At 33.6% G+C, this 72,089-nt stretch overlaps 2 protein-coding genes and 1 pseudogene across 4 annotated transcripts; 2 read left to right on the top strand and 1 right to left on the bottom strand.

Annotated features, from left to right (window-relative positions):
- Nucleotides 1-6,907: 6,907 nt before the first annotated feature.
- On the top strand, nucleotides 6,908-7,884 carry LOC117913260 (annotated as a pseudogene).
- Nucleotides 7,885-22,191: 14,307 nt separating this feature from the next.
- Nucleotides 22,192-39,917, top strand: LOC117912980 (probable UDP-N-acetylglucosamine--peptide N-acetylglucosaminyltransferase SEC). Of its 3 annotated transcripts, none has more exons than XM_034827809.1 (28): nucleotides 22,192-22,562; nucleotides 24,100-24,245; nucleotides 24,465-24,563; nucleotides 24,647-24,697; nucleotides 25,824-25,940; nucleotides 26,159-26,215; nucleotides 27,098-27,217; nucleotides 27,484-27,546; nucleotides 27,640-27,718; nucleotides 34,141-34,250; nucleotides 34,354-34,407; nucleotides 34,504-34,571; nucleotides 34,662-34,764; nucleotides 34,931-35,133; nucleotides 35,243-35,339; nucleotides 36,522-36,593; nucleotides 36,719-36,795; nucleotides 36,876-36,992; nucleotides 37,069-37,153; nucleotides 37,275-37,442; nucleotides 37,707-37,817; nucleotides 37,911-37,997; nucleotides 38,175-38,302; nucleotides 38,392-38,474; nucleotides 38,657-38,762; nucleotides 38,857-39,003; nucleotides 39,351-39,471; nucleotides 39,565-39,917. In XM_034827809.1, the coding sequence occupies exons 1-28, from the start codon at nucleotides 22,385-22,387 to the stop codon at nucleotides 39,673-39,675; spliced, it is 2,958 nt and encodes a 985-aa protein (XP_034683700.1). In that variant the 5' UTR covers nucleotides 22,192-22,384; the 3' UTR covers nucleotides 39,676-39,917. The 3 variants fall into 3 exon arrangements, with proteins under 3 accessions (XP_034683700.1, XP_034683698.1, XP_034683699.1); XM_034827807.1 differs by having other exon boundaries at nucleotides 22,193-22,562; nucleotides 34,123-34,250; XM_034827808.1 differs by having other exon boundaries at nucleotides 22,193-22,562; nucleotides 34,126-34,250.
- A 101-nt stretch (nucleotides 39,918-40,018) lies between these two features.
- LOC117912982 (pentatricopeptide repeat-containing protein At5g18390, mitochondrial) lies at nucleotides 40,019-43,553 on the bottom strand. Its single transcript, XM_034827810.1, has 2 exons — nucleotides 42,047-43,553; nucleotides 40,019-40,573 (listed from the first exon to the last, which is right to left on the bottom strand). Exon 1 carries the CDS (start codon nucleotides 43,529-43,531, stop codon nucleotides 42,167-42,169), a length of 1,365 nt encoding a protein of 454 aa, XP_034683701.1. The 5' UTR covers nucleotides 43,532-43,553; the 3' UTR covers nucleotides 40,019-40,573; nucleotides 42,047-42,166.
- Nucleotides 43,554-72,089: the final 28,536 nt, after the last annotated feature.

The raw sequence follows: 72,089 nt of genomic DNA on the forward strand, positions 1-72,089 counted from the left end.
TGAATCACTTTCAACGGTGTTTCTAAGGGCAATTTATGGGTCTGCATTGAAACAAGTACGCAACGCAAAGAAACCAAAACCGAAGTTCCCCATTCAAGACCCAGTACTTCCCTCAGCTCCTGGACCACTTCACCTTCGCGCCTGAGAGCTCCACAATCTTCTACCAGAAGTACCTCATCAACACCCAGGACTGGACCCATGAAGCTCCCATATTTGTCTACCCGGGCAATGAGGGTGACATCGATTGGTTTGCCTCCAACACTGGCTTCTTGCTCGATATTGCCCCTCTCATTTCGAGCCATGCTGGTCTTCATTGAACATAGATTTTATGGAGAATCAATGCCATTCAGAAAGGAGTCTTACAAGCCTCCGGAGACGTTAGGGTACTTGAATTCACAACAAGCATTAGCTAATATTGCAGTTTTGATAAGGAGTCTAAAGCAGAATCTGTCTTCTGAAGCACCCCCTATTATGATCTTTGGTGGATCTTATGGAGGAATGTTGGCTGCCCGGTTTAGATTGAAATACCCACATGTAGCCATTGGAGCTTTGGCATCTTCAGCCCCCATTTTGCAGTTTGATGACATTACTCCATGGCCGAGCTTCTATGATGTTGTTTCCCGGGATTTCAAGGAAGCAAGCTTGAATTGCTATGAGGTGATAAAGGGAAGCTGGGCAGAGCTGGACGCCATGTCAGCTAAGGTGAAGGTGGATGTTGAATAACCACTTTATGCATCCATGGAGGAGAGCTTTATTGGTCATTCGATGATGATTGGAACTTCAGAAAACGCATAGTTAAAAGGACCCTAAGCTACCAGAGGTCTTCATGATGTGTCTCCACTGAAGATGAGTTGACTTCACATTGAGATTTCTCCTCATTAAATGAGGGCCTTCCCAGCGTCAATAGAAGAATCTCAACACAATCGCACCCAGCTGAGGATTTTTCTCCTTAATGACAGCCTATATCCACCCTTGCATGGCCATTTAGCATGGCCACCCTCATGGCCACGTGTCACCTCCTTTTATTCCTCTCATTTCACCATCCTTAGTTTTGAAAATAATCTTCCTAAACTCTAGTTTGCGAATAATTTTTCGAATTTCTTTTTTTTTTCAAATAATTTCATCTCTTTAATTTTTCATCCTTAATTTTTTTGTTTAGGTTCCAAAAATCCGTTTTTCAATCAAATTTGGCCGCCATTTTCTTTTCGACAAGCCACTTTCGAATTTTTCATGATTTTTAAAATGTTTTAAAATAAGTGTGAATTAATTTTCATAATTCTTAATTATAGAATTTACGAAATTAATTCACTCAAAAATAAAACGGGCTTTGGTGGGAGCCCAACATCAAATGAATTTTCTTTAAAATAAAAGTGAATTTTGAGTGAAGTGTCATACGTGCCTCTGATGATTTTGCACTCAATTTAGTGACATGTGAGCTATGTTTATGCTATTTATTGTGCACTAACCCTTTTTCTCGATAGCGCATGATGATTCGTTGCCCAGGTACGCGCTCACTCTCACTCTGGTTAATTCATATGCATTTTCCGACTCTCATACGTGCATGATTGATTCGAGTATTCATTGATTTTCACATTGATTGCCACGTCAGCTTCATTTTATTAGTAGAGACCCGACTTTAGGGACTTAGAGGGGTGCTACGGTCTTTACTGTACCTTCTCGATAAGTAACCTGACCCCCGAACCCGATCCGGTTTTTCGTAATTCACCTTTTCCAAAATAAGGAGTTACACTTAGGGTTTTTCTTTCTTATTTTGTTTACCCTTTAAAAATAAAACAAAAATAAGTGGCGACTCCAAGTCATTTTTCTTAATATATAAAAATCAATTTTTCGAAAATAAATCAAGCTCGCCATCGAGTGGGAAACGCATTAAGCCGAAATGCGGGGTCCACAGTATGTCATGCTTTCAATGTTCTTTGTTTATAGCTCTCCATCATCATTGCCTAGTTATATTGTTATTGTTTTCTCTTAATATGCATTGGTATATTAGTCAATTGTTTTCGTTCCCTCTAGTTGTTTAGTAGAGACCTCTTTGGGGCATAGAAGGGTATTGCCCTATGGTACCTTCCCAATAAATAACTAAACTCCCAAACTTTGACTCAATTTTTATAGACATGTTTTTCTTACATAAGGAGTCACTTTTAGGGTTTTATTTCTTATTTTATTTTTTTCCTTTAAAAAAAATTAATAACGACTCCAATTTTTTCAAAAATTAGTTTTTCGTAATAAAAAGCGAGTCTCACTATCGTGTGTGGATGCACATGAAAAATAAGGATCCACTCATAGGTTTCAGCTACTTTAGATATGGAGAAGTCTAGGATAGTTGTATGCACCCTTGTAGACCCCTAATTTTTGGATCTTGGGAAAGACAATCTGTTTCTAGCACTTTTTGTGACCTTCTAGACGCTTCTAAAGACGATTGGAGAGGACACGTGGCAAATGGGGATATTCTGGTGGTTTGTTGAGCGCAACAAAGATTCTTTGCAGGTGAGGGAGCTCTTGAGAGAGGAGAGAGAGACTTCTTTTTGGTAAGGCTCTTTTTAAGAGGGGGATGAGAGAGTAGAGAGGCAAATGGAGCAAAGTTCAAAGGAGTATTCAGGAGGAAAACCAGTGTAGGGAACGAGAAGAAAACCATTTGAGAGAGAGTAAGAAAATTCAAGAAATGAGAGCTAAGTATGGTGAGAGAGTGAGTGAAAATAGAAAAATATGGGAGAAAATAAAAGAAAGAGAACAGCAAGAGAAGGAAAGTAGAGGAGGAACTCATCAATTTTGTCCAGGTATGATTACGACATGCTTCATATTTTCCCATTTCACACTGTTCTATCATACCTCCTACTGATTTTGGGTTCATTTTGATGTTTGATTATGGTCATTAGATATTGTGCATGTTTATGGAATCTGAGACTATTTTTTTTATGTATTTTATGTCTGGTTTTGGCCCTATCTCTTTGGCTCTATTTTGGTTCCCCTATGAGATGCCTAACTATGTTTCTATTTTTATTTAAAATGTGTGGTTTTACTCACCTGTTTAAGTCATTGATTAAAGCATGAAATAGGGCTTTGTTCGATGATTTGTTGTTTCATTATATTTTCTCTATCCATGCTTTGTCTTGGTTGTTCACTCTCTAGTTTTGGTACCTGCTTCTCTCTAGAGTGTTAGATTGTGCACATCCTTCTAGTTTGTTCTTGGTTTGAACATCAAGAGATGTATCCTGGGGTCTTTATCATGTCTTTGTTTCCTCTCTAGCACACTAGTCAAAGACAAAACATCAATATGACCATCATCACAGTCCTTTTAAGAGTTTCAATGAGAAGAGCTTGCATTCTCGAAGTTTCACATAACCAACAGTGCATGCGATTGACTCAAGGTTTAGAGGAGAAATTGTTTCTTCACTTCCAGGGTCATGAAGGTATTAATGCAACTGGGTATTTTAGAAAAATGATTGAAACTGGGTCAAGGCTGAATCCAACGGCCTATAGTAAGATGGTTGATGGGTCTGGTTTCTCGAACTATCCATCTTGGTGGTATGTCATTTCTGCAAATGGGGTTTGAGAAAGAAATTTGTGGAGATCAAGTTCAAAAGTAGTGGGAGAACCTTTGAATGTGGAGTTGTGCCAATTTATGAATAAGAGGAATCCGAAAGCTATTCCTTCCAATCTTGCTACCGCCAAACTGAAACCCAATTCAGTAGTATTAAGAGTGGACCCTACCATGATACAACGTAAGCTTGAAAACTCTTACTGGAGGACTTTAGATGGTCTCATAAGTAATCAATGGCTCAGGCCAAAAGATTAGAGATTTCACTCAATGCAAAGGGTTGGTGCACTTGATTACTCAAATTAGAGATCCTTCTTCTCAAGGTATTTTCCTGTGGCATGCCATGTTGTTTTGAATGTACTTTTAAACATTGGAAATCTGGCATTGCAAAGGATGGGAGACTTATGAGATTATATGGGAGCTTTATTTGTGTATCTTGTGGGAAAGTGAATGATATGTTGGGATGTTGGAGAAGTGTCACACCCTAAAACCTACTCCAAGGGCATTACGATCATTTCACACCTTAAGCCCAAAGGCTCAAAGTGGAAACGACACAAACATTCGTATTGTAATTGAAAATTTACCAATCATCAAATTCATATTCAAAGTAGTAGGATAAAATTCTAAAATCTCCAAGTATCAACTTTTAAAAAATAAAAAATAAAAATAAATAAAAAATAAAAACTAATACATCAACCAAAGTGTTATTCTCCAAATAACTCCAAACTCAAAATAATTCAAATGAGAATTAAGTTTTAACATCTAAACAATGTCCAAAATAAAGAGAGTTTAAACAAATGTCCTAATAAAGCCAAATTTCCCTCCTAACGTTCACTCCTCGCCTAAACTGAGGTTACCTGAAAAACTATCAACAAAGGGGGATGAGCTCAAAGCTCAATAAGGAACATTAATATAGTTTCATGGATTAAACATTTTCAATCATACTTGCAAGTAGGATTTCAAAAAAAACCTCGGGCACTTGAGTGGTGCTAAGTGCTTGAGTGCTATTGCCCTCTTGAGCATCCCTTGCTTCTTTCAAAATTCATAAAAGATCAATTTTCTTTAATTAAAAAGGTATCATTCCTCTTTATACCTCTTAGGAGCCTAACTTGTCATAAGTCAAACCTTTTTAGACGTACATGTGACTTCCCGATTAGATGAACAACAAACGCTAGTCTTCAATGGAGAGTAAGTCATTATCTAAAAGGACTTCTATGGATAAACATTAAAAGGAATAAAATTGCTAATATACTACAAACAAGACTCAATGTCCTAACAAATTATTTTTTTTGGCATCAACTTGCATGCTAACAAACTTTTGATTCAAATATGTCTTAATGTAGTCCATCCTTTAATTAACTTTTGTGTTGATGTTCTTTTGATCACTAAGGAAATCTTCCAAAATTTTACTCAAGTTTACAATAGCTTGCTCAACCAAAGAAACTTGTTGTGGAGAGTCTTGCAAGAAGTGTTACCCTTGTGAGCTTTGGCTTGAAGAAAAATGTTCTTATCCAAAATTCCATGACATGTTCGAATGATTCTCAATAAGCATTTCCCTCATAGTTGATATTATAAGGCAATCAATCACTCAATGTTCTATAAATTGGCAAAAATAATATTGCACCATGTGTGAACCCTCATTTTTCACATGCGTCCCCATTCAATGGCAAGACTCGCTTTCGTAGGTGAAAAACTGTATTTTATAAAAAACTGGAGTCACCACATATTTTTATTTTTTTTAAAAAGGGAAAATAAAGTAAGAAACTAAAACCCTATGAAAAATTACTCCTTGAATTTTGGAAAAACGTGCCTTAAAAACCCAAGTTTAGGTCTATGGATCAAGTTACCTATCAGGAAGGTACCTTAAAAGGTAGCATCCCTGTAAGTCCTAAAAAGGTCTCTACTAGTTAGGTTGAGGAAAGTTTGGCAATCAAAAAAGAACCAAGTGAATTAAGAAATTCTTAACAAAAGACATAAAGTAAGGATTTAAGTTCTGAACTTCAAAGGATTAAAGAAAACATAAGAAATGCTAGCTTCAATTCCCCTTTTTCCTACCTTTCATTTGAGATCGAGGAGCCTCATCCACGATAGAGAAAAATCATTGTTTGGGTAAAAGAATTTTTTACTCAACTCAAAAAGTCAACTAAAATAGTTTTTTTTAGAAAAAAATTGAAACTCGAGAATTCCTCAAGGTACGTACAAAATTGAGATCAAGATAAACATAATTAACAATTCAACCAAATATAACATTGTAGACCCTTCATTTTGTCATCCTAGCATATGTCCTATTAAGTATTTGTTTGATACTTTACAACAATTCCTTGGTGGCCCATTACTACTCGTGTAGTCTATCTTTTTTTAAGTCACCTTGGGGACTTTGGTTGAGGGATTTATCTAACCCCATTGTGACTCTTGGCAGCCCTAATTTAGACTTAGGCCCACTTAGGCACCCTAGGCCCACTTAGACACTATAGGCCCACTTAGACATCATGGGCCCACTTAGACACCTTAGGCCCACTTAGGTCACCTTTCAGGTAATTTTTGCATGTTTGCATAATTGGTATGGATTGTATTTTTTGTATGACTTGCATGGATCGTTTATTATAAAGTTGCATGACTGGACTTTTTATTATTTTATTTTTATTTGTTTATTTATTATCTTGTCTATTTCTTTCATTATTTTATTTTCTTATTATTTTGTCTTTTTTTTTTTTGTAATACTTGCTCTTACTTATCTATTTTAATTTAATAATTTTATCAAAATGTTTATTATTATCATCATCATCATCATCATTATTATTATTATTATTATTATTATTATTATTATTATTATTATTATTATTATTATTATTATTACTCATTTTTTTATCATTGTTATCATTATTATTTTATTTAATCTATTAACTTAGACATTTTATAGGAAAGTCCACCAAAGATTAAAGGAAATTATACACGGCTGCATCTTGGTGGATATTCAGAGTGCATACATTGGGAGTGGCAGCCGGATATAGGAAGAAATTCAAGGAGGGACCGCCCATAAAGAAAGAAAAGAGAATGCAGTCGTTGTGATTTTTTGAAAATGGTAAATTACCAAAGTTGTTGGGCAAGTGAAAAGGAGGAAGAATCTGAAGAGAAAGGAGAATTGATTACGGGAGGAAAAAGGTGGCTGGGAAGGAAAGACACAGGCTGGTGGTCTGAAAAATGGAGGAAGAAAACATCATTGGAAGGAAAAAAAATAGGACAGCCAACTGTGTGGATGATGAAAAAATTGATAATTCAGCTAGAGAAGAAAAGGGAAGGGGGAACATCTTGGATCAAGTGATGGAATAAAACGGAGTATTAAGTATTGGGATGTGGGTACGGGTGTTGGAGGGGGCTCCGGAGGCATCTGCAGATGGCCACCTCAGTCATGAAATCTTAGCCCGACAAAAGGTCGATCGAGTGAAAAAGCTTCCCGGGCAACCTAATGTCGGTTTCAGACAATATGCAGGCTATGTTACAGTCAATGAAAGCCATGGAAGAGCACTGTTTTTTTGGTTCTTTGAAGCCACCCACAAGCCTCATCAGAAGCCTCTCCCCCTATGGCTCAATGGAGGACCAGGATGTTCATCCATTGGGTTTGGAGCCATTGAGGAACTTGGCCCTTTCTTCCCTAGAAAGGACGGAAAGCTAAAGTTCAATCCTCACACTCGGAACAAGGCTGCAAATTTATTATTCGTTGAATCTCCGGTGGGGGTTGGATTTTCCTACACCAATACAAGTAGCGACATTAATCAATTTGGGGACACAATTACAGCAAAGGATTCCTACGCTTTTCTTATCAATTGGTTCAAAAGGTTCCCACAATTCAAACCCCGTGATTTCTCCATCGCTGGAGAAAGCTATGCAGGGCATTATGTTCCTCAACTCGCCGAAGTTATTTACGATCATAACAAGCATGTTTCCAAAAAGCTTCATATAAACTTAAGGGATTCATGATCGGGAATGTGTTATTGGACGACAACACGGATCAGAGGGGTATGGTGAGTTACACATGGGATCATGCGGTGATATCGGATCGTGTGTTATTTGACATCAAGAAAGCTTGCAACTTCAGCGTGGTGCCCGTCACCAACGAATGCGATACTGCTCTCGGCAAATACTTGAAAGTGTACGAGATCATAGACATGTACAGCTTATACGCTCCTACTTGTGAGGATGATACCATCTCCTCCACCGCCATTGTCACCACCCGTCAATCCGTTATTGGCTGCTTCGCGGTAGGATATTCTTCTTTGCACTGGAGACGTGGCTTCCCAAGATTGAGAATGGGTGTTTGTGGGTGGTGACAACAGTGCAGTGGTTGAGATCGGAGAGGCACATGTGGAGGTGAATGGGAAGAGAAATAATGAGCGTGACTGAAATGGCATTGTTGGAGAAGTGTGCTGGCTGATAACACGAGAGTGGTTGTGGAGAACTTGTCAAATAACAGAGACAACACGCTGGTCAGATATTTTTCTCCACTAACACGTATTGCTTTGAGGACTGTGCAAGCATCTGCAGCCATCATACCATGCATTCTTGAACCCCTTATTGTGGTGGAAAAGGTCAGCTAGAACTCTTTGTTTAATTTTTGACGTGTGAATCTTAATTTTGTAGTGGTTTTAGAATTTTAGTTTTTTTTAATTTAATTAATTCCATGGCAATATATTCATCTATGCGCTTTAGATTTTATTTTTATGTTTTTATTTCTTTTTTATTTTAATGTGAATAAAAATAAAAATTTGTTTAGGAATTTTTAGTTAATTAATTTGGTGAATCTCGTATTGGTGTTTGTGTGTTTCCGAATTCGTTAATTTTGATTTTAATCCATTAATATTCAATTTTGTACTTGATTATAATTTTAGTTAGTTAATTTAGTTTATCACATGTTATCGTTTTCGTGTTTTAAGTTTATTAATTTTAATTTTGATCCATTAATATTTAGTTTGAGTATTTTAGAGTTTTAGTCGATTAATTTAGTTATTTACATGTTATTATTTTTGTGTTTTAAGTTTAGTAATTTTAATTTTGATCTATTACTTAAAGGTTAGAACTTTATTTAAATTTAGTCTTCATGTATCATTTTAAATTAAAAAAAATTGAGTTCATATAGTTTTTGCTTTGATCCATTATATTAGAAAAAAGAATGATTTGATCTCTATTTAATTTAATTTTGATTCATTGCATCAAATTGAGAACATTTGAGTTTATTTATTTATTTATGTATTTGCTAGTCATTTAATTACTTGTTATTTATTTATTTATTTATTTATTTATTAATAAGATTGATTTTAAAGATTAGAGATTTAGTTTTAAAATTTGTTTTGGATAGTTTTTTAATTTAATTTTAGGTTTAGGTGCTCTTATGAAGTATTAGTTCATTAAAATAATTGATCATATGTTTTAAGGATTTGATTTTAGATTTGCCTTAATTAGTGTTTAATTCATTCACTTATTCAGTTTAGGTATTTTCTATAATATTAGTTCTTTAATAAAATTAATTCTATGATAGAAAATTCATTTTGATTGTTACTCTTAATTGACGTGTTTCTTGAAAATTAGTCATTAATTCTTGATTAGTATCTCGTTAGCTTATTTAGCCTAAGTTTGAATAATTTATTGATTTGGTAATCTCTGGTAAAATTTACTTTTCGAAGGTCATCAGAAAATAGTGAAGATTAGCCTCCATTCTCACCACTTTAGTTTGTTTGGTTGTCAAAAATTTCACTTTGTGAATTTGTTTTCTTCTCTTTTGCTCGGTATTTTATTTCTTATGTTTTGTTGTTTTCCAATTAATTTCTTTTATTTTAAAATAAAATAATTTTATTGAAAGATCCTTTTGAAAATTCTATTTTAAATATAATTCATTTAGAATCCTTAGAATCCAAATCTCATTTTCTTAAAATAACATGCAACCATTTTTTGATCGGTTCGCATCTTTCTCGGTTTTCAATGAAAATTTTGGTTTTGAATAAGAAACAAATCAAAGCTTGTGGTCCCAAATAAATGGGATGATTTTAGGCAAGATTTGTGTATACCAATTGGGGAATTGGTGAAACCCCCACATAAGAAAATTTTTCAAAACTATTCCTTGCTACTAGTTTTCACTCAACCACTGACCCTTTAGATTTAAAATTCATTTTAGCAACTTTAGAATGTTTTCAAATATTTTCTAAAACTTGTATAATTTTCCTCACTTCTTGAACTTGAATTTAAAATTTCGTTTGAGTTAGAAAGAAATTCTAGAATAGAAGATATAAATGAGTTTTTAGGAGGGCTCCGTTTTCACCCAATTCTAGACACTCGAGATCTTTTTGAAACATAAAACACCAGATGACTTTTTAAATTTGATTCAATATTTTTTCTCAATTCTGGAATTCTTAAAATTGATATTAGATACATAAAATATTAAAAAATATTCCTTTTTGACGGATATATGATTTTTCAAAGTCGTACCTACTGCACATTCTGAATTCTGGACATCTGATTGACTTGAATGTTTTAAAAATATTTTTGAGTACTACTCGACACTAAATTTATTTTCCTTGTGATAAGATACCTTGAACTATGTGTGTGATTTTAATTTTTTTTTATGATTTTATGTGATCACTTTTTTTTTTTTTAATTCGTTTATGCATGTCAGTTTTTCTTATCTAATCTGGACATTTTTGCTTTTCGGTATACCAGTGAGAGATCTGTTCCGATGGCCTCTGGTAACTGTCAAAGGTGGTTTCTCGAAGCCTTTTTTCAAAAAATAAAAATGGATTTAGGGTCTGGCATTTTCTATTTCAATTCAAAAGATGTCCGCAGCGGCGATCGCTCCTCCGATTGACTCGTTCAAGTGGTAGTCATAGGACACCTTGGTCATACACCATAGAATAGATAGAGAAAATATCCCGACGAAACGTAGTCCAGATGAGCCCACCTATCCCGAGAAGAGGGCCTTTCTTAGCTTTCATTTGTCTTTGCTGCAACCTGTCCTTTGAATGAGAGTTTGGCCTTTAGTATGTTGATCTAGATGTGTAGGAATTGTTTTCTGAAATTTTTCGTAATTAAATTCCACTCTAAGCCATTTTTTTAGAATTTGTTTTTTTATGCTCCCTTTTCTAATTGCATGTTGTTGACCTTGTACATTGCTTGAATTGGTTATTTATTTTTGGAGTCATTTGACTTACCTTTGCTCAATTTTGGCTTTGGTACTATGTATTAGACATAAAAGGAATCTTATAAATTATGCATGCTGTCCAAGTATGCTCTCTACCACTTACTTTTTGAAATTTTATGAACATGCATGTTATTGTGAGCCTTATTTATGCTTGATGTGATCCTTAGCTGCTTAGATGTATGTTTGATTCATTATAATTAAATACATGTTGTGTGTTATATTTCTATACTAACTCTGATGTTTCATGATAGTGCTTGAGAAGTGGTTCGGGTACACATCCCAACTCTCTTTTATTGTGATTTGATCTTGTTTGACATGTTATTTTTTTAAAATCACCTTAGTCTACCAAGATACCCTTAAGTAATCAATTAATTGTCACATTTCCCTCAACTTAGTCAGTATAGACCTTTATAGGGCTTAGAGGGGTGCTACCTCCTAGACATACCTTCCCAATAAGTAACCTGATCCCCGGACCTAGACTCAGGTTTTTCAAAAACAAGTTTTTCCAAGCACTATGGAGTCATTTTTTTAGGGTTTTATTTCTTGTTTTATTTTCCCTTTTAAAATAAAATAAAATAAATGGCGACTCCGACTTTTCCAAAAACAAATTTTCACTAATAAAAAGCGAGTTTCGCCCATCGAGTGGGGACGCACGTGAAAAATGCGAGTCCACAAACATCCAATGAATTTTTAAAAGATAACCAACATGAAAACTCAATCAAACTAACACTCAATGATTTTCCTTTAAAAAAATAGAAAACTAACATCCAATATATTTTTAAAGAATTAACTACCATGAAAAAAATAACAAACTAATGTCCAATAGAGTTTTAAAGAATTAACTAATATGAAAAATTAACAAACTAACATCCAATAAATTTTTGAAGAAAGTTAACCATCATGAAAAATTAACAAATTAACATTAATATATTTTTAAACAAAATTAAATAATATGAAAATTTAACAACTTAACATCCAATAGATTTTTAAAGAAAGTTAACTAATGTGAAAAAATAAACAAATTAACATCCAATAATTTTTTAAAGAAAATTAACTACCATGAAAAATTAATAAATTAACATCCAATAGATATTTAAAGAAAATTAACAACCATGGAAAATTAACAAATTAACATTCAATAGATTTTTAAAAAAAGAAAATTAACTATCACGAAAAAATAACATATTAAAATCCAATAGAATTTTAAAGAAAATTAACTATCATAAAAAAAATTAACAAATTAACATCCAATAGATTTTTAAATAAAATTAACTAACATGAAAAAAATAACAAACTAACATCCAATAGATTTTAAAGAAAATTAACTATCATGAAAAATTAAAAAAAACTAATATTTAATAGATTTTTAAAGAAAATTAACTGTCATGAAAAATTAACAAACTAACATCCAATAATTTTTTTAAAAGAATTAACTACCATGAAAAATTAACAAATTAACATCCAATAGATTTTTAAAGAAAAATAACTACCATGAAAAACTAACAAATTAACATTCAATGGTTTTTTAAAGAAAACTAACCAACATGAAAAAATAACAAGGTAACAACCAATAGATTTTTAAAGAAAAGTAACTATCATGAAAAATTTTAAAACTAACATCCAATAGATTTTTTTAACATTAACTACCATGAAAAATTAACAAATTAACATCTAGATTTTTTTTTTTTTAAAAAAATAACTATCATGAAAAATTAACAAATTAACATTTAGTATATTTTTAAAGAAAATTAACTAGCATGAAAAAAAATTAACAAATTAACATCCAATAGATTTTTAAATAAAATTAACTACCATGAAAAATTAACAAGTTAACACCCAATAGATTTTCAAAGAAAATTAACCAACATAAAAAATTAACAAATTAACATCCAATAGATTTTTAAAGAAAACTAACTATCATGAAAAAAATTAACAAATTAAATGCCTTGAATCCTTCAAATGGGAATGGTGTGGCTCGTTACGCTTTCTCTTCAATGAAACCCTCTCCAAAATATTAAGATCTCTTACCCTAGAAGGGTTATAATGAGGTATTTAGGCAGATTTTCCAAAGAGGTTCGGTATCAGAAGGTTTCCAAATAAAATGTGCATGCAATTCTCAAAAATATCGTTCAAATCTTAACAAGGAAGGCATGAGCGCACTTAACCACCACTTAAGCGCCTTAAGCACTTGAGCGGTGCTAAGTGCTTGAGCAATCCTAGCACTTGAGCATTGTTGCCTACTTGAGCATCCCCTACTTCTATAAAATATCAATTTTTAGTTTTAGAAAAGTGTATTATTCTTCTTTATAACTCTTAGGAGCCTAACTTCCCACAAGTCAAACCTTTAAGACGTACTTATAACTTCCTAGTTTGATGAACAACAATCTTTGATCTTCAATGGAGAGTTAGTTACTATCTAAAAAGGTTTCTAATGCCAAAGATTAATTGGAACAAAATTATCAACATACAAACAAGACTCAATATCCTAACAATATATAGTTGCATAAATCATAGTTGTATAATCAAATACAACTATAAATCACAACTGTAACTTAATAAATCACAATTGTAAATCACAGTTGTGAATATATGGAAACTCTTCCCCTCAAGTTGGTACATAGATACCACACATGCCCAACTTGGATAATGATACATAGAATGGACCACTAGTAACAACATAAGTCATCATAGCTACCAGTTGAACTACATTCTTGATGTAGGAAACCTTTATCATGTCAGAATCTAGGTTATCCTTGATGTAGTTCTTGTCAAGTTCAATATGCTTAGTTGGATTGTTTTGTATCGAATCATTTGCAATCTCAATATCTGAAAAGAAAGGTTTTATTGGAAAAGTTTTATAATGTTATTAAAGCTTAAAAAAACTTATCTTTGATTATGTAGAAAGGAGATTTCAAATTTATTACTTGTCTTCAAAGATTTGGGATTTATAAAAATAATAAATCAAATAAAATAAAGAGTTCAACCAATTTTTCACATTTTATTTACAAAAGCATTCTAATTTGATTGTTCGTTTTTTTTTCTTTTTTTCTTTTTTTTTTTTTTTTTTTTTAAAAAAAGGAACTTTAAAATTTTGCATTTTGTTTAAGTAAAGAAATTTATATTTTCACAATTGTATGTAAAAAGAACCCAATTCAATTTTATTTACAAGAAAAGTTTTACTTACAATTTTATTTATCTACAAATTTATTTAAAATTTTATAACTTTAAATAAAGAATATTTACGTGCTTAGAAAGAAAATTGTCTTTTATTAAAAAATATTTTTTTTTATGAATTTATCTAAAAAAATGTTTTTATTAAAAAAAGAAAAGGTTTATTTGCGGGAATAGTTCGATTCAAATTTATTTACCAAAAAGGGATTTTTTTTTTCAACTTTATTAAGAATAAATAAAATAAAATAATGACTTTTTGAAGAGAAGTTCTACAAGGTTATCCAAAATCACACTTCTATCTGTTTTTGTTTTTTTTTTTAATTTGTTTTATGTTAAAAAAACATTTTCAAAATTTATTTATAAAAAATCTTTGCAACTTATTATTATTATTATCTTTTTTTGGGTCATTTTTTTATCTAATATAAAAGGAATATGTCAAATTTATTATTAAAAAAAGGAAAACTCAAATTTATTAAAAACCTGATTTTCGGATTTTAATAATTTTTTTAATATCTAAAACGTTTTTTTATATTAAAAAAGAGTTTTTATTAAAAAAAAAAAATAGTTTTCTACAACTGGGTTCATCTATTAAGAAAATAAAATAATTAGCTTCATGACTCCAAATTCATATTTATTTATTTTTGAGACAAAAAACAATTTATTTTAAAAAAATTGTATAAAAAAAATAGGTGTGGACCCCGCATTTTGGCTTATGTGTTTCCCACCCGAATGGCGAGCTCGATTCTTATTTGAAAATTTGATTTATATTGATTATTAGAAAATAACTTAGAGTCGCAACTTATTTTTGTTTTATTTTTAAAGGGTAAACAAAATAAGAAAGAAAAACCCTAAGTGTGACTCCTTATTTTGGAAAAGGCGGTTTGTGAAAAACCGGATCAGGTTCGGGGGTCAGGTTACTTATCGGGAAGGTACGGTAAAGACCGTAGCACCCCTCTAAATCCCTAAAGTCGGGTCTCTACTATTGAGATAAAGCAAACATGGCATCTAATAAAGAAATCAATGGATACTTAGAGTGATCATGCACATACGGGAATCAGAAAATGCATATAGACTAATTAAAGTGAGAATGGGTACGTACCCGGGCGACGAGTCACAATACGCTATCAAAAAGTGAAGTTAGTGCATAATTAAGGAATAACTTCGAGTCATAGAGCAGAATAACATCAATCATGCATGACAATTAAATCAATCAATCATCAAATCATGTATGTAGGGCCCCCACCAAAGCCCGTTTATTTTTGCATGAAGTAATTCCATAAATTCCATTATTCGGAATTACAGAATTTAAATTCATGTTTATTTTAAAACGTTTCAAAATCATGAAAAATTTGAAAGTGGCTCGCCGAAAAGAAAATAGCGGCCAAATTTTATTGAAAATATTATTTTGGTACCTAAAACTCTAAGGATGAAAATTTTGATGACTTGAAATCATTTAAAAACCGAAAATTGAAAAATCATTTGAAAACGGGGTTAGGAAATCTTTATTTTGAAATCACAGGGAAGGGATTTAAAAGGAAGTGACATGTGGCATAAGGATGGCCATGCTAAGGGGGACCATGTGACTGGATACAGGTGTGTGTGGGACCAGCATGCAAGTGAGAATTGCCATGCGGACAAGGGTCCAGATCACATTTTGCTGCTACAATGAGGCAAGGCACTTCATGGCTAATGAAGAATGCAACTCTGCTGAATCTGAAATTAATAGGTTGCCTCGAGTCAAACTTTTCCTTCTAGCAAAGACTTACCATCTCAAACTGCTCCTTCGAGGCTCACGGGTATCTCTAGTCTCCAATATCTGAGACTCCTAGTCTTCAAAGAGCGTAGCAATGACAACCACATCATCATATTCCATTGTCTCTGTTTCACCGCGGATAAGGTCCAATCTCTTCAAAAATCTGAAACGATTTAAACCCAAAGTCCCATCTTTTGCAACAGACAACCTGGATGGCTTTCCACCTTGAATCACTATGCGGGGATATACAGCGTTTCCCAAAGATTTGCTCCTCTCGAAACCTTTCTCATCCAGTACAAATCTATGTGTAATAACACTGGAATATAGAGCTCTTCCTTTCGTAGCAACACTGGTTAGCAAAGAACTTTGAAACCCCCCCATGATGCTGATCTGTACCTTCAAGATACAAATCTGCTAGACAACTAAATTCATTTCTGCTCTCTGACGCAGCAGCCCGAGAAAAACTTTGCGGACGTGTTGTCACCGACATGGTCGAGGAGCTCTTTGACGGGCACATTGGCTTAGTCGATATCCTTGTTGGCGCGGATATACCGACAACAGTGGAGCATCTCAGGTTGTGGGTTGTTTTCTTTTTATTTGAAAGGCTTCACAACTTCCCATGTGAAGTTGGGGTCATCTCTTTGAAAGTGCCTGTATGCAGCTGTCTTCAAGAACCTGTCGTTGCCACCCCTCTTAAGATCCAGGATAATGGCAATCCTTCCAGGCCTGAAGTCAAAGCTCTCTTTCATAGTCTTGAGAATCTCCTTGTCTGGAATCCTTCCTGTGGCATACGTGTCAGCAGATACAGATAATGGTTCGGGCACACTAATGGCATATGAGACCTGCACAACGCACCTGTGGGCAAACCCACTAGCGACAATACTCTTGGCAGCCTGCCTAACAATGTATGCTCCAATGCACACCAATACAAGCATAAAACCAGATAAAACGATGAAGACAATGGTTCTAGGATTCAACTTCTGGATCTGGTTAACAAAATCTACAATTATGGGGAGACCTTCAGCACTTCCACTTGGACCACTGCCCATGCAACTTCCAGATGGCAATGAAGAAGGAATCTCTGGATAATTAATGTACAACACATCATAGCTACCAAAAAGAGCCCTATCTAGAGGCACTTTCTTCTGCCAAAAATCCCTCACATGTCAGCATAGCAGTGGTGTTATCAAACTTCTCTCCATTGACTTTGGAAATGTCAACCTTTGTGGAAGTTGCAATCACATAAGCTTGATTTACACGCCCTAGAGGAACACCATTAATCTTGAATGACCTGGTAACCAAAAGCAACTCGGATGAGAGCTGTTTCAGAAAAACAACTCTCTTCCCTTTAACCTCCCAGCCAAGATAATCAACACCGTTCCAGGAGTAATACTTGCCCTGAGTTTCATCGGCTTGGCTTTGTGCTTATTGATCAATGGCTTCTTGACGTCATCGGCCGGGTAAAACCTTGGCAGCTTCTCATCAGTATTGGAAAAACCTCACATGAAACCTCATCGATCAGGTGCGGTTGGCCAATGGACAAGGGAAATTCTCAAGTCTGTATAACTTGCATTTAGCTGCATGGTAGTGCCGAGGAAAGAAAGGGGATTCAGTTCAGCATTATCGGTACTTGGATACCCAGAAAACATCAGGACGGAGACCTACTTTCCTCATTATCTGCATAATTCTTTTCATTTGCTCTGTATCTCTTATCATGTTATACAAACTGCCTCAGCTAACGAGTATTCGTGTACGTGGGATAGGGAAATGAGGATAGATGATGGGTATGAAGGATATAGGTGAGTGACGTGTGGGGTTCTCATGCACATGGATGGGTGAACTTGGATCTTTGATGAAGACTTTGGATGGATTTTGGAGGTTATGCAGGGTGTAGGAAACGAACAGAGGGTGATGGTTATGAATGGGTTCAGTCATGCATGAGGTTATGGGTATGATAGTATGGGGTTGAGATAGAGGTATAAAAATGATGGATGGTCACACTTGCATGGTTCTTGTGCATGTGGATTAGAGGAATGGGACACGTGGCCCCTTTAGTTGCTACCTTGATTTCAAGCCAATGCTCGTCATTTTCCTCCCTTGGAGCCCAGAAAGTCCATAAATGGTCACTGCCTAGCACATTCTCAGTGCCATGAAAGAAAAGGTGCTTGAATTTCAATTGGATAACCATAAATACCCATTCTTCGGTCAACCATAGAGCATCCGTCATCACAAAACAGAGTTGGGAATGTATCAAATACCTTGCATCATCTCACCTTTTTTCTGCTGGCACCTCACCATGGAAATTGACAGTGAAAATTTGGTTTTCTCCAAGAAAGTGATCCACAGCACGACTAGAATTCAATGTGTTACAAAACACCATTACCTTGTTTCCTTTTGCCAAACTTGGCTCAAGAACCTGTAACAATGCCCCCAGCTCGTTTTCAGAACCCGAAAGTTTGATAAAATCATGGCGAGCAGATGCAATCTTCTTATGCAGTGTTGAAGTGCGCAAATGTACTATTCCCTGAAATTCCTCATCAATCAGCTTTTGCACTGCCTTTGTCATTGTCGCAGTGACCAAAACAATTTGAAATCCTTGATCATCAGATTTTGATGCACGATTTTTTTAATGGAGCAAGAAACTTACGAATGTCGGGACCAAATCCATGGTCAAACATCGTGTCTGCCTCGTCCAACACCAAGTATTTAATTTCACCATAAACCATATTCCCCTCCTCAATATGTTGAAGAACCCATAGTGGACCTGAACCGTGCACGATGACTGATAGATTTTGCCACACGAAACACCTGCTCAGATAGCTCCCTTGTAGGACATAGCACAACAGCTCGAGGACGCCTTGGCTTCATTAGCACACCAGAGAGTGCCTCATCCCCTCTTAGTAGCTGAACCAGAGGCAACCTGTAAGCAAGAGTCTTGCCAGAGCCAGTGTGAGAACCCAAAACCACACTCCTTCCTTCCAACACAGCTGGGACCCCAATACACTGAATATATATCCTCTGTAACTCTTTGCTCCCACGGACGGAAATAGGAGTAATGATGCACTCCCTGACCAGATACCCGAAACAGGGGAAGATGGAAAAGAGAAACAGAGCACAAATGTAGGAGTAAAAGAAACCCATACAAGCCTCATTTCATATAACGATCAATGAGCTCATATGAGGGTGGATGAAATCCAATGGGTGCCAAATAAAAGATAGAACATGGTTACAAAAATATCTCACGAGGGAAACAAAACAGAAGCAAACCAATCCACAATAAAACCATTAGCAAAATATGAGTATGCTCACCCCCAACCAACAAACATCATCAAAGAATCAGCATAAACAGAGCATAAAAACATACTAGTAGAAGCTAGTGGGGAAACCACAGTAAAGGTACCTGAAAAGGCTTCTCTGCAACCCTCCAAAGACGACCACCACACAATAATTTCTTCCTTAACTCTGGTGATCAGCAAACCTCACTCCAAGAACTCTCCACCCTCTGTCTTTTTTCTCACATTTCCCCTCTCAAAGTCTTACCTCTCTCAGCTACCCCTCACAATGCTCTCATGAAAAACTCCCTCTCCTGCTTTCTGCTTCCCCTCCTCCAAAAAATGCTCTGTCTCCTCTAGCTTGCCTCACTCACCTCCCCCAAAAACAGCCTACCATCACCCAAAATATCCCTCAACTAACACGTCCAAAAAGCACCTCCTCTCCTGCAACTACCAGACGCTCCTCCATAACGGCCTGAAGATTCCATAACAGGTGTCCATTTTTCATTGCTCATCATTTCCACTATCTGATTCTGTAGCAGCCATCCACGAGCCGACAAGTGGCTCACTGAGAGGCTTCCACTTGGTAAGAATGAGTTGCTAGGATATGATAAAAAACCGAGCCCTATATGGGGGTCTACAATAGGGATTTTGGTTTATTAGAAAAAAAAGCTATTACAAATAATTAAATCTTTTATTATTATTATTATAAAATAAACAAATAAATAAATAGATAAAATTGAAATTAAAAAAAATGGTTCATTGAAATATTCTACAAAAAAAAAAAAACATTACTATTTGTTTATCATTAGATTTACATAATATTCCAAGAATTAGGAACAACACAAAAGAAACAAATAAATAAATAAACAAATAAACAGATAAGCAAATTACTTAAATGCAGAAGCAACAATAACCAAACTAACAAAAATTTAAAACATTTAGCAGAACATGAAAGGAAATGGATCATATACATACACCAATATATACCAAAATGGCATGCAGAATAAATCCAATATATACAAAAATAAATATAAAATAAAATAAAAATAAAGAGGAGGACATGGATAATTCGTATACGCTTTACAGTGCAATCCCAAATCTAGTGGCTCTCCACAGCTTCCCCAACAAAGCTTAGAAATACCCACAAACATCTCAAACCTCTCACAAAAAAAATATATATATATAAAATAAAATAAACAAAGAAAATACTGAGAGTTTTTCCATAAAAATCCAGAGAGTCGTCCTCCATTTTTCTCATTGCAAGATGGTCTTTTTATCGCCAAATCAGGATTACAAATTTTTTGCCTATGCCCATGCCCTGCCTCCAACTACTCCAATTGCTCCTATGTTACTTTTCCCACTCTCAAAACAGTGCTAAAACATAACCAATCACAAAAAAAAAAATAAAAACATAAAAAAATAAAAAATCAAAATCCAAAGGAATAAGTAGAATATATGTTAGAACCAAGAGCAATGTGCAAGCCTAATAAATATAAAAATGAAAGCATAACTACAATAATATCAACCCAAATCAAATTTGCAACCAAGCCAAAGTCGATCACATGTATTGCCCAATATAACTAATATCTCAAGCACAAAAATATTACAAGCCTAAAACCCACAAACAACCCAAACTCAAAAATAAAATATAAATAAGTAAATAAACACGGTGCAAATCAAAATGAGGATTTTACCTCATTTCAATATGAAAATGAAGAAAAGTGGCAGTCACATGAGTGAGGAGGTACAAGATCGACGCTTTCAAAGTGGGACAATGATGGTCGGAGGTGGTGCTAGTGGTGAAGGGCGGTGAACCCGTCGCAACGACTGTGCCAATCTATGACGAAAATGGGTCACTGGATGCGAAAGTAATGGTTGCAAAGGGCAATAATGTTGGTCATGAGAGGAACAAATAAAAAAACAAGGAAGGAATAGAAGAAAGAATTTGAGATGAAGGAAGGAAGGAAAGGAGAATGAGGCACCAATTGCGGGTATGAACAATTTCTCTAGATATGGGAGAAATGGAAAAAAAAAGAAGTGGCTTAGGAAGAGAGAATGAAACAACTGTGATAGTGGAAGAAGAGAAAGGGGGCTTAGGGTGGTTTAAATGAAGGGTTAGGATTAATCAAAATAAATGAAGGCCTAGATTTAGTTCCACGTATGGGGTATAGAAAATTGGACCAAAAATAAAAAAAGAATAAGACATATTTGGGGGTCCAAAATGAGTTAAGGTCAAGGAATAAGACTAAAAATTTAGTTTAAGAAAGAGATTTGGGTATTAAAAAATATTATTAGAATTTTATTGAGTAGTCAAAAGCTTTTGCTTTGCTCCATCAGTGGTTTACTAGTTTATATATTTTGTATAAAATAAATATTTTATTAAATGGATGAGTCTCAACAAACATTATTTTTGTAGTTTTATCCCATACCTTTGGGCCCTTTAAAGGGTAAATAAAATATTAAGAATATATAGACAAAATCTAAAATAAAAAATAAAATAAAATAAAATAAAATTATGTCATGTGAAAGTGATACTTTTGTTGTATGAGATCCATGCATTTTTGTTGTACTCTATTAATATAGCTTTTATGATTTATCCAAAATACAAACATTCTAATAACCAAAACATGAATAATAATATTAATATAGGATTAATAATATCAACAATAATTTAGAAATAATCATAATCACATGTATAATATTAATATAAATAATAATACTTTGGCGGCTAATAATGATATTATGAATAAATACAATATTAATAACATGGATAATATTATTTATAATAGTGTTAATAATAATAATAATAATAATAATAATATTTTTGAATAGGTGGTAACATTATCCACAAATATGCAAATTTTTAAAAAAGATTTTATCAAAAAAAATTCTCTTCTTAATTGATCGTATATTTGTAACTAATTATGTTAAGGATAATTAAAATTTTTTATTCCTTTCAATATTGGAATTGAGACTTATCCGCACGTGTCGTCAAAAAAAACAAAAGTCTAAATTGTAGTGAAAGCCAAAAACCGACAGCACAGTATATACTTAGCTACCTCCACGTGGCCTATTAACAATCCTCTATCCAACTGGATTCCTCTAGACGTGTCCACCACCACAGGCACACCTACACATTCCACCTACTAAATCGCCACCCTTCTGCCCCATGTAAACGGCTGAGATCGTGCCACGTCAAAAGTGAGACTCCACCGTATATATGAAGCCGCGCACCCAACAGAAAGTTTCCATCTCTCCGTTAGACAGTGAAGAGGAAATACAGAAGAGACAGAGACGAAGGAAAAAGAGGGAAAATCTGGGGGTTTGAGCCCTAGAATTCTGTGATCTTCTCGATCGCTCTTGAATTTGTCTACCAAATCGGCGGTTCTTCTCCGATCTGATGCTCTTGATCGGAATCTCTGCTGTCTGATCGAATTGGGAAGATGATGATTTCGCTGCAGAACGATGCTCGCAACCACCTCCAGTTGTCGCAGCAGCTGGTGGGTGGGATGTCTAGGGTTTCCTTGAATTCGGATCACCGCGATGAAGCCCCATCCGCGTATGTTGTGAAGCCGGAGGCTTCGCTGAGTCTCAAGCCTTTCAAGACCGAAGCTCATGAAGGTTCTTTTGGTTTTTCTTTCTTCTTTCTTTTTTCTTTTTCTTTTTCTTTGAGTTGTTATGAATGATCTCAATTGCATCAGTGTTGGTTAGTTCTGCGCTGTTTCGATGCCAAAATGCTTTTGATGAGTCTTTGTGAGTGGTTATTATGCTAAAGTTTTTAACTTTTATCGGTTCTCTTAGAAATTTGACATTTGATAATTTCTTTTGAGTTTCCGTTGGTGTTTTTTGGATGTAAAAGTTTTAGACTTTTTCTATTTCGGAAAATTAAAACTTTGCCTCAAGTTTTCGGTTTTGATTAATTTTTTTAGATATTTGTTTTAAGGTTATTTTTAAAGTTTTTCTTTTCTAAATGATCGTCATTTTTCGGTTTTATTTATTTATCAATTTTTTGTGAAGTTCCAAGTTTCATCCTTGCTCTTCAGTTTTGATTATTTTTTTTCCATGCCAAGGTTTTAAAATTTTATCTTCAACATTCAGCTTTGATGAGTTCTTCTGATGCAAAACTTTTATAATGTTTTTGGGTTTTCTGTTATTGAACATTAATATTCAAGTTTTAGTTTTTGTTAGTTTTTTAATGCTAAAGTGTTAAATTTTTTTAGCGGTTTTCTTTCAGTTTTCAGTTTAATGATAGGAAAAGCTGATATATTACAGAGTATCTCATAAAAAAATTAGTTTTTTAATGCCAATGATTACCTTGGTGTGTTCGGATGTTTCATGGAAATTAACTATACAATTACGGAGGGCAGTGTTCAACATGAAAATTCAAATGATTTTCAGGTGCCTGATTGCTAAAGATTTGAACCGTCATTTTTAAACTTCTTAATTTTGAGTTTGAAAGTCGGACCGGTGCAGCCAAAAGGATCTTTCTCTCCCATGTAAAATGTTCGTTGTCTTTCTTGGTGAAATGGTCTAATATAATTTTTAACAATATTGGGAAAATCTTGATTCTTCAATGTATAAATTCAAAAGAACTATGTATGCATCACTGTCAAATGTGTATCTTAGGATGAACATATTTATTTTTATTATAACCAAATATGCTGGCATGATACTAACCCATGATGATCAAGACAGAAAAAGGAGAACGGAAGGGAAAATAGGGGGAGGGGGAGGGGGCAGGTTGGAATTGGGCTAGTTTTCTTATGAAATCTGTTTTGAGTCATCGTTTTACACTTAAATCATCATTTATGATGATGAGAGCCTTTAAATGTAATGGCTTATTATGATGTTGTGTGTTTATCTTGTAAAAAACTGTATAGTATGGTGCTGTCTTTCCCTTTTTTTCATCATGTTAATTTGATTTGCTGGGAAATCCTGTAACGGTTGTGTTGGTATCGATATCAATGCATTTATAATGTACTAATAGTTTAATTGGAATTGATGAAAGCTTATCTGCCTGATATTTCAAAACTCCATTTTCAACTTGCAGCGATTGATGATCTAATGCTTATTTGGTTCTTGTGGTTTTATAGAAAATGATTGATTCTTTGATTTATTATAACTGAATCTCATGCTATGGAATCTTTGCATGTTGTAGTTGACGAAGACATGCTGTTGGCACTAGCTCATCAGTCATATAAGGCTGGCAACTATAAACAGTCATTGGATCACTGCAATGCTGTTTATGAGAGAAATTCCCTAAGGACTGATAATCTTCTCCTTATGGGTGCAATTTACTATCAGGTTTTATTTATTTGAATGAAATGTTTATTATGTTGATTTGTGTTATATTCTATTGCTTGGTTAGTCTTATACTTCTTTGAGGAATACATTGCTACATATTTTTCCTGATATAAATTGTCATTTGTTTTTTTTCGAGTCCTATTACCCAGTTGGGTCTTAAATTGCTCTGTTATTTGTTCTGGAAGTCCAAATTGAGCATGCTTTTCTGTTTATTTGCAGTTGCACGATTTTGACATGTGTATTGCAAGAAATGAAGAAGCTCTTCAAATTGATCCTCGCTTTGCTGAGTGCTATGGCAATATGGCAAATGCATGGAAGGTAATTATTAGGATTACTGAATTGGTTGAACTTCTCATCCATTTTGTATTGATTTCTTTCTTCTTTTTCCTCCTCGAATGCAGGAGAAGGGCAATGTTGATCTTGCAATTCGCTACTATTTGATCGCTATTGAGGTTTGTGTGCACTTACGACTCTTGTTTCTTATTAAGTGTTCTATTTTCAATTTATTCTAGTTTTCCCTTGGACAAATTTGTAAAATATTATTGGATATTAATTGTTTTTGTATTGTTAGTGATGATGATAATGTGGATTTAGTTTGGAGAGATAAAAACACCTTCAGAAGATGATGACTAATACAACCTTAGTGTGACAGCAGGGATGCACTTGCTCACTTTTCTCCTTTTGAGGACAATTAATGCCAAAAGAATAACATGCAGTTGAATTTTTTTTTATTATTTTGTATTATATTTTTTATTCTTTGAGAATAATATATGAATGTGTATCTTTTCTTTTTATATTTCTAAATTTTAAATAGGGCCTTTATGGTATGCCTGATATTTGGAGAGGGCGTAGTGGAATTGGAATGACTGAAAACCTATATTTGACTACCCTCTTTCATCATTTAATGAATTGTTTGGTTCATACAAATGATTAAAATTTGACTTTGTTTAGTTCTTGGAGAAGAATTGTAATACTAGTGTCACATTAATGAGGTTTTCTCTGCTATGAGCTTTCTAGATTTGAACTTTTAACTTTGTAGTAGTGGTAAAACCATGATACTTTCTAATCTTTGCCTGCTTTCTCAATGTTTGGCCACTAATATGCCTTATGTGACACAAAGTCACTTCAATTTTTGTGGAAGGCAGCCCCTTTGTGCCTTTTTTGGGCGGTTTGGAAGGAAAGAAATAGGATTGCCTTTGATAATGAGGATTTTTCGATTCATAGGTTGAAAAATTCTTTTATTTGTAATCTTTGGTTGTGGACTAAGTCGGTTGTAAATGAAGGTCTTCTTCCTTTACTCAGTTTTTTTGATTGGCTAGGCGCTAGATGAGGGTTGGTTTTGTATCTTCTTTTCTTTTGATTGTGCCTTAAGGTGCCTCTTGTATACCCCCTGTATGCTTTTGGGTCAGCCTCAAGGTGCCCTTTTCTAATATATTTCTGTATTTGCCTATCAAAAAAAAGTCACTTCAATTTTTGTGTCATCTTCATCTTTTGATTGGCCTTTGCTTGTGAGCAGCACCTTTTTTCTTTTGTTTTTTGTTTAGTGTTCATACCTGCTTTTTATTTACTCCATTGTAGCTTCGGCCCAATTTCTGTGATGCATGGTCGAACTTAGCTAGTGCATACATGCGAAAAGGAAGGCTCAATGAGGCAGCTCAGTGTTGTCGACAAGCGCTTGCAATAAATCCTCTTTTGGTAGATCCTTATCTAGCTTTTTCTTTTTTCTTGTCTCCTTCATGCTTCTGTATTTCTCCCCGACAGACAAGGGAAAAAAAGAAGAGACATTTATATTTTGATATTTGAAATTTCAATTTCCTTTTACTTTTTTTTTTTTTCTTGGGAATTAAATGGAGCATGGTATTCTGGTTTGCATAAGATTTTCCTGTTAACCTTCTTCCTGTACATCGGCATAGGTTGATGCTCATAGCAACCTTGGGAATTTCATGAAAGCACAAGGTTTGATTCAAGAGGTAAGCCCAGTGAATGATTTATTTCCCTGTTCTCCTTAATATATCAAATGAAATTTTTGGTACTTAAGCTGTTGAGTTCTGGTGACTTAGGATGCTAATCTAGTTTATGCCTTCCTCAACAACCTTGCTTTATGAGTGAGGCTGCTACGCTGCTGGATCTCTCTTTTTTCTGTAATTATTGCATTTTGAAAACTGATGTAGAATCTCAAGGCTGGTATTCCTTTAGGTCTCCTGTATATCCATTAAAAGATGACGCGTAGCTCTTTTTTATGCATAGCTATAGGCAACCTATTTTAGCCATGTTTCTTTCTCTCATGTGTTCTCAGAAACCTGGTTTCACATGTTTTGGGTTTGTAGAAACAATAATATGGATGAGGGAAGAAGAAATCTTATGAAAAAACCGCTGGTATCCCTCCTCTACTTATCCTCTTAAATGTTGGAGGAGGAATGAATACATTAATGAAACATAATTTCATGTAATCTGATGCCCTGGTCTGCTAGAATGATTCTACTAGATAATCACCTGATCTATACTCCACTCATATGAGTCGGTTTAGAAATCATGGAAAGATCTTTAATCCACTGGAAGGGATTTCTATCGAAATAACTCGGTACTCTTTCACTGTAGTGGGCTTAGAAATCAGGGAAAGATCCTTGATCCACTGGAAGAGATTTCTTTCCATATTTAGATATTTATATACTTGTACTTCTCCTTTGTTGTTAAAATACTGATGCGAGTAATTCATGTGTGGAACTGTGTCTGAATTCACGGTTCGATACAGATAGCACGTTATCTGCAAGCCAGGGCTCAGATGATGATTGGTCTTGTTGTAACTTCCATCTCCCAGACTCCAAATTGTCAGAATCTAATGTTTTGTGCAGGCATACAGTTGCTACATTGAGGCGTTACGTATACAACCAAGTTTTGCTATTGCATGGTCAAATCTTGCTGGTCTTTTCATGGAGTCTGGTGATCTTACCAGAGCCCTTCAATATTATAAGGTATTTTCTACTTAATGCTGTCCTGATCATTGTTGATGGTTTCTTTTTTTTCTTTAAACATGTCTTTTACTGTTTATTCTAAAAGGCACTATGATTATTTTAGTTTTATATTTTTTTTCTCAATTTCTTATTGTTTATATCTGATTTTACATGAATATTTTTAATGCTGTTGAATTGTTTTTGTGTATCCTCTTTTAGATTTGCCTGTATCAACCTGCTTGCAAAGCTCTAATGAATGTGTATTCTCTCTCTCTCTCTCTCTTCAGGAAGCTGTAAAACTCAAGCCCACATTTGCTGATGCCTACCTAAACCTTGGAAATGTTTATAAGGTAAGCTGTCATGCCTTGTGCCATAAGGTTTGGTAGCTGGAAGTGCCTGGACTGGTATCAGGAAAAACAAGAAATTTATTTTGCCTTTTCCAGGCTTTGGGAATGCCTCAAGAGGCTATTGTGTGTTACCAACGTGCTCTTCAGACTCGACCAGAGTATGCTATGGCTTATGGTGAGCATTAATTGTATTATATGCTTGTAGTGACATTACAACTCATTCTTGGCAGTTTAATTTTTTTCCTTGAGCTTTATGATGTTCTTCCAGATGGCCATGTACTTTGTTAGTTATTGATGGCATCTAAATTTTGATGTGTGCCCCCTCCTACCCCCCCCTGCCTCTCCCGTTGTGTGCCCCTCCCTGGTTGTCTCATTCAGGTATAGGATTAGTTTCACTATCTATGCTCTGATCTTCTATATGGCAACCTGATGATGCTACTTTACTAATATTTTTGTTGCCAAGTTGTCTGACTTTTATGAGTCCTCTTATTCAGGTCTAGGATTAGATTCACTATCTATGCTCTGATCTTCTATATGGCAACTTGATGATGCTGCTTTACCAATATTTCTGTTGCCAAGTTGTCTGACTTTATGAGTCCAAATCAGATTGTAAAATAATACACATGTTGGGAGTAAGCAGTGCACAAAAAAGCGATGTGCACCAAACTTACAATCTTAAACTAATGAATTCCCACACTATCTACAAAATCCAAAAATAATTTCAAGGGGAGTCCACATCCCAGCTTGACTACAAACTCAAATTCATAAGAAGCAGTTTTTCAGTTCTGTGTAAGATTGCTCCACTCTCTCAAATGTTCTGTCACAATTTTCCAATTGATCTGAAAAATACATTGCAGAATCAACCTCCAAACAACTTTGCCTTTGATTTCAACAAAAGAACCCTATCCACTAAGAAGGACATCTCTAATTGAATGGGGAAGTCCCCATGACATGTTCAATGAAGAGAACACCATGGATCATGCCAGAAAGCCCATTTGAAATGATTGAGGGCGTGGGCTGAATATTCAACCTCTTCTTTGCCAAGATAATACCTATTAACCAAACTCCAGCCTTTCTTCATGGGTTGGCTCAAAGTCAGAAAATTTTCCCTAAGTTGCTTCCCATGCAAAGGAGTCAGCTGTGGAAGGCCCCTCCTTTAGGATTCCAAATTAAGTTTAGCTTGAAAAAGCAGGACGATCATCTGAGGCTAGAGATGAATAGTATGATCTGATAGGAAGGATTCTCTTTTGTCCACCTTACACACTTGCTTGAGCTCCAAATGTTAGAGATAAAAAAAGAGTTAGTTTAGGATCAAACAACAAAATTCTACCATTAGTCTACTCTAAAAAGTTTCTTGTAAATGTAAGATTCTAATCATTCTCATGTAAGGAAGCTGCCACCAAGCATTATTTTGTACTGTTGGAATGAAAATAATGATCCTAATGGGTGTACTATTCAGCAAGATAGTTTCACAATTTTAGCATTTCATAGTTTTAATAGGAGTTTATTTTTCATTTTATTCAAATTGTTTTAGTAGTTCATCATTTAGTCAATTTCCTTTTGTTTGAGTTTCTAATTTGATTAGGAAAAGGAATCATATTCCTACTAAATTTAGATGAAGGTTCTATGCCTTTAATTGATTTTTATTGATTATTGAGATTTTTGCTGAGGGAGAGTAGTTTTCTATGTTTTTTCTTGCTGGCTCTACCTTTTGGTGCCTGTTATATGTCCTATGTACTTTGGTGTGCTATTTCTTTTGTTTTTTTTTATATAATATATTCTCACTTTATTTGCGTATTAAAAAAATATCCGGCTATATCTAGTCTTTGGTCTTATTAGTAAGAGGAATTTTATGAGTTTATACAAATCTATGTGGTCTTTCAATCTTATCATGAGAATTTATTGAGAATCTAGTACCTATATAGCTTCTCAAAGGTGTAATTGCCTTTCTAGATAAATGCTAGGAACCTGTTGTGATTGCCAGGGATCTATTTCATTCATTCTTTTGAGATGGGGTGGAGGAGAGGTTTTGGAAGAGGCTTGCCATGTGGAAAAGACAATTTATTTCAGAGGGAGGATCACCCTCATCCGGAGCACTTTGTCAAGTATGCCTATATACTTCATGTCTCTATTGTGTGTGCCACGTGTGGTTAGATTGAGACTAGAGAAATTACAAAGGGACTTTCTTTGGGGTGGGGGTGGGATGGAGAAGAAGCCTCATCTTGTAAAGTGGGAGATTGTTTGTTCAAATAAAAGGAAGGGTTTGTCTAAACTCAATAGAGCCCTTTTGGGTAAATGGAGTTGACCCTTTGTGGAAGGAAGGGGGACTCTTTGGAAACAAGTGATTAGTAGGAAGTATGGGGTAGAAGAAGGGGGGTGGTGTACCCGAGAAGTAATGGAGGGGTATGGTGTGGGGTATTGGAAAGAAATTAGGAAGGAATGGTCTTTAATGAAAAACAATTTTGTTTTCTCCATGGGAGATGGTGGAAGAGTGAGATTTTGGGACGAAAGGTGGTGTGGTGACGATGCTTTAAGTCTTTCTTTCCCTTAAATGTTTGCTTTGGCAGCATCAAAAGAGACGTGGGTGGCAGAGGTTTGGGATGCTTCAGGGGAGTAGCGGGGTTGGAATCCACGTTTTTCTAGGCCATTTAATGATTGGGAGATGAAGATGGTGGAGAGATTCCTTTTCTCCTTACAAGGAAAGAAGGTGGACACTAACATGGAGGATAGGGTTGGTGGAAAGAGGCTAAGGATGATATTTTTTCTGTTAAATCCTTTTATAGTGCTTTGGAGGGCAGCAGTTCAATCCCGTTTCCGAACAGCCCTTGTGCTCCTTCTAAGGTTAGTTTTTTGCTTGGGAGGCTTCATGGGATAAAGTTTTAACTTTGGATCAACTAAAGAAGAGGGGCTGGTCACTCCCAAATAGATGTTTCCTTTGTTGTGCTGCTGAAGAGTCTATTGATCACCTTCTAATTCACTGCACCAAGGCTAAGGTTTTGTGGGACTTGTTGTTTACCTTTTTTAGTGTGCTGTGGGTTCTTCCTTCGTCAGTTAAAGAGGTCCTTCTTGGGTGGCATGACTCGTTTGTGGACAAGAAGCGAAGAAAGGTTTGGAGAGCAGCCCCCTTATGTCACTTTTGGATGGTTTGGAAGGAAAGAAATAGGATTGCTTTTGAAAATGAGGAGTTTTTGATTCAAAGGTTGAAATATTCTTTTGTTTGTAATTTTTTGGTCTTGGGCTAAGTTGTGTATAGATGAAGGGCCTAATTCTTTAATCAACATTTTTTGATTGGTTGGCCTTTAGATGAGGGCGGGTGAGTTTTTTTGTTCCCCTCTCTCTTTTGTTTTTGCCTATAGGTGCCTGTTGTATACCTCTTGTATGCTTTGGATTGGCCGTTGGGCGCCTTGTTCATATTAATATATCCTTCTTATGTGCCTTTGCCTATCAAAAAAATAAAAATAAAAATTTCATTCTTTCTTTTTTTTTTTTCATTTCATTGTGATTGCTTAGGATAATTTAGGTGTTGTTACCTACGACCTTGTTGTGATTGTCAAGGGCTATCTTTCTTCTCTTTTGTTTCCATTGCTTTTGTTTTCTTTGATCTTTCATCTCCTAGTGTTGTTACCTAGTCTTTGTGTTTCTGTCCTTTTTAGCCTTTGGTGGGCATGAAATGCATGCACCATGTGTACATGGTTGTGCCTTTTGCTTAGGCCTCATTAATATATATTCTCTATTTGCCTATCAAAATATATATATAAAAGCAAAAAAAGAAACCTTGCTATAAATCTAAAGATTGTGAATCAGATCCTTCAAGGAATCCTCTTTATGCCAAGGCCCATGCCACAGTTGACTATTAGGCTATCACCAGATTTGCAATAGCAAATTCAGTCCTTATGAACAATCCCTTCCTTGCTAATGGCTTTCCAAAGACAAAAGCAACCTACCTTCACTAGGGTACCACTCTTCATTTCCCAATACTTCTGTAATATCAAATTTCTACAAAAATTATCATTCTTGGAAGAGAATCTTCAAAGCCACTTCGAAAAAAGTTATAGTGACAGGCCCATAACTTCTAATCCCTAAACGTCTAGAATCCTTATCAGCAAAAGCAATTGGTCAGATAAGTAGATGAGTTTTTCTTCTCAAGAAAACCTGTCCCTCAGAAAATTTCTTTGAACTCCTTCCAACCTATCTCCACCTTTGTAGGGATCACAAATGCTATAGGAAATAAACCAGAAGGCTATATATTGTGCTTATCAACAAAGTTGGCCTTCCTCTTGGAAAGATACTAAAAGTTCCACGAAGCCAACCTTCTCAAGGAAAACAATTGACAGTTCCTTGAAGCCAACCATCCCTTCAATTTTTCCTTATGTGAATCCCCCATTCATGCTGACTTGAACTAAGCACCTAACAGCATGCCCAAATAGTTGGTAAGAAGGCTGTGTGATGCAATCACACTTTGAACTCACATAAGGGTTCCTAGGCAATCATACCTAGAGTTTCTTAAACACTTACTGTTAGGAAGAAGACAATCACACCTTTGTTCTCCATTGGAAGACCACATATACAACTCTTTTTCCTAATAGGACAACTTTTTTAATTCCTTTTTTTTTTCTTACAAAAATATGAATGGGTGCAGGAAATATATCTTTTGGAATTTAAAAGAAATAGAAACTTTTCTAATATAAGAAGAAGAGTAAAAGAGAAATAAACTTGGCTAAAAGTTGGTCACAGAATTAAGTAGAATCTTACCAAACTATAATAGGATCTTACCAAATTAAAATAGAAACTTAACAAAGAGAGAATAGCACTCGATGTCATTCAACTTGATTGGTTTCCAATATGTAGATAAAGAAGAGGATCATTGCCAATGTATTTTTGGAGAAGGATTCTCTTCCTCTGTTTTGATCAGATTTTGTAATTGTGGGAAGGATTTCTCATCCTTCTTTTGTACTTTTAATCCTCTTTAATGAAAATGTTGTGTTTCTGATTAAAAGAAAAAAACTCCTTAACAAGCCAAAATAGAAGCTTATTGAATTAACCATGGTAAGTTCCAAGAGGATCTTAAGTACTCATCATTAGTCTCCTGAATGGTTGGGCATTGGATCCAACCTTTCCCTTTCTCTCTCATAGGTCTTTAAAGGATATCTCCAACATTGTTCTTTATTTCCTCTTAACTTGGAAGAAACTAACCTTGAGTTTTGTTGACTTTCCTCAATCTATTGAAATTCAAAGCAAGTTTTTCCAGCCTTTCTTTCTTCATTGCCTGGTGCAAATGAATTGATTATGGATGAGGTTTATTTGCTTGGTATGGATCTTGTCTGTGACTTGCAAAGATTTTGACTCTTATCACTTGATCTTGTGCGCTTGTAGTGCCCCTTCTTTCTGATAAAAGTTGGCTTCCCCTTATATTTATAGCCTACTTCGTCCAAATTCAGGCAACCACAAATGCACCAAAACCAACCTCAAAAGTAGGTTAACCTTTTTGTTTAGGTGACTTGCATGTTCCACTCCTCATTCAACTTAGCTATCGTACTAGTGGCTGCTGGAATTTCCACAACTTCACAGCTTTGAGCAACACACTTCATATTCTTATAACCATGTTGCTCATTTGAAACTGCTCTTGGCTTTGTTAGTGTCTTGTTACATACTATAGTGTGTTGATCATTCTATGTTAGTGAGAACTTCTAGAAATGCTTCTATGCCTATCCAAAAAAGGCCTGAATCCTTGTTTTCTTTTGCTAGGTAAACATAATCATTATCCTTATTCTCCCTTTCAAGCTCCTCAATACGGAAAAACAAAGGTTTCTCTAGTTTCAATAGTATTCCTTGCATCTCTTCTTGATGCTTCTTCATTTGTTCCATATTCATAGCTTTCAAAGCAATGCCCTCTTCATTAAATGTGTAAAGAAAATGTATTAGCTTTCCCATGCTGACACACATCTTGATTCTAAGTCAAAGTTGACCAATTGGAAGATGTGCAATAGTTATAAGAATCATATTGCACCATATGAAATCATTATAGTAACGCCGATGAGAAGCAGAAACGAAACATTGCTTTGAATAGTAGTACCATTGACCCATGATTCCTTGTATGGTTGAGGATGTGGCTATGTTGGAATTTCCTTTCAACAATTGCTTTGGAGGCTATATTCATGATGCTCTCTCCATCAATGATTACATTAGAGCTTTACTCTCACAACGTAGGATAGTTTGAAATATAGAAGTATACTTCCAATCTCCATCGTCTTTTTATTTGTTTATTTATTTTGGTTTTTTTTTTCCCTGTAAAAATACATTTTATGATTGATAGAAAAGAAAAAGCTTCACTTGCTTCTTGAAGATTATCAACATTTAATATCCAATGTCACTCTATATTGACATTTTTAGGTTGGCCGGCCGCTTTATGGTCATACCTCGTCATTTACATATGAAGTTGTAAATTTGTTTCATATTCTACTAAACTAATTCCTTCTTTCTGTTGTTATCTTTATTGTGTTATTATTTTTGATTTTTATTGAGCCCAACTATTCATAGACTATGGTATTGCACCATGTTTTTATATAATGTCATATGAAGCAGGTAATATGGCTGCAGGTAATATGGCTGGCACATATTACGAGCAAGGGCAGATGGATATGGCAATTGTCCATTATAAGCAAGCCATTGAGTGTGATTCAGGTTTCTTGGAGGCTTACAATAATTTGGTGGGTTCTTGTTTATGCTGGACTTTTAAATTGAGCTATTATAATTTTCAGTTGTGAGTTTCTACTGACTTGAGATTGTTTTGGTTTGTTTTGCTATTAAAAGGGCAATGCATTGAAAGATGTGGGGAGAATAGATGAAGCAATCCAATGCTATCATGTAGGTTAATCATGTCTATTTTGTTTATCATTATTATTATTATTTTTTAAAAAAAAATTCTTCATTGATCTTTTTTTTTCCCGTGGTTGTATGAAGCAATGCCTGTCTTTACAACCAAACCACCCACAGGCACTTACCAACCTTGGAAATATATATATGGAATGGTATGCTCTATTTTGATTTCCTGATTATTTGGTTTAATATGATCACATGATATTAAATGAGATCTGCATGTGGCGTTTTTTATCATGTAGGAACATGGTGGCAGCTGCTGCTACATATTATAAAGCAACATTGGCTGTAACAACAGGGTTGTCTGCTCCTTTCAGCAATCTTGCAATAATATATAAACAACAGGTTTTTATGGTTGCTTGAGCTTTTCCCACTGTCTAGTCTGATGCTTGTTTTTCCACTTGTTTGATGATAGGAAATGAGGCAGGTGCAGTACTCAAAAGTATGTTAAAATCATGCTACATTCTTATGGTGGTTCTGACTTGTCTTATCCTTATTATTTATATTGCAGGGGAATTATGCGGATGCCATATCCTGCTATAATGAAGTTCTCCGCATTGATCCTTTGGCAGCTGATGGGCTTGTCAATAGGGGCAACACTTTTAAGGAGATTGGCAGAGTAAGTGAAGCGATTCAGGACTATATACATGCTATCACCATCCGGCCAACTATGGCTGAAGCACATGCGAATTTGGCTTCAGCTTATAAAGACAGGTATATGTTAACCTTTTTTGGCATGTGAGGTTATAATATGTTTTGGGTGATCAGACGTTTTGTTAATGGATTTGAAAAATTTGTGAGTTTGGGTTTGAATTTTTTGCAGTGGACATGTTGAGGCTGCCGTGAAGAGCTATAAACAGGCATTGCTTCTACGCCCTGACTTTCCAGAAGCAACTTGTAATCTTCTACACACATTACAGGTATTACCAAAATGTGATATTCTACTGGTGATGACATTTTGATGGATCCTATCTAGTTTATTGGTAATAACTAGTGGAAAGATTTCAGGATAAGTTTTGTTGGTTTAAATTCATAGATAGATTGTAGATATTAAGTAGTAATGGTTGAGAGTGTATATTAATGAAAATTTATTTATCAATTTGAGCGTGACACTTGCTGATTTGAGTCAAAAGATCTCAGTTACTTAGTAGAGGTATACATGAATGAAAACCCATACATGAATTCTCATTATAGGGGGGATTATTCATTTTCCTCTCTGTGTATATGTGTTTGGCTAGCAAGCTTGCTTCTTCATGCCTGACATAACCTAGATACTTATACTATCCCTTGGTGATGTATCACTCTATAACTTATCTAAGACAGTTGTCTTCCCACTTTTGAGCATCTATAATACTGGTTTATCACCGGTGATCACTCTATAACTTATCTAAGACAGTTTTTTTCCACTTTTGAGCATCTATAATACTGGTTTGTCACCAGTGACCTGAACCAGTGATTCTGTAATTCATTTTCCTCTGTGTATGCTATTTTTATTTTTTCCAACTGATTGTTCTGACACAATTCTCATTTCTCACGTTATTAGTGTGTGAGGTTCATATATAACCACAAATGTTCATGTAATGCATAGATTGTGTTTATGGTGTAGATGCTATTGGTCCATACATGGCTTTACTTTTGAAATACTTACTGTTAATATCAAGTTAGTGAATATTGCATGGTTTCAATATATAAGAAAACTATTATGCCTATATTCATTTCTTTTATTTCTTATCTGTTTTGCCTCTGAAACCCCATTCATTTTTATGTCACTCCTCTATGATAAGAGAAATATCTGTTAGTTATATATGTGATGCACTTAATACCCATTCCTCCTTTGTACTCTTGAAAGCCATCTCCGGCGCATTGACCATTACTTCCTGCTGTATCTCTCAGAGTTTTCAAGTTTGGTGCATGGACTATGGATTCATGTTGTGTATCTCTATAATGCTCAAAATTTTCATGTTTGAATATGTTTCCTCAAGTTCTGTATCAATTTTGGGTAGTTATGCCGACCCTGATAAATTGTTTTACCTAAAATTTGTTTCAAGAACAGATGGGTTTCATTTGGTGAGAACTCATTTATTTTGATAAACTTGTTCCAGTGTGTCTGCAGCTGGGAGGATCGGGACAAAATGTTCATTGAAGTTGAGGGGATTATCAGGAGACAAATTAAGGTTCTGAATGGATTTGCACCAATTATCTTTCTTGATTTGTATCTTTAAATGATTTCAGATAGATTACTTCTGTATTTTTGGGTGGGATGAATTAATGCACTTATGTCATCATTCTCTCCTTTCAGATGTCAGTTCTTCCTAGCGTACAACCTTTTCATGCAATAGCATATCCAATTGATCCATTACTTGCTCTTGATATAAGGTTAGTTCTTTATCTTGGTACAATGTTTATAACAGCATATTGCTATAGTTTCTAACTCAAGGTCTTTTTTTGGTTTTAAGTCGAAAATATGCAGCGCACTGCTCTTTAATTGCATCTCGATATGCTCTTCCTCCCTTCAACCATCCAAATCCTGTTCCTGTGAAGAGTGAAGGTGGAAGTGGGAGGCTAAGGATTGGGTACTTGTTGATGTCATATATAAATTATTTTATTTCACCATTTCTGTATCTTATAATGATTTTCCTACCCTCGCAGATATTTAAGCAGTGATTTTGGTAATCACCCCTTGTCACACCTCATGGGTTCTGTATTTGGCATGCACAACAGAGAAAATGTTGAGGTTTGTAGATTTTAACTTTTTGACATTCCCAATCTAAGAATCTGATCTGACTTGCCATATGCATTGCTAGTATGCATTAGAATGTGAAAGCTTTTTTTTTTTTTTCTCATTTGTGTGTTAGGTGTTCTGTTACGCCTTGAGTCCAAATGATTCAACTGAATGGAGACAGCGTATTCAGTCAGAAGCTGAGCACTTTATAGATGTTTCTGCCATGTCATCTGATATGATTGCCAAACTGATCAATGAAGACAAGATACAGATCCTTATAAACCTCAATGGTTATACCAAGGTATATTATAATTTAATAGTTATTTATTAACAGTGTAAATAATTACATATCGTCTTAGTTTTTGGCTTAGTATGTTACTCTATTTATTTTGTTGGGACATATATTTATGATATCAGTTACTACACATGTTTACAGCTGAATGCTCCTGATTTTAGCCTGTGAAATCTGTTTATGATGTTTACCATTTGTTGACCTTCTTAAAAAAGTATATTTGAGTTTTAAGTTTGGATGATCAAAGAATTCTTGGCATGTCTAATTATGCAGGGGGCTAGAAATGAAATATTTGCAATGCAGCCTGCACCTATTCAAGTTTCTTACATGGGTTTCCCTGGGACCACGGGTGCAAGTTACATAGATTACTTGGTCACTGATGAGGTGTGTATAAGAACCAAAATCAGAATGTTGCATTGACTCATTTAATCCTTCTGTTTCTCTCTCTAATCTAAGAAGCTCGCTTCTTGTCTCCAGTTTGTGTCACCTTTGTGCTATGCACACATTTATTCGGAGAAGCTTGTTCATCTTCCTCACTGTTATTTTGTAAATGACTACAAACAGGTCAGGCTTCCTGAATATTAGCCTTGGTTTCTGATGTGTACTTCTCGTTTAATTGGTTATTTGAGGTGTTCTTTGTTGTGGTCTTTTTAAGGCACTATTAATATATCCTCTTATATTGCCTTTTAAAAAAAAGTTTAATTTGTTATACCTTAATTCCTTTTCATGGCTACTACACAGAAAAACCGGGATGTTTTAGATCCAAATTGTCAGCACAAGCGATCGGATTATGGTCTGCCGGAAGACAAGTTTATATTTGCATGCTTCAACCAATTGTACAAGATGGATCCTGAAATATTTAATACTTGGTAATTTCTTGATAATTTTTAGTCTGTTGATTTATGATATGCTTCTACCCAATTTTGTTTCTCACTTTCAATCATCGTCTGTCTTTTAGGTGTAATATCCTGAAGCGTGTCCCAAACAGTGCTCTTTGGCTCCTCAGATTCCCTGCTGCAGGCGAAATGAGACTTAGATCATGTATGTGGAATGTTTTTACTAAATTTCTTACAAGCAGAGCCTCCTTTTTAGTGTAATTGATCTTGATATGAGATAATCCCTGTGTTGCTTTGCTAGCAAGGCTCAGTTTCTTTCTTAATTTTTATTTTCTATTATAATATTATTTTTATTCTATTGACCTTACTGGTTGTGGATCTATTCAGATGCTGTTGCTCAGGGTCTGCAGCCAGATCGAATTATTTTCACTGATGTTGCCATGAAACATGAACACATCAGGCGCAGTGCTTTAGCTGATCTATTCCTGGACACGTAAACTTTCTTTTCTTTTTCTTTTCCAGTATTTCAAGGCTGTTGGTTTTTGTGTTCATATTGATGTTTGGGTTTTTTTTGTCACCCTGTTCAGGCCTTTATGCAATGCGCACACCACTGGTACAGATATTCTGTGGGCTGGTTTACCAATGGTGACTTTGCCTCTTGAGAAGATGGCAACCAGGGTTGCTGGCTCACTTTGCCTTGCTACTGGACTGGGGGAGGAGATGATTGTCAGCAGGTAGGCACTCGGGTTTTCTACACCTATACATGTACATGCATGCATGGAAGGTCAAAAATCGGTCCTTGGTCATACTATGCATATACATGCATACACACTCAAAAATCGGTCTTTAGTTCTGTTAGTGTCCCATGATCATTCACACAGGAAGTTTGATTCCAAATCTTGAACTAATATGCTCACTCTGGTAATAGCAAGTAGCAACCATGGCCTTTCCTAAATAGGGTTTGACTTGCGTCATATGGGCCTGATTACATCATGATTCTCATTGGAGCATATGGTTTTCTCAAGCTGTAATCCAGTGATTTTATGGTGTTGTATTTAGACTTTCTTATTGTTACCTACAGTATGAAGGAATATGAAGAGAGGGCTGTCTCTTTGGCCATGAATCGCCCGAAACTGCAGGCTCTGACAAATAAACTCAAGGCAGTCCGGATGAGTTGCCCTCTGTTCGACACTGCACGTTGGGTGAGCTCACTCACTCTTTATCTCAATGCTCATTATTATTGCATTATTTTTAGCTAGGAAATGGTTGTTAATACAAGGTGTAAACAATTGCAGGTGAGGAATCTAGAAAGGGCATATTTCAAAATGTGGAATGTCCATTGCTCAGGTTCTCGGCCGCAGCACTTTAAAGTTGCTGAGAATGATGTAGACTTCCCTTGTGACTGATAGGCAGGAGGGGGAGACGCGGGATTGTAGATAAAAATCAACGAGAAAAATACAGAGGTTACATTAAGATGCAGAGATTAATTAGGGATTCAATGGTGGCGTGTGTTTGTGATGAGAACCAACCATGGTGATGGATCTCTCTGGATTTCTCTTCTGGAAAAAGGAGAAAAAAAAAAAAATCTCTGAATTTAACCATTTAAAACAATTGGATGAATCTCAGGTAAGGTGCACGAATTGATTGATTTTGAGCCTCCCAATTTTGTGTTCTTGGGTGTTGCCTTCTCAATACTGCAGGAGTTCAAAGTTCCCCTCCCGCATTAGCAAAAATCGAGACGTGCTGCCATGACTGAATCAGTTATCTTTTGCTATACTTGTATTAAAAGCTCCAGTTTCCAGGAAAAATACCGGGCAGATGATAAGCCCAGAACCTGGAACCCAAAACAAGTACAGATACAGAGACATGATGCGAAAGCCTGATGAAATGATGATAACGCCTTGACTTTCACCAGCAAAGGTACCTGTGATCAGCGACTGAATGTTACATGTCTATCGCTCGATAGACGATATGGTACAGTTGCCCAGTGTATATTAATAAGTCATGAGAAAGATTGTCAGCAGCATGTACCTGCTTTCACTTCTAACTTATAACCAACATAAAAACTAAGCAATTTTGGAGGAACACGAATACAATGGAATGAAGGCATATGTTATCACATATCAGCAAAAATAAATATCTGATAAAACACTTGTCATTTTTTGCCAGCTGCTGAGGGAGATCATTGTATGCGACTCAATCCAAAACCTGTGTATGGGAAGGAGATGAGAGTATCATGCCCTTCCATCCCTAATCAACAGCACCAATGGCGGAAATGGGAGCCCCCTTGAAAGAGGTTCATATCTGGAAAATAGGTAATCAGAAATTAGTAAATCCTAAACGCCAAAGGATGTCATACTGAGCTATAATGCATCAAGAACTTGCAGTCTATTGCCTAACCCTAAGTGGCTTTAGGTTAGGAAGTAAAAAATAATTAGGCATGTTGGGAGGAAAAATTAGACGTAATGTCTTTTCTCGAGGGGAGCAGATTGGTGCATGATGAGTCAATTAATAAAGAACGAGTAGTGGTAATATCTTTCTTAAGGTATTGTCTTGGTATGGGAGAATCCATTTGTTTGAAATTTGCATTCCAAAGGAATTTTATACAATTTGATCTAGTTTCACATTTGAACTGTTGCTAGATATTGAAACAGGATAACATCCCCACCCAACCCCCCAACCCTTTCCTACCATCATAATCTTATATACAATGTTTCCACCATTGGCCATGCATTTGGGCCTTTAGGTCAACGCATATGCACAATGCACTGTCAAGATCGCAACACTTTAAAATACTTGTTTAGAAATTGCTCTTGACATGTTAGCTGATGTTTATTCATTGCAGAAAATTCCCCACTGTTGCCTCTTGTAAGAGTTTGGGCCGTGTCTCAGTCCTAGTGTGGCTAATCATCCTCTCGGACCAGCTACTGATTATCACCTTGGTAAACTATTACCTCGCCAACTAACTAAGAACAAATTTGAGATGTTTTCAATTGTTTTTTATAAAGCGTTCTAAGTAATAAATTGAAAATAGGGAGAATATGTTGAGAATTTTTATATCATACATAAGTCTACAATGTGTTTATGAAAAGAATTTAATTAGAGAAAACTGTTTTTTATATGCTTGTTCCTAAACAAAGTTTCAATTGTTTTTAAGAACAATTCTAAAGAACCGTTTTTAGGAACCAGTCTAAAAAATTGTTTTTGAGAACTACTTTTGAAAATCATGTCAAACAAGCCCTAAAAATCCCACCCTCATCTCTGTAAGTTTAATAACCGACATGAAGAACAAAATAGTTCCAATTCAAAAGGGAAACACAAATTCAAGTATAGTTTCACAGCATATACAACTGATACCTGAGGCACAAAAGGTAAAAGATTACAACAGTGTAAGAGCCTGTGGATTCTCCATGGCAGTTCAAGTTATTAAATTATACTGAAACCATATAGAGTATGGTGGATCAGATAGTCATGTGAACGAAAACAAGACGGAATCATCACTTTCTTCCTTTTCATTTTTTTTTTCTATTTCGGAAGGCATCCCAGTAAATGCATATGCTTAACATTGATAAACTAGAATATTCTTTTTTGGTGTTAACCATAACTAGTCACATATGGCAAAAACAAATACTACAAAGAAAGCTCAAAGTGAACTATATGCTTTTATTCACCGGATATGCATGACAATCTTGCAAAAAAGAACTCCTAACATTTAAATTAAAAAAGTATTGAGAGGATAATTAAATTCATGGAGCAGAGAAGCAAAGTGTCATCTACCTTTCTAGCATTGACCCCTTTCCTTCTCGTGAGGTATTTATTCATCATGGTCTTAAGCTTAGAAAATGCACCTTGCATCAGATAAGATAGTATGGTTTAATTGAACTGTTAATTGCTATATCATACACCCCGAAGAGACACTTCTAATTGTTCTATCTTCCTAGCCAGGTCGTGCTTCCCACAATTCTTCAATCCATCAGTGACCATATCAAAGCACCGGGAAATTGGCGTCAAATTCAATTCAGTCATCTCCACCAAATAATTGGCAGCGTCCACAAACCTACCTCCCCGCCCACACATTGTTATCAACATAGTGTAAACTGGCCGGTTGGGCGGATGCCCCTTAACCTTCATATCACTGAAAAAACAAAATGCATCATCAAACTGACCGTTCCTACAGAGTGCCTTAATAATTGGTGCATACAAACTGGGGAATGGCCTATGTCCATCCTCAATAGAACGATGGAAAATCCTAAAGGCCTCATCAATTCTACCCTCTTTGCATGCTGCAGGAATCATAATCTTATATGTACCCACATTGGGAGAAACTCCTAATCCACACACATCATTATAAATGTCAATGCAGAACTCAGCCTCCCCTGCTTTACAAATTGCCTCCAACATTGAATTCAAGGTCTCTACATCTGGCGCACAACCCTCCTTGGTCATCTTCCTCACCATCTCCTTTGCAGCTTCCAAATATCCAGCATTCAACAACCCATCAACCAAAAGGTCCCGGCCTCGCACTGGTGGATTGAACCCCTTCCTACTCATCTCCTCCAAGAAATCCTGTGCCTCCTTCATCTTCCCTGCTGCACACCACCCATTCACTAGCACGGAATAAGTCTGCTTATTCGGAGTCACCCCCTTCCTAATCATCCTCCTAATCAACGCATATGCACCATGGAAATATTTGACTTCACAAAGGGCAAACAATAGAGAATTGTATACCTCAATTGTTTGGGGGCAATTTAAAGCACTTTTCGCCTTGTTGAAGACCTCTACTGCCTGATCGACGAGGCCGTGTTTTCCAAACTCTTCAATGATGGAAGAGACAACTGTAGGCGAGAGAGTCTGCATTTGGTGGGCGATTTTCCACATGGGTTGGAATTGTTTGGTGCGGGCTAGGGTTTTGAGGAGCTCTTCATACTCGAGGGTGGTGGGCTGGTAGGAAGGGTGGGAGCGAGCCCAGTTGAAGAAGCGGAGGGACTCCGTGCCAGAGTTGGGGCAGCTCCGGAGGACTCGGTAAACAAGATCAGAGGTGACAGAGATGGGGAGCTTGTTGAGTGTTCGTTCAAGGTAGAAGTCGCGGCAAACAATGGCGGAAATGTGGTGGACAACTGCAAAATAGTCATCTTTCTTTGATGTGATAGTGTTTTGGAGGTGGGTGGTGATCGTGGTTAGGGTTTTGAGGTGTGTGAGGATTGGAGAAGTGGGGGAATTTCGTATCAGCAGATGGAAGATGGGCCTTGCACAGTTGAACATTAGGTTTTCTTCTTTTCCGAAAACTTTAACTTCGTTTGATATGAGTTTTCAACCTTTAACTTTTAAACCCTGATTAGGTATCATTTTTCAGTACTAGCATTTTTCAAAATTGCTTCCCTGAAAAGGAGAAAAGAAAAGAAAATTTTCAAAATTACCGAAAACCTCGTTGCAGTTTAATTTCAATATATAAATAGGAAAATTCTAGGGTACCTTTCCGTACCTATCGAAAAAGTTTTCCAAGCCATTGGATGTCCAAGATTGCATCTTGACCATCCATTTTAAATTTGAAATAAAAATTCCACTTAACCGGTTAAGGGAAGAACCGGTTGTGACCTTCTTTCTTCCTCCATTCTCAATAATTTTGGGTTTAAATAAAATAAATATTAGATAAAAGTAGAATTGGAAAAAAATAAAAATAAAAATGATATAAAATTTGAAAACATATTCATTAAAAAAAAAAATCATCATATATCATAATTACATTATTTTATTTTTAACAAATTATTAGACATTTAAATTCAACATAAAAATGAATATGATAATATTTTAATATGAAATGAGTATTTTCATTAAAATTCAACATTTTGATAATCATATGTAAAGCTTAGGTAATTAGACCGTCCTAATTTTTTTCCGTACTCTCCAAATTTTACATTTTTTGAATTTAAGGTTTTTAAAGTTAAATTACAATAAAATAAATTACTAATACTCTTTTAAGTTACTAATGATAGTATTTTCGAAAATAAATTTATAATTTCAAAAAATTTTCAACTAAAAATCAATATGAAAAATGTGATGAAAGTACCAAACATGTATTTATCACATTTTTCGTACTGTTCTCATATTTTTTGTACCCTAAATTATTTATATTTTTAAAATTTCAGATTTACTTTTTAACTTGAAATAACAATAACATGGTTTAATAATATTATTTTGAGTTATTATTAATAGAATTGTTAAAAAAAAAAAGAATTAAAAAAAATTTAAATAGGAAATAATGTAAATTATCCTTAAAAAATTAGAAAATTAAAACACTAAAAAATTAGAGAGAATATGAAAAATGTGAGAAAATGTATGAAGATTATGAGAAATCCTCACATTCTTCATACCTTACCTCACAATCTCCGTACCCTGAAATTTAACAAATTTTCGATTTTTTCAATTTTTTTCCACTTAAAAATACAAATAATATTGTTTATTGATACTAATCAAGCTTAGAAATGATGAAAATTATTTTTAAGAAAATTTAAAAATTAAAACACTAAGTAATTGTAGAAGGTACGAATAATGTGATGAATGGTACAAAGAATGTGAGGAATCCTCACATTCTTAGCACCCTTCGTCATATTCTCTTTACTTTAAAAAATTTACAAATTTTCAAACTTTTCAATTTTTTTCCACATGGAAATACAATAATATTATTTATTGATACTAATTAAGCTTAGAAATGTCTTACAAAGTTCGTACCCTCTCTTAGAAAGTTCGTACACTCTCTTAGAAAATTCGAACACTCTCTTAGAAAGTTCGTATCTTCTCTTAGAAAGTTCGTACAATCTCTTAAAAAGTTCGTACCCTCTCTTAGAAAGTTCGTACATTCTCTTAGAAAGTTCATACACTCTCTTAAAAAGTTCGTACAATCTCTTAGAAAGTTCGTACCCTCTCTTAGAAAGTTTGTCCACTCTTTTAGAAAGTTCGTACCATCTCTTAGAAAGTTCGTACCCTCTCTTAGAAAGTTCGTACACTCTCTTAGAAACTTCGTACACTCTCTTAGAAAGTTCGTACCCTCTCTTAGAAAGTTCGTACCCTCTCTTAGAAAGTTCGTACTCTTTCTTAGAAACTTCGTACAATCTCTTCGAAACTTCGTACAATCTTTTAGAAAGTTCGTACTCTCTCTTAGAAAGTTTGTACCCTCTCTTAGAAAGTTCGTACCATCTCTTAGAAAGTTCGTACACTCTCTTAAAAAGTTCGTACAATTTCTTAGAAAGTTCGTACTATCTCTTAGAAAGTTTGTACCATCTCTTAGAAAGTTCGTACCCTCTCTTAGAAAGTTCGTACCCTTTCTTAAAAAGTTTGTACTATCTCTTAGAAACTTCGTACCCTCTTTTAGAAAGTTCGTACCATCTCTTAGAAAGTTCGTACCATCTCTTAGAAAGTTCGTACCCTTTCTTGGAAAGTTCGTACCCTCTCTTAGAAAGTTCGTACCCTCTCTTAAAAAGTTCGTACAATCTCTTAGAAAGTTCGTACACTCTCTTAGAAAGTTCGTACAATCTCTTAGAAAGTTCGTACAATCTCTTAGAAACTTCGTACTATATCTTAGAAAGTTCGTACTCTCTCTTAGAAAGTTCGTACACTCTCTTAGAAAGTTTGTACCCTATCTTAGAAAGTTCGTACCCTCTCTTAGAAAGTTCGTACTCTCTCTTAGAAAGTTTGTACCATCTCTTAGAAAGTTCGTACCATCTCTTAGAAAGTTCGTACCATTTCTTAGAAAGTTCGTACCCTCTCTTGGAAAGTTCGTACCATCTCTTAAAAAGTTCGTACCCTCTCTTAGAAAGTTCGTACCATCTCTTAAAAAGTTCGTACAATCTCTTAGAAAGTTCGTACAATCTCTTAGAAAGTCCGTACACTCTCTTAGAAAGTCCGTACCATATCTTAGAAAGTTCGTACACTCTCTTAGAAAGTTCGTACACTCTCTTAAAAAGTTCGTACAATCTCTTAGAAAGTTCGTACAATCTCTTAGAAAGTTCGTACCATCTCTTAGAAAGTTCGTACAATCTCTTAGAAAGTTCGTACACTCTCTTAGAAAGTTCGTACCCTCTCTTAAAAAGTTTATACAATCTCTTAGAAAGCTCGTACAATCTTTTAGAAAGTTCGTACAATCTCTTAGAAAGTTCATACTCTCTCTAAGAAAGTTCGTACACTCTCTTAGAAAGTTCGTACCCTCTCTTACAAAGTTCGTACCCTCTCTTACAAAGTTTGTACCATCTCTTAGAAAGTTCGTACCATCTCTTAGAAAGTTTGTACCTTCTCTTAGAAAGTTCGTACCCTCTCTTAGAAAGTTCGTACCCCATCTTAGAAAGTTCGTACTATCTCTTAGAAAGTTCTTACCCTATCTTAGAAAGTTCGTACACTCTCTTAGATAGTTCGTACTCTGTCTTAGAGAGTTCGTACCATCTCTTAGAAAGTTCGTACCCTCTCTTAGAAAGTTCGTGCTCACTCTTAGAAAGTTCGTACTATGTCTTACAAAGTTCGTACCCTCTCTTAGAAAGTTCATACCCTCTCTTAGAAAGTTCGTACACTTTCTTAGAAAATTCGTACCCCGTCTTAGAAAGTTCGTACCCCGTCTTAGAAAGTTCGTACCATCTCTTAGAAAGTTCGTACCATGTCTTAGAATGTTCGTACCATTTCTTAGAAGGTTCGTACCCTTTCTTAGAAAGTTCGTACCCTCTCTTAGAAAGTTCGTACCATCTCTTACAAAATATTGATGACAATTTCATAACAAATGACTAAATGCTCTCAATTTGATTAATAATAACTCAGAAAAAAATTAAAAAGTCTAGATGTTATAAATCATTACATATTTAAATGTCATTTAACTTGACATTTCTACGTACAATAGTTATATGTAAATGGAAAAAAAAAATCAAATGTTACCTTTTAACACTTGTAATCACTTGACATCCTTCAAGACATATAAAGCTTCATCTTCAAATTTAATCTATGAACAAAAAAAAAAAATTATATAAAAATATTAATAACAATTTGATAACAAAATTTTATAATAAACTCATAAAAAATTCTAAAATCGTTATTTAATATCACATTTCTTCCTACAACAATTATATTTGGATAAAAAAATATCAAATATTACCTTTGACACTTGTAATCACTTGAAATCCTTCATCTTCTTCCTATAATACAAATTTTAAATTTTCTCTCTCAAAAAGTTTTAAACTTGATTTTGAAATTTGATTCATCAAAATACATCTTACATATTTAATAATAAATTATAAAAAAGTTGTAATATTTAGATATATATGAAATGCATGTGATTATTTCTTACCAACAAGTCATCTTTACCTGTTTGATAAGTTTTTATAAATTTTTTAATGATATGTACTTAACACATGTCATCTTTTTATTGGGGTCAAATGTGGATAGGTACCCCCAAAATGAAGAGTGGGTACCAAAGAACAACCCTTTCTTTTTTTAGATAGAGTTAGGTAATGCATTAAATAACAAATTATATTTGATATTTAATAATAAATTATAAAAAAGTTGTAATATTTAGATATATATGAAATGCATGTGATTATTTCTTACCAACAAGTCATCTTTACCTGTTTGATAAGTTTTTATAAATTTTTTAATGATATGTACTTTACACATGTCATCTTTTTATTGGGGTCAAATTTGGATAGGTACCCCCAAAATGAAGAGTGGGTACCAAAGAACAACCCTATATAAATAACATGCCGCAGAATAATTTCATATCATTAGGCTATGGTTCTCGAAAAATTTGAGAAAAAATTACGAATAAAAGAAAATAAAGAGTAAAACTAGAAGAGAAGAAAAAGTGAATAAATATAAAAAATATATTTAAATTTAATAAATTTTTATATATTTCTTTAAGCTCATTTTACTTATTTTTTTCTATTATAATAAGGTTAAATAATTTAAAAATATATAAATTTTAAATTAATTTTAATTATATTTATTTTTTTTTTTTTACATTTTCCAATAACCAAACATAGAATTATACATCAAATTATCCACATCAATAAGTCCAAGGAACACAACTTTCCTTTCATTATAAACAACTGAACTCTATATACATACCATCTATATAACTAAAAAGACAAACCTTTGAAGAAATTCCATTGGGTAGCCTATAAATGTTGGGTATAGGATAAGAAATCTAGGGTAAGGAGTTTTGGAGAAAAGAAAGTGATTTTGAGGAGAGATATTTGGTTAAAAGACCTTCAATATTTTTGGAAGAATAGTCTCCCTTACTCATTTTTTTTTTAAATGACCTAAATGAGATGATTTTCCTCTTTATTTTCTTTAAATGTCATTCTCTATCATCTATAATTTATTAGGATAATTGATTAAAAGGGATAAGATTTCCTTTATATTGCAAAACTAACCCCCACTTTTAATAGCCTAAAAAATGACCCAATTCAGACAAAAATACCTCTTAGCTATCTCTTCAATTCATTTTCCCTCCAACTCCAATTTTCTCTATGTTGTGTTCCTTCCTTACCCTGCAAACCCATTTGTTCCATTTGTTATCCTACAAGAAAGAAACCACAAAGGACTTTTCCATTCATTGCAAGAGAACAAAAAGCCAACACTACGTGAGGGAAAAACAGAAAGTACGTTTCACTATTTCTTTCTTTGATTTCAGTTTTTCAAATTTTGCATATGAATCTTCATCCATGAAGTGAGAAGAAACCCTAAGTGCCTTATTTTGGTTCCTTTCATTTATTTTTTAAATCAAACCTTATTTTTCATCTTACTGATATTGTATGTTGACTTAATTTATGAAAATAGCGAAAAAAGAAAATTCGCTGATGAAAAATACAAACCGGAAGAGGTATAGAATTCTGGGAAAAAGGGGAAGTGAAACAAAGCAATGTTCTGAAACCTCATCATCATCATCAAAAAATGAGAAGAAATCAATTGAATTAGTAAGCATTAATTTTTTACTTGAAATTTTGGGCTTTAAGTTTTTTTTTTTTTTTTTTAATTTTTTTTTTATGAATTTTTTTTCATGAATTGATAATCTAATCGAATAAAACTTTCATGAAATTGAAGTTGAAAATGTTCTCAGTGAGATTATAGTCCAAGGTATGAAGCAATATTTGAATGATTAGAAAAAACTGAACTTAACTACTATCAGGTTTACCATTAAGAGGTTTTGAAAATTTGTGTATTGAAGTTATTTGTTATGAATTGATAACGTATTTGAATATAATTTTTATGAAATTATTTTATCTAAATATTTAGAATTTTGATTTAAATATATATATGTTAAGAAAAAATTGAACTTAACTGCTATCAAGTTCATTGTCAATAGGTTTCAGTTTTAAAATGCTTTGGTTTTGTTTCAAACTTTCAATAGACATTAGAATATTGTCTGCATTTTTTTAGCTACAACTTAGTAAAATATAAGAGCTTCAATTGCATTAGTAAAATAATATTTTTAGAATATTAGCATTTGACATGACATCCTTAAATAATATGAAAATAAAATCTTTGTTAAGAAGTGTTAGCCCAAGGGTTCTCCTAATCAGGTTTTGATGATAACAAACCATGGTTAAGTTACTAATTGGTTTGAATTATAAAGAATTTCAGGTGTTAATTTGGAAATTCATCAAAGAACCAAATGGATACAAGATCAAGACCTTTGGAAGACCTTTAATCATAGGAAACATATGTAAGACGAATGCATGGGTGCACTTAGGTTTTACATATCATTTCATGCATCTTTGAAGAACTCGGTTTATTCTTTAAAGTTACAGTTTCATCAAAACCTGAGTTTTATCAAGTGAATCTTAGGCAAATCACTTCAAAATTGACATTAATTTACCTAAATACATTGCCTAAGTGTTAGAAGAGAAAAGAACATAAAAATATAGGTTTTTGGGCCAAAATGAGGAATTGATCGAGGCATTGTCCAAATTGGCTCAACCGACCTAGGTGTTGGTTGACCAATTTCCTCTTGCCGGTAGGTCTAGTCAAGAGGAGCAAAAAACACTTTCTCTGTTCCATTAGCCTTTTTTTCCTGGTCGAGGTATTTGTTTTCCCGGTTGAGGTCCGATCGAGGTGAGGTCGAGGTCCGATCGAGGGTAACGGTTACCTACCAAGCATTAAATGCTCAAACGGCTAATGAACCGGTCGACTCCCAACTCGATCGATTGAGTCTACTTTTTGGTTGTCTTGGCTCCCGAGGTTAGAAACCTATAAATAGAAAGCTCCACTTCATTTATGAGCAAGATAACACCTGCATTTATTTGTCTACCCACTTGTTCTTGCCTTAAAAGCTCTCATTCTTTTCTTGGTGCATTAAATCTCCATTTGCATATCCTTTAGTGCAACTTTGTGATTCATTCTAGCCTTGAGTTGTATTTGAGCCTTTGTTGAGCTAGGTTGAGAGATTCATACTTGCTAATTGAGTGTTAAAGCCTTCAAGTGAGTTGAAACTTGAAGATTATGTAAGAGCCCATTGGAACCGAAATCCAAGTGTAAAGGTGATTAGAAGCTTGGTTGAAGCTTCAAGTTATTGGAACCCTCACTTGGTTAGGAGCTTGAGGAGAGTGGACGTTGGCAAGGAAGTGTTGAACCACTATAAAATTTGAGTTTGAATCTCTAACTTTATCTCTTTTTATTTGCTCATATTGTGCTTAAATTTGTTGTGTTTAAAAATATATATATTTTTAATCCCAATTCACCCCCAACCCCCCTTGGGTGTTTTCTTTTTTAAAGATTAGCCTTTATTTTCTCATGAAGTAATACGAAATGATGGGTTTAACATGGTTGGATAAGTTTGGTAATATAATTTTACTCGATTTATATTGATATTTTTAAAATTTATTATTATCTTGCAGATTGACATTCCTTCTCCTCTCCCATCTTTTCTATTTAAAATGCCTAAAGATGAGTACTTTCCTGGAAAAATTGCATGTTTGTCTCACTTGGTAGTCATTAAGAATATTAAGAAGAAATTGATTGAACCACAATTGGATATGTTTAGAAAATCATGTTTTGGTCATTTTTTAATTATTCCCAAACTTAGATTTTCAACCCAAATTGTTCATCAATTGTTGTTACGTCAATGTGAAACCAAAAAAGACAATGAAATATGGATTTTATTAAAGTCAAAGGGATTAAGATTTAGTAAAGAGGAGTTTGCATTGATTACTAGCTTGAATTTTGGTCCTATTCCAAAATGTGACCAAAAATCATAACGAATAAGGAACACGTACTTTTAAAAGAGAAAACAAGGTGCGTAATGATGAGTTGGAGAAAAATTTTCTTTTGATAGGAAATGTGAAAAAGAAGAAGAAAAAAAAAGATGATAATAAAAGAATCTAAAGATGAAGAGGTGATAAAGTTGGCACTTTTGTATTTTCTAGAGCATGTTTTATTTGGGAAAGAAGGGAAAAATTTAATAGATATGCAATGGGTTGCTCTGGTTGATAATTTGGAGGCTTTTAACAAGTATCCATGGGGGAAAATCTGTTATGAGAGGACACTATTTGGTTTGCAAAGAGCTTTGGAGAATCGGGTATCCAAATACCAAGATAAGAAGAAAGCAAAATGAGAAGTTGCAGTTAAAGCATATAGTCTTATTGGATTTCCATATGCCTTCTAGGTTTGGGCATACAAGGCTATTCCACTTGTGTATCTAAGAACTATCCTCGAATATTAAATTAGAGTGCAACTAGTGCTCTAAGCTTTACAGAAATAGAAAAGGTCTTTTTAAAGCCTAATGTAAGTAATTCTTTACCCTTTAAATTTTAAGAATGCAATTATATATATTATTGTATTATTGTTTATTGATAAATTATATTTGATTTGAATTTTTTAGTTAACTCTTCATTCGCTCCTAACACCCACTTTAGAGGAGCAACAACAAGACTATTGCGGGCATGTAGATAAACAAGGAGCTTTAGTAGAAATGTTACACTAATCAACTGCCTCACAAGATGCCAAGAAGGATGAATTAAAGCATGAAAAAAGCTCATACGAAATTGTTGCATATGTTGCTGCTACAATTGTTGTAATGGCAGAAGAAACAACAAATGATGTAGTTGCCCCATCGATAGAGGTATCTTAACCTAAACTTAGCCATCATAAATAATGCATGCATTTTTTTTGTACTTTATTTAATACAAGATGTTCACTCCATAATTAACATGTGGAACCTAATCGTAACTAGTGTTAAGTTCATTATAAATAAACTTATGGAAAGTTAAGTCTATAGGGATCATGAAAAAACCTAAATTTAACAAGTGTGTTATTTCAAAGTGAACAAACTTGTCATAATATATATATTTTAAAAATGTTGTAAGTGTTAAATTTTTATTTCATTTATGTGCAATATGTGCATAAATTATGGATGGAGTTTGTGAAATTCAGACAAAGCTTAGAGTTAAATTTTAGTCATCTAAAAAAAGAAATTAAAGGATTCAACTTGAAGATGGATGAATCGAAACAACTTTTATTAGAAGTTAGTGACATGTTTACTATGTTTATATTTTCTAATACTTCAATGTTTTGACATTTGTGTTTTCTCATATTTATTATTATTGGGTGGTGTATGTAACTTCAGGTTAAGAGTTTGAATGAGGAACATGTTATGCATGACACTAGATTCACAAAATCTAGTACAAAGGAAAAGAACAACAATATGAGCTTTGATTTCCAGACTGAAATTTTTTAGGATGTTACAGATGATGAAGTGGAGAGGAATGACATTCCCATGGATGTGAACATTGGCATGGGAGCTTCTAGAGACCTTTAGCTTGCATAAAAACACATGACTAAAGAGTTGAAAGATGATTTAGTTATTGATATTGCCAAGTTGTTTGGTACTCCAGCTATGTTGGGTGAGTTTTCGGTATATCTCATACCTTACCATCTATCTCCTACCATTTTTAAGTGAAGATGTGAGATTAAAAAATCTCATATCTTGGAGCACCCTTTTACAGATCCCACCATGAGAAAGAAACTAAGAAAAAAAAATTGAGGAACCATTAACTTTATTTGATCATTTGCATCCAATCTTTGAAGAAGCATTAGAGTCCTTTCAAAAGTGGATGAGTCATAACCAAGGGTAAGTTGTATACATCCATAATTGTAAATTTGTGTTCTTTACAAGTTATAAAATTACTAATGCTTTGTTCTACTTTGATGTCAAAGGTCTACAATTGACACTGACTACATGTATGTAGATAAAAAATGGTTTCAATTACTGTCTAATCATTGTTCATGGATTGCTGACATGGTTTGTAAATGATGCATTTTGTTTTTATTTTTATTTATTATTGTGTTGAACTTACAACCAAATAATATAACTAATTTACTTTATTGTAATTGTTAGCACATTGATGTTGCTTTTTTCTTTTTCCATAAGTGACGTATAGAAAATCCTCATATTTTTTCCTAAAAGTTTACCATAGTGGATACTATGTTTTGGGCATGTGTAGTTTGAATTTTAGTTATCATTTTTAATTTTTTTATGATCTTGTTAACTTTATTCTATGTAGAAAAATGCTTAAGCAAGATGGATTAAGCATGGTAAGAAATGGAACCAATTCAAATTACCCGAGAATGACATTCTTATTGATTATGCTAATGGTTCTCAACCTCTTTATTTTGTCAAATAGCCTGATGTTGACATTGTGTATATCCCCACCAGTGTTTGAGCTAGTCACTGGGTATTAGGAGTTGTCCACCTTCGTCGAAGGATTATATATATATAACTCATTGATGGACATCAATAACAATGCAAGATTGTTAGTTTCCATTAAACCATTAGCTAAATTGTTGCCACATATATTGAAAGCCATAACATATTATGGATTTTATGGTGACACAAAGGTTAACTACCAGGAATGGGAAATTGAACGACTATAAGATATTCCTCAACAAGAACATGAGTAAGTGATCTTAGATTTATTTTCATATCTTGTACACTTAATCCTTAATAATAGCTCTAACATTGATTATATGTGTATCATGTAGTGGTGACTATGACATGTTTGAAATCAAATATGCCGAATACTTCATGCACAACCATTCATTGAAGTCATTGATAGGTGCTCGAATGGATTGGTTCTGGGAAAAGATGGCAGTAGAGTTATTTTATATGAAATACTTGACTATGTAATGAATTCATATTGATATTTCACATTTTGATAATATAGTTGGACGGTTTGTTATATGTAATTGGATAGCTTGATATATGTAGTTAGACATTTTGATAAATGTTGTTTGATAGTAATGTATACAGTTGACCTTTTAAACTAAACTTAACTGTTATCAAGTTGTTTTGTGTATAAACTTGAAGGTAATTAAGTCCATAGTTTTAATAGAACACCTGAACTTAACTACTATCAAGTTAATTGTGGACAAACTTGAAAGATGTTAAGTTAAAGTCTATTCTAGAATAGCATATTTAATCTGGATTTAATAGGTATCAAGTTGATCTTGTATAGACTCATAGGAAGTTGAGTTTACAGTTGTCATTTTAACCTGAATTTAACTATTGTCAAATTGTATTATATACAAACTTGAAGGTAGTTAAGTCCATGGTCTTTAGACAAAAGCTGAACTTAACTATTGTCAAGTTGTTTTATGTACAAACTTGAAGATAATTAAGTCCATAGTCTTTAGACAAAAGTTGAACTTAACTATTGTCAAGTTTCTTATCAACAAATGTGATGACAGTTTAGTCCATAGTTTGAGAATAAACATGCAATTTTCATTCATACTTTATATATACCTCATCACAATATGTATGCACAAATGTAACAAATATCTCCATTTCTATAGGTGTGTAAAAAAAAGGGGATCATTATTATAGTATTCATCTGTGTGCTTATCTTATCACCTTAAACAAAAAAAGTAACTTATATTTCCATTCATATGAGTACCAAAAAAAAAAAAAAAAGATCACTATTACAATTTTCATTCCTTGTAAGTTCATAGGGTGCCAAAGCTATCATGATATCAAGGGATTGGTCATTTGCATGTTTTCCGATTATGCCCATATTGACCACAATGACTACAATGAGATGTGCGTTTACCCTCTCCACTAGAAGGAATTCTTACTTTCCTTGGTCTTCTTGTTGGGCACCTTATTTTAGGTGGTAACATAATTTTGTTACGAATGTGATCAAGTATTATCCAATCTATTTCATTTCCAATTAGATAAATACACTTTGAATATGAAGATACCAATGCTTTAGTAGTAAAATACTGGGAACACAAAGTGTAACATGAAATATTGTAATATCTACAAGCAACAATAACATGTATGATCAAGATCAAATTGTTGACATGTGCATAAACAAGTGTCTAAATTCACTTGAGCACTAATGCCAACATATTTAACATTACATTCCTTGGAGTTGATAGGTTCCACTAGATATGTTACTGACATATTATACCTTGAACGAAGTTCTCCATTAGCCCACATGGTAAGTTCAGTTGACATTGACATTGCTTGTTGTTGATGAGTCACAAACCATTTTTGAAGTAAGTTTCTCAATTCTTCAACCAATTGCAAAACTAGAAGATCTCTAGCATTTCTCAACTTTACATTAAGGCTTTCAACGATCCTTGTGGTCATGATATTGTATCTTTTTTTGGTAGAATATGAACGTGCCCATTGATCAACTCTTACATCTATCAAATATCTTGCTGCTCTTGAGTCAATCGTCTCTAGTTGCCCAAATATAAAATTAAACTCTGAAATACGATAGGCATGAGCAGTATCATGGAACAACTTATAAATTGTAGGATTCTTAAACTTTGTCTTCAAATTTTGTCTAACGTGATAACTGCAGACACCATGCCTCGCATGGGGAAATACTTTATGTACTGCTTTCTCAATGCTACCATGTTGATCTAATATCACAAACAACTCATCAATGTGTCTAATTGTATCATTTTTTTTTTAGAAACCAATCCCATGAGGCATCATTTTTTGAATCACTAATCCCAAAGGCTAAAGGGTATATCTGATTGTTTCCATCTTTACATGTTAGAATAAACAAAATCCCTAAGTACTTTGCTTTCAAAAATGTCCCATCAATTGCAACCACAAGTCTTATTGATGTGCGAAACCCAGTAAAAGATGCACCAATCGACATAAAAAAGTATTTGAATTGATTATCACAATCGGTAACTATATCAATAATGGTACTAGGATTTTTTTGCTTTAAAACATAGCAAAAGGATGGTAAAGTGTTATAGGATTCCTTAGGTGATTCCCTAAAAGAACCTAGAGCAAGTTCTCTAGCTCTCAATGCCTTATCATAACTAATTTGAACGCCATACCACTTTTGAATGTTTGCTACAATGTCTTTTGGTCAAATTCATAACCAACCCCTTAATATGTTTCTCTTATACTATCATCGATCAACCAACTACTTGCATGTCAATTGTCATGGGACATCATATCTAACCAACAAGTGTGTGTTGAATAGTATTTCATTATTTGAAATATATTGGAAATTCCTAACTTGGTGGCACGAACTTGCCACTTGCATTCTTTATCAAAACATTCAACAAGCAATAACTTAGTAGTGGATTTAGTTGTTTTAACTCAAACTTCCTTGTGAGAGCCGTCATATACAACTTCCTTTGTAATTTTTTCTTACTTGAGTATATTTGGTGCTTTTCTAGATGATCATCACTAATTCCACTAACTATAGGTTGTTGCATCATGTTTTGTCCTTCATTTGCTACACCTTCGATTATAGTGGGATTGTGATGTATGAAACCATCATTTGTATCAATCATGGTCAAGATTTCTGCATTCTTAGTTGCACTAGTTTTGAAGGATCCAATTTGGGTCACTTGCTCATCATTGGTAGGGTTAATATTCATCTTATAATCCTCCCCATTAATTGCAATCTTAATTCATATTCCAATCATGAACTTTATACCCTTCAAGTGACTCATTTTGAAATCTTGATCCATTTTCACCATCAACCGTAAGAGTTTCAATTGACTCACAATGAGTGTGTCTACTTTTATGCATCGACATTGAGTCCCCATTCAATTCTTTATCAATCTCAAAAGACATGATATTCGGAATAAGAATTGCAAATTGATTTTTGACTGTGATTGTCAATTCTCTTTTTAACTGTGATGCACAATGGAACATGCAACTTACCATTTGTACAATTTAAACCAATAAAGAATTTCACATCCCCATCATTAGTTAGTTGTATAGGACTTGTGGGTATATTGACATTGAATACATACTTCATTGAAAAAGAACAATTCGTTGGATCTTACTTTAGAATATGATGGACAACCCTTAATAACTCTTCATATGATATAGTTTTTGGGACTTCAATGCCTTTACCCTTACTTTCTTCGAAATGGAAAGTATTTCCATCTTGTACCCATTCTTCTTCATATAGAAGAATTATTCCTCCTTCATCAACTACTGAAATAACAAAATAATCCATTTATTGGCATCAACATACGATATTAGAATGTTTTTGAGTTACATCAGAGCATCACCATTAATAAGTAGGTATTAATTTTTAAAAAACCCATTCATTATTAAATACATATTATTTCATTACACATATTTATTTTTTAACAAAAAACAAATAAATAATATTATTAATAATCTTTACTACCTCAAATAATACCAATAATATTATAGAAATACAATGTTTATAATTATTAAATAAATTCAGATATTGTAATTCTCAACTTTTTAACAATAAAAATATATTTATTTACTAAAAGATTGATTATGCTGTAGGTCATTTAATATCAAGGGTAATTTGCAAATGATTCAACTCAAATTGAGTATGATTAAAAAAATAACAATAATATAATGTTAATATAAAATAACTATATATAAGCTTAACTTACGTCAAGTTCAACTTAACATCGGTAAAGTTTTGATATATGACTAAAAAAGATAAATTTATATATTATATCAAAACCCTATTAACACATATATTTACATCTATATAAAAACCAAATATGCAAATAATGCTAAAACCATCATAAAATTTCATAAGTTTTATTATTTACCATCATTTGATCTTTCCATATGGACAATGGTTCTCCACACTACACTTTTTAAGTTGATTGTTTCCTTCTTTTAACCCTTTTTTTTCATGGCTGTAAATGATATAAAGAAAATTAAAACAACTTCAAAATTATTTAAATATTTACTACATCTCATTAAATGTTTGAAAATATTCAATAAATAAAATATGAAAGAAAAAAAATAAACATACACTATTTATCCAACCACAACTTTAATCACTTTAAGTTAAAGAAATTTGAAGAGAAATTGTGTGTGAAATTTGAAGAAATGTGTTGAAAAGAGAGAAATGGGAATAATGAGAGAAAATGAAAAAAAAAAGAAAAAAAAAAGAAAAGAAAAAGTGGACAAAAGAATGAAAAAATGTGAAAGAAGGAAAATAAAATTAGAATGAGAGGGAAAAAGGGGCTAAAGTAGCTGATGGGTATTTTTGTCCTGATTGGATCATTTTGGAGGCTATTAAAAGTTGGGGGTTAGTTTTGCAATATAGAGGGAATTTTATCATTTTTAATCAGTTATCCCTAATTTATTTACCTAACACTTTCAAGTTTAAGCTTTCTTCCTTTTTTCAATTACTAGTTTTCTCTTTAGGTTTACTACATTCTCCCATTTTCCAATGAAATTTGAACCCATAAAAGATCAATGAACAAAGAATAGAGATAAAAGATCAACAAAATAAAGTTTTCTCATCTCTTGGGTTTTTTAAATCTCAAATTTTGATTGGTTTTTTTGTAGGTTGTTCTTTTTTTTTTTTTTTTGGTTTTTTGCAATTCCAGTTTGGGATTTTGGTTGAAGTTTTTTGAGGTTTTTTTTTTATAGTTGTGTTTTTATTGGTTTGTTTGTTTGTTTTTTTTTTTTTTTTTGTTTTTAGTTTCAAAGATAAGATAAATTAAAAAGTTGTTACCTGTTAGATCTCAAATCCTCAACAAGTCTAGGATTAAGATTGATAGATAAACGAAAACTTAACATTAGTTAAGTTCTTTTTAAATTAAACTTAACCACAATAAAGTTTAAGTTACTATAATGTTCTCTATAAATGAAATAAAAACTTAACCTTGTTCAAGTTCTTTGCCAAAGAAACTTAACTATAATATAGTTTAGATTATCATTATGATTGGAAACCTAACATTAGTTGAGGTATTTTTTTTTTTAAAAAAACAAACTTAACTTTGGTGTAGCTTAGGAGAACACCTTTAAAAACAATAAAATGAAATAGAATGAAAAGAATGCGGGAATATAATGTTTTTTGAAGGCAAACAAAACAAAGAGGTGTAAAAGAGTCCAAATTGAGAACCTAACATAAGATAAGTTTTTTTAGAACAAACTTAACTTTTGTGTTGTGTTGGAGAACACAATTAAAAATGATAAAATGAAAAAAAAAAAGTATGAATGTAATGGTTTTTGAGAGTAAACAAAACAAAGAGGGGTAAAAGAGTCTAAAAAGGGTCATTTCTTAACAAATTTAAAAGAGAGAGGTTACTTTTACAATTTGATAGTTATATTGAGTCATATATGCAAATCGCCCTTTTGAGGAAGTTAAGCAAGAAGTAGTGAGAAAAAAAGAATTTATAGAGGTAATTAAGTGGTATAGTAAGGGGTTATTTGAAAAAATAACTCAAAATAACTATAAAATTGTAAGAATGACCTCTCACTCTAGGGAAATTATAAATGCATCTGCATAAACTCTCTTTACACCCATCTTATTTACACATCTAATTAAAAACTTAAAAACTTTTAAATGCATTTTCTCTATAATTTTAAAAAACCTAAAACACCCTTCCCATTATTTTCTCCTTAAACCTATCTCCTTCTTTCTTTATCTCTCAATTCTTCCCAACCACAAGCTCTAGTTACAAATCATCTTGTTTGAAGTTTATTTGATGTCAGAAGACTATTGTAGCTATGTTTGTAACTAATTTCATTTTTTTTTTTGTATTTTGTTTGAATCCATATAACGTAGAACATGAAAATCTTTTAGGGCTTATCATATATAATTTTTGATAAAAAAACTTATTGTAAAAGTGGTTGAAAAACAATTAGGAAGAGTGTAGGTGTGATTTACAAGTGGGAAATTGTGAAAAGTTGCAATGTAAATGGATGATAAAAATAAAATAAAATTGAACTCGTGGCGTCTAGTCTTGGAAGGCTGGACATAATTGAGATATCTAGTCCTAGAAGGCCGGACATAATTGATATATCTAGTCCTTCAATTCCAAACATTTGAGCTATGTTCAATCCTTGAGTGCTAGACATCTGAACTATGTCTGGTATTCTAGGTCTGGACACAACGGGTTCTAATTTTTTTCTTTAATTATTTTTTTTATTCAAGGGTACTTTGGGGATTTCATCAAGGGGTATTTATGACTTTAAAATTTTCATTAAAAGGGTGGATGCAAAGAAAGTTTATGTGGATGCATTTATGAACTCATTTTCAATAAAAAGGTGGATCAAAGAGAGTTCAGATGGATCCATTTATAAACTCCTCTTACTTTAATTTTATAGAGAAATGACCCATTTTGGACACTTTTACCCTTCTTTATTTTATTTGTCTTCAAGAATATATCTTCTCACTCATTTTATTCATTCTATTCATTTCACATTTATCTCTTTAGTTTGTTTATTTATTTAACTTTCATAACTATTTTATGTCTCAAACAACTTATTTTCGTTTTCATTTCAAATGTTTATTTAGATTAAATTTTACTTATTACAAATTTAACAAAGGTTAGTATTTCATTAAGGATATTCACTTGAATCGTACTAGAGTTAAGTTTGGTTTACAAAAAACTTAGCTAGGATTAAGTTCTAAATCGTAATGGTAATCTGAACTATACCATGGTTAAGTTTTATTTACAAATAAATTGAGTAGGGTTATATTTTCATTACAATGACAAGTAGCTTAGATCACGGTCTAAACTATACCATTGTTAAGCTTTATTTAATTTTTTTTTTAACTAAGATTAAGTTTCCATTTTATTTACAAAAAAGCTTGATTAAGATTTCGTTCTTAATTAAAATGTTCATTTGGATTGAAATGTTAGATCATAGGACTCCATGATCTTATCTTCACATTTTTGAAGTTTAAATGAAACTACAAAAAATCCTAACAAAGAAACTGCAAGAACAACCCCAAAAAACCTTAACCAAATCTCACCGGAAAAAACCTTCAACAAAAATTTCACTACAAAAAGCCTTAACCAAAATCTCAACAAAAAACATCTACAAAAAATTCAAACATAAAACAATTGCAAAAAACTCAAACTAAAAACAATGGTAAAAGTCCTCAACCAAAATCTCACCACAAAAGGCTTAGCCACAATCCTAATATAAAACATTTATAAAAAAAAACCCTAGCCAAAAACAACTGTAAAAAAACCTTAACTAAAATACCATCATAAAAAATATTAAACCTAAATCTCATTGTCAAAAGCCCTGGCCAAAAACCCATAAAAAAAAATTTGTGAAAACACAACCACAAAACTTTAATAAAAACTAAAGAAAAAGATGAAGAAACTTAGAGAAGAAAGAAATATGAGAATGCTTTGTTATGAGATTCTTTGGAAAATTCATGAAAGAGGGAAAAAGCGTAGAGAAAACTAGGTTTAAAAAATGGGAGGGAAATGATTTGGGAATGAGAGGGAAGTGTCATTTTTAAGGGAATAAAAAGAGTAATAATGTCCAAAATGGGTCATTTTTTTTAGAGAAAAAAATTCTCATTTTTTTTAGAGAATTCAAATTCAGATTTTATAGTGGTTCGACACTTCCTTGCTTACGTCTACTCTTCTCAAGCTCCTAACCGAGTGAGGGTTCCACTAGCTTGAAGCTTCAACTAAGCTTTTAATCACTTTTACACTTGGATTCTGACTCTAGTGGGCTCTTACACAATCTCTTCAAGTTTCAACTCACTTGAAGGCTTTAATACTCAATTAGCGAGTATGAATTTCTCAACTTAGCTCAACAAAGGCTCAAATACAACTTAAGGCTAGGATGAATCACAAAGGTGCACTAAAGGATATGCAAATGGAGATTTAATACACCAAGAAAAAAATGGGAGCTTTTAAGGTAAGAACAAGTGGGTAGACAAATAAATGTAGGTGTTCTCCTGCTCATAAATGAAGTAGAGCTCTTTATTTATAGGTTTCTAACCTCGAGAGCCAAGAAAACTAAAAAGCAGCCTCAATTGGTCAAGTTGGGGGTCGATTGGTTCACTAGCTGTTGGAGTATTTAAGACTTGGCAGGTGACTGTTACCCTCGATTGGACCTCAATCGGACCTCGACTGGGAAGGCATATCCTTCGACTAGGAAGGAAAGACTACTAGAAAATAGATTAGAGTGTTTTTTGCATCTCTTGCCCGGACCTCGACTGGGAAGAGGGAACTGGTCGACTGTTACCCCGGCCGGTTGGCCAGTGCCTCGATTGGTTCACCACTTTTAGCCCAAAAACCTATATTTTTCTGTTTTTTTCTCTTTTAACACTTAGGCAAGGTCTTTAGGTAAATTAATATGTCAATTTTGAAGTGATTTGCCTAAGATTCATTTGATGAAACTCGGGTTTTGATGGAAATGTAACTTTTAAGCATAAACTGAGTTTTTCAAAGATGCATGAAATGATATGTAAATCCTAAGTGCACCCATATATTCATCTTACATATGTTTTATATGATTAAAGGTTTTCCAAAGGTCTTGATCTTGAATCCATTAGGTCATTTGATGAATTTACAAATTAACACCTGAAATTCTTTATAATTCAAACCAATTAGTAACTTAACCATGGTTTGTTATCACCAAAACCTGATTAGGAGAACCCTTGGGCTAACAATCTCCATTTTTTTTTTATGATGACAAACCTTGGTTATCTAGGAGAAGAAGAATCTCCCCCTCAAACCAATCATGGGTCAACAATCAAAATTTACGAAGTTAAAACCAAGGTAATCAAGACATGCTAGAGAGAATTTGTAATAAGAAAAACGTAAGTCATAAAACATATAGGCATATCATATATAAGTCAAATGTATCACAATCCAATATGTACTATAACAATGATATAATAATGATATGCATGTAAGTCTCTTATATCCTATAAACTCTTAGATCCTAAATATCTCCCCCTTTTCGCAACATTAAAAAAAGGAACAAAGGGGGTCTTTAAGAAATCAAGGCTGGGGAGGTGGAGGTGGAAACACAAAGTGCAGATAAGTCATCATCTCCTCATGTTGACTTTCCAAGCGATCCTCAATATGCTCAATCCAATGTTAGAGATACTCAAACTATGAAGTGAAGCCAACCTGATACTGATCCATGAGATCCTCCATAGAGTAGAACTGTGTATCATTGACTACAACAAACTCCTCCATATGAGTTCCTAGAGAGCTAATCTGAGCAGATAAATCCATCTAAGAAGCATGGTTAGGAGCGAGAGGTGCTTGAGGAGATGGTATCTGAGTGTGAAGAGGCTGAGTGAATGCAGGTCTTGAGGAAGACTCGGTGAATGATGGTTGAGTAGATGGTCCCACCGTATAAGTTGGCTCAGACATCATCGGCTCAGAAAAGGTGGCCTTAAACTGAACACCCTCTGACTGGAGTGGAGGAATTTCAAGCTCGGGCTCTCTCTGTTACTAGCCACTCTGAGGGTCTACTTTACCCTCCATCTCTCTAATCTCTGCCTCCTCCTTTACTCTGAGATGTGCCTGTCCCTGTCCCCGAGCCTATGCAAGTTCTTTCTTTGCTTTCCTTACCCAAGAACCATCTTGGGCCTTCTCAAATTTCATCTGCCTCATGGAATGATCATTATACGTATCATAAGCGTTGGGGGCCTCAAAGTCTGCCTCTCTGCTCAAGTCAACACCGACATCCTTGAACACTCTAGTGAGGAAGCGGCCATAGGGGTGCAAGTCGTTCTTTTGCAACATGAGATCATGTGTATCATCATCAAATACCTCAAGTGGATCCGTCTCCCAATCAGAATAGAGTCAATGAGGAATGTCTCATAATAAGAGACCTCATCTCGGTGTCCGCCCCGTGGTAGAAAGATAACACAACATATGGTGTAACACTCTGTTCATGACCGTCAGGCTATGGCCTGAGGGTTTTCCCATCCCCTAGGCATTTACAAGTCCATAAATCCTCTGAATGGTTTCTCTAGGCTCGAATCCCATCACAATGGGCCACATCTTGGAATCATATACTCTGAGTCCAATCAGAGTAATATAAAAAATACGACATATGCTCTCTGGGTCTAGACGGATCTCAACTCCCCTAATAGTAGAAATGATAGGACTACCCATGCCATAAGTCGCCATCGAATAAAATACTCACACCAGAGTCGGGAAAATTAGCTCTGAAATAGTGAACACGGGCAACTAACCCATCCTAGTAAATAGGCTCTCGAATCCGAGATGCTAAAGTTGGGAAAAATTAATATTTTTCCCCGAAACTACTCATCTATAAGCAAAGTGTTGCTTGTACCGCTGGTAGTCCTCCACGGAACTGAACAAGGCGGTGTCAAACCTCGCATTTCGACGTGCCTCTGGCTGAGACGGCTTATTTGGGCGCTTGCCCTGTGCCCTAGAGGTAGCGGACTCTTGCCTAGGAGCCATGAGGAAGAAAAAACAAGGGAGTAGTGGTTGGTGGAGAGAGAAACACTCACAACTAAAACCCTAGGCGTGTGGAAATGGAGAGGGAATGGTGATGAAACTGATTGTGACATGCAAGAAGAAGAGAAGGCAACCCAAATCCAAAACCCTAGTCTCCAATCTTCCTAAAATCCACTCCAAAAGGCTTCAATAAGTCCAAAACGCACTCAAATCAGTCTCTAGAAGCCAAATCAAAGAAACCCTGAAGAAACGGAGGAGAACGGTGTAGAAACTGAAGCATGGGAGTTTTTTAAAAACCCCAAATCTTGATGAACCGATTGACCAATCTTGGTCCGATCTATCACCTAGTCAACGCGGTCAACTTGGTCAATGTTTTGACTTTTCAATTTTTTTGTGCACTTTCTCATTTTGTGATCCTCCCCTTGCCTTTTCAGTTGAAATCCCCAATTTTTTATGCCTAATGCCAAGGGAATTTTGATTTTTGGTTGAAATTTGACCATGATCTAAGTATGTATCTATATGATGCATATGACATGAAATTTATGCAATCAGAAGGTATATTCATCAAGAATTCATTAAGCAAACATTAGATCATAAAGAAATCACCCCTAGTTGTATTCTAATATCAACAAATTGTTCTTCACTTAGAGATTTTGTAAAGATATCAGCAAGTTGATCTTTTGTGCTTACCAATTCAAGTGTTATATCACCATTTTGTGCATAATCTCTAAGAAAATGATGTCTAATCTCTATATGCTTAGTCCTAGAGTGTTTCACGAGATTTTTTTTGATATACTTATAGCACTAGTATTATCACATTTAATAGGAAGATGCTCAAAAGATAAATCAAAATCACTAAGTGTTTGTTTCATCTAAAGGATTTGTGCACAACATAAATGACCTGCTATGTATTCGGCTTCCACCGTTGACAAAGCTACCAAATTTTGCTTCTTACTATGCCATGAAACAAGTGAGTGTCCTGAGAAATGACAAGTGCCACTAATACTTTTTCTTTCAACCCTATAATCGGCAAAATCGACATCCAAAAATCCAATTAATTCAAAGTTATCACTCTTAGGATACCATAAGCCTATGTCCATTGTCCCTTTCAAATATTTGAGGATTTTTTTTTTATGACACTTAAGTGAGATTCTTTAAGAAAAGATTGAAATCTAGCACACAAGCATACACTATACATAATGTCGGGTCTACTAGCGGTCAAATATAGCAAAGAACTTATCATACCTCTATACATAGTAGAGTAAATGGATTTACCTTTCTTATCCTTATCAAGCTTGATGGATGAGCTCATTGGAGTCTTCATTGTTTTGGCTTCTTCCATGTTGAACCTTTTGAGAAGTTCTCTTAGGTACTTTTCTTGATTGATGAAGGTTCCTTCCTTTAGTTGCTTGATTTGAAGTCCAAGGAAGAAGTCGAGTTCCCCCATCATGCTCATTTCAAACTCATTATGCATGCACTTAGAAAATTCTTCACAAAGAGAGACATTAGTAGCACCAAAAATGATATCACCAACATATATTTGAACTAATAGAATATCATTTTCTTTGGTTTTTATGAAAAGAGTTATGTTAATTTTTCCAATTTTATAAAACACTTTTGATTTTTTGAAGATTTGAACCCTAACCCTTGTTCAAAAACACATTTTTGGCTAGCTAGAATCATTTCAAATTTTTTTTTTTCTATAAGAAAATATTGAAAGAGAGGAGGTCAACCATTAATTTTTCTTTCTTAGAATCTCATTTTCTTTTTCAAGACGAGTTTTAGAAATTTCAACATTTGAAAAATTTTCTTTTACTTCTCTAAGTTCTTTTTCAAGTTGTTGAACTTTCTTTTTAAGAGAAATATTTTTCAAACTAAGTTTTTCAAAATCCTCATACAATTATTCAAATGCATCATGTATATCTTCATCACTAAGGTTAGATTTTACTTCATCAAGTTCATCTATTACCATGAAGCACATGTTTGCCACTTCTTTATCATTTTCTTCTTCAGAGGATTCTTCACTTTCACTCCAAGTGGCCATCATTGCCTTCTTCTTTCTCTTGACTTCACTTTTTTAGAGAGGACAATCATATAAAGCATCTAACCTTGCAACATCAAACACCATTTGCAATATATATATATATTATTTTTTTCGCATTTTTTAAATTGGAAGGAGGTGTTGCAAATGGTGTTTGATGTTGCAAGGTTAGATGCTTTATAAATGTTTGACACTATACTTCCATATATACTTAGAATGTTCGAAACTATACGCTCGAATACTCTTATAAGTGTTCAAAATTGTATCTTTGGACATCCTATTTGTTGAAGAATTGAACTCTATCCGACCTTGTATGTCCCAACATTTTGTTATTTTTGGCTTTTTGGTTTTGAACATTTCCTCATGTTTGAACTTCTAGGTTTAGACCTTTCTACGGGTGTTTGACCTTTTAGGTTTAGGCCCCATCATTTATATTGTATATATATTTTATGATTTCTCACTTCTAAATCATTTTGGAAAATTTTCTTAATTGTTTTTTTTTTTAATTTTTTTAACTACTTTTACAACAAGTTTTTTTTTTTTTTTTTTTGTCAAGAATTACATAAAAAAGCCATAAAAGATATTCATTTAGTATGTTATATGGATTCAAACAAAATGTATAAAAGAAAAATTAAAATTAGCTTTGAACGTGCTTCAAATACTCTTTTGTTGAGTTTAAGAGAAGATGATTTTCTCTTAGGGTTTGTGATTAAGAAGAAATAGGTTTAGAGAAAAAGAAAGAAGAATTTGGGAGAAAAGAATGAGAAAGGTGATTTAAGTATTTTTAAATTATAGGGTGGATGTATTAATCAATTTTAAATTTTTAGGTAGACATGTGAATAGGCTGGATGTAAAAAAAGTTTTCGTAGATGAAAATATAATTTCCCATAAATAAAAAAAAATTGGTTTTCGATTTTCCAAGAGTTTCTTGGCTCAATAATAGAGTTATAGCTATGGAAGTTGGCTTGAGTTTGTAGTTCTCATCCGCCTAACCCAAATTAATAAAACTTTAACCTAAAATTTAAATCAACTGCACTCCACCTTCAATCTAAGATGTTTGATCCCATTGTAATCCATTTTGATTTTTCAAACCAGATTGATTTAATTAGACTCAGATTGGACATATTAATTTTTAGGTTGTATTGATCAAATTGGGGTTGGTTTGTGTTGAATACTCCTATAATGTTCTTTTCAACTTCATCTTTTTTATATTTATATTAAAATTTAAATAGTAAATAATACATCATTTTGAGATAGTAAAAAAATATTTATCTCCTAGAAAAAATTTGAAATTTAAAAAAAAAATTATTTAAAATAATTAAATTGAATATTGGTATATGTAATAATATAAATTAAAAATATTATAAAACATTAAATTATGTTTGGAATAAGCTCAGGTTCCTCAAACCTTGGTTCAAGCCCAACTTAAATTCAGTTTAATCCAAATATTAAAAAATTGTTTAAATCCTACCAAGCATATGGGAATCGCACCAACCCACTCAAAATACACCCCACTTAAAGGTAGTTATTATCATTATCATTGTCATTATCATTATCATCATTATTATTAAGCTTCGCATTCAACCTACTTTCATTAAGTCATGAATCCATGTTACATATATTCAAATAGTAGGAGGCATATTGATAGTGGAAATGTAATTTTTTATATACATAAAAAAGATGACACAAAATAATTTAAAGATTTTTAGCAAAGCATGTTAAAACATGGAAAATAACATAGAAATATAGAAGACATTATAACAGAAAAATTGACTTACCTATAAAAACATAAACCACCTAAAACCATGACCCATTATTGATTCGAAAGTGTCTTAATTCTAATCACCAAGGAATCAAGCACAAATTGGGCCCCATTCATACCCATGGTGTGGTCTTCATCAAACAAGGTACACTAAAGTCCATGGCTACCGTCCAACTTTGTTTTTGGAGCAAGAAGAGTAGCACATGAGAAGAAAATCAATTTTTCCTTGAAGAATTTTATTTCATCTATGAAGAGAAGACTCCTTTAACCTTTAATAGGTAGTCCATCTTATTATTTCTATCGTTGGGACCAACATTGAATCTCCTTTGCACACATAAAATATCTATAACTTCCCCAACATTAGTAATAGGGAAATGGTGATCAAGTCCTACATCAAGTTTATAATGTGCAATAGTGAAGTGTTGTATCATCTATCTACATAGATTATGCCTCTTCATATAGGTAGTCCATCTTATTATTCCTATTGTTGGGACCGAATTTAAATCTCCTTTGCACATATGGAATATCCATACCTTCACCAACATCAACAAAAGTTATGGGAAAATGGTGATTAGGTCCTACATCATGCTTATAGTGGGCAATAGTTAATTTCTTTGTCATCTATCTACATAGATTATGGCTTAACTCAATATGTAAGAGTTGAAGCAAACCATCAAATTCTAACTTTTCAATTGCGACCCTTTTTTCATCACTAAGCTCTTGAACTAGGTATAACAATTTCTTCCTTGAGTACCTAGTATTAATTTTCACATCCTACACAAGTAAATAAATTGAATTACTAAAGGACCATGTAACAATAGGAAATTAAACAAAAAATAACTCACACATTTGTAAGATTAAACAGTAATATGGAACAATAATAGAATGAAAATAGAAGTGTACTAATTAAAATAAAGGTCATACCTCATGATGTTTCTTGGTTTCCCTTTTTTTTATCTATACTTCTAGCAAGTAGCATAGCTATATAATATATTGAAAAATCAAATTCTCAATGCTTATCATAGGTAACCTTGTCAATGCAATAAAATAAGACATAAAAAATTATATATGACATAAAGTTGGTATTTTATTTGACTTCTAAGGTTAATTTATGACATAGACCATGCTAGGAACATAATAGGATATTTGAGAACTGCAATTTCATTCAAAAGTTCAAATATGCATTAGGTATTCTCATAGTATGTCCTCATGATAGTGTATTTATGTTATAAGTATAGTGCATTTGTATTGTACCTATTGTTTTTTGAGAAAATAGATATAATGATACCTATTTGTATCTTATTACTATTTTTTACAAACACACCTAGCTAGTGTTTTATTGAAGAACATGCTAAAGGAGTTTGTGTTGTTCTAACATACAAAAGAATTGGTTAATAGGTGATGAACAAATTGAATGAGTTTAATTGGATAAAGCAATAGTCATAGAGATGCATTTTTAGACTCCATTGGCATCTACCATAGAAGTGTAAAAGTAGGCACCTCATGATTGAACTTCATTTATGAAATTACTTAGTTTATAAAAATTCACCAGCCATTGTAAATTCATATTGCTACTTAATTTGGTTTTTAAGGTTGAATTATAGCATAAATCATGCTAGAAACTAACAAGATACCTAAGAACTATCAACCATTGTAATGCATTTGTGTTATACTAATCATTTTTTTAGAAAATAGACATTCTTTGTAATGCCTATTTATATCCCATTAGCATTTTTATAACACTCCAAACTAGTATGTTATCGAAGATTAAATTTAAGGGGTTTGTTCTATTCTAATGTACAAAAGAATTGGTTATAAGAGAAGGTGGTTAGCAAATTGAATGATGTTAATTGAAAGGAGTAATAGTCTTAGGGTTCTATTTTTTAGCCCATTGATATTCAACACATCATAAATGAGTAGAAGTGAATCACCTTATCAATATACTTAATTTAGGAAATTAGTTTTAATTATAAAAACCCACCAACCATTGTGAATTCGTATCAATATTTCATTTTTCTTCTACGATTGATTTATGACATAGACCATGCTAGGAGTATAACAGGATACTTGAGATCAAATTGGCAATTTTATTCAAAAGTTAAAATTATACACATTAGGTGTTGTTGTAATGTATGGTAATATTTGTGTATTTGTGTTGTAAGTGTAATACATTTGTGACACTTTTTGAGAAAATAAATACTTTTAGTAATATATATTTCATTGGTATTTTTGTAAACACATCAAATCAATGTATTTGTAAATTAGTAGACATTACTAATATTAACTCTTAGTAAGTTTCTATATTTATACTCATTTAGGAAATAAAAAACCTTCGGTTGTTTGGAAGAATTTTTTTTTTATATATATATTATACACATTTGGGTAATTCATGGAAAAATATCTATCACACATGTATTTTTTGAAGCTTAGATATTGTCCAACATAATAATCACATTATGAAATTGCATTATAGCCTATGGATTAGTAATAGTCAATATTTCAAGATGGACACTAAGTTAGGATAAACAAAAAAATATTTTGTTTCAACATAAAGTAATAAAAAAATTCAAAAATAAAATAAATAAACAAACACACACTATTTCTCTTGTGCTATTCTTTTTATAGTTGTCCTTGGCCTTAGAGTGAGTATATGCTTAGTTCTTTGCTCCATTTTTATTTTATTTTAAACTTGCAAGTTTCTGATAGACTAACGTACATGATAGAATTCCAAGTCAACAATAACAAATTAGGTTTCAATCCAGAAGATCAACTAGACAATGGAAACCTAATCTAAGGTATGCAAATGACTGTGGAAAATCAAATATGGAGATAATCCCAGATTATCTCCTTTTGAATAATTTGGTTTTTGTTTAATTATTTTAGGAGATTATCTTGTTTTAGTTTAGAGTTTTTTTAGTTTAAGCTTTTGTTATCCAAATTTGAATAATCGTAAACTTTGAATCTATCAAAGTTAGTTGCATAGAAGTAGGAAAGAAATATGGTTATTTAAATTTGAATTGGCATCTAATTTCTATTTGTTTAGGTGTAGATTGTATTTCATTTTTATTAATTTCATGAAAACATCAGTTTCTCCTTTGATTTTCTACATGATATCAGAGTTGAATCTAGATTTGGAAATAGGGTTAAGATGACCATGCTGGGAGCTTCCAAGGATGGGACTTCAGAGATTTCGTCTTTGTCTTCCATTTTGTAATTGACTACTGTTTCTTTAAGAGGTTCTGAAGTAAACCCCATTCATATGTTGTTCAAAAGTTCAATGGAAAAAAATTATATTGCTTGGTCTTAATTTGCATTGATTGTTATGAAGAACATAAACTATTTTTGAAAGGTTG

Source organism: Vitis riparia, chromosome 4, assembly GCF_004353265.1.
Source record: "Vitis riparia cultivar Riparia Gloire de Montpellier isolate 1030 chromosome 4, EGFV_Vit.rip_1.0, whole genome shotgun sequence".
Taxonomy (NCBI): domain Eukaryota; kingdom Viridiplantae; phylum Streptophyta; class Magnoliopsida; order Vitales; family Vitaceae; genus Vitis; species Vitis riparia.

Bases quoted from the DNA above. Each gene is read 5' to 3' on its own strand.
- LOC117912980 (XM_034827807.1), top strand. From the start codon at position 22,385: ATGATGATTTCGCTGCAGAACGATGCTCGCAACCACCTCCAGTTGTCG. The intron at 34,408-34,503 runs GTAGGTTAATCA...GGTTGTATGAAG, and splicing joins AAGCAATCCAATGCTATCAT to CAATGCCTGTCTTTACAACC. The intron at 36,594-36,718 runs GTTCTGAATGGA...CTCTCCTTTCAG, and splicing joins TTATCAGGAGACAAATTAAG to ATGTCAGTTCTTCCTAGCGT.
- LOC117912982 (XM_034827810.1), bottom strand. From the start codon at position 43,531: ATGTTCAACTGTGCAAGGCCCATCTTCCATCTGCTGATACGAAATTCC.